This window comes from Oenanthe melanoleuca, chromosome 1A (genome assembly GCF_029582105.1).
Source record: "Oenanthe melanoleuca isolate GR-GAL-2019-014 chromosome 1A, OMel1.0, whole genome shotgun sequence".
NCBI lineage: Eukaryota > Metazoa > Chordata > Aves > Passeriformes > Muscicapidae > Oenanthe > Oenanthe melanoleuca.
The window spans coordinates 27363840-27421162 of record NC_079334.1 but is presented as its reverse complement, the minus strand read 5'-3'; the positions used below and the strand labels follow the sequence as shown (position 1 = coordinate 27421162).

Genomic DNA, 57323 nt, shown 5'->3' with positions numbered 1-57323 from the left:
TGTGCCACCCCACGGAGTCAAAAACAGATGAACCTACGCAAAATTTATGAGTGAATGCAAATTTTATACAAAGTAAAACCAGAATAGGTTGGAAGAAAGGACAGTGTGTACCTGATGGGATTGACAAGGTTAGTGGAGATAAGTCACAAGGGCTTGCAGACTGAATGTTTTTCTTCCAATGCATTCCTCTCAGGTACATGGAATATTTTTCCACAACTTACGGAGAGGCAATTATTTACACTGGAGAAATGATTTCTGCCTCATTTTTAAAAACCCATGAATACCTACTTACAGCTATAAGGCATGAACAGAAGCAGAGTCTTGTATGTGCCACTGTAGCTAGTGGGAGAATCTGGCATTGACATGGTGTTTCTCACTATGAGTTTAAAAAGATGGAAACATGCCAGTATGAAATATTACACTGCAAAAAAACCAGTTGACCACTAGAGGAGGGGGTGTGTGACAGAGGAGAGATTGTTTGAAGTATTTGGATTCCCATGATTTTATTTCTTCCAAGGTTTTACTACTAATAAGGCAGATGTTTTTCTTCTCAACAGGCTCAACACACCCACAGCTTCCCTCCCACCCTCCAGCCCTTAAATGATTTTGAACTTTTTTTTTTAAAGATAGTAGAAAACAACAATTCTGGGACAAAATCCTATTTGAAAAAATAACTGGAAAGGATCTGAGAGAATCCAATAAAATGATGGAAGACAGAAAGTGAGAAGAAGTGTTTTCTTCTCATCTTTGAAAGAATAAAACCAGCAAGAGAATGCATCTTCTGCTAGCTGACTTTTCAGTTGAAAAAGAAAACAAAAACATAGGCTGTCAAACTCTGCCTTCTAAATCAGTCAATAATGTGGAATAACCATTTTTGCTATTGGAAACTATTTGTACAAATAAAGTCCAGCTGCTCAAGTCTAACACTTCTATGAAACACTAGACTGTTATGCCTTAAGCTTTGAAGAAAATATTCTATTAGTAATCTACTGAATTTTATTCACAGGTATCTTTTTAACTGTAGAGAAAAATAAAGTACATGTTTTTAAATAAATACTGTGGAAGTGTCAATATTTCTCTGGCATGTACAGCTCCAAGCTAACAATCCTGGAGAACAGAATGGGAGTTATTCTCTTTTCAGTATTCTTGGTAGTAACTGCAGTTTGATCATACTTACAATACAAGATTTTCACTTTATTCATGCTTCAGCAATACACGAGAAGTTCCCAGTTACTATATAGGCTGGGTGCACAATTAGGGTATGTTTGGCTTACCTGCACCTTGTTTCTTCAGGAAAGCAAGCATTCCCCAGAAGGGCCACAGCTACAGGGGAGCTTTGCCAAGAACTTGTGCACACTTTTAGCCCTGACACAGGTAAGCAGCTTCAGTTTTAAAGAAAACTTCCAAGGTGGGGAAAACAGTGATAGGTGATAAACCACAGCAAAAGACCTGACACACATTCATGATATCAAGAAAGAACGATTTGTCTGACTAAAACTGGTCTCATCAGACAGGCACTTACCTATCTGGAAATACCTACCCAAGAAGTGAGTAAAGAACTGTCAATAAGGTTTCTTGTCCTTTCAAACAAGACTACAGGGTTAATTTTAACAGAACAACCCTCTGCATTAAAAGTCTGTGTGATCTTGTGCCTACAGGAAACATCTTCAGAAGCCATCATGACAGCCAAATGAATTTAGAAAAGGCACAGTAAGTACAGGTAATCTGTTATGTAAGGGTATAGCTATTCCCTTCTGATCTTCAGACAGTCTGTATATCCTGTAGGATAAACAAACACAGGCCTCAGATTTAAAGTCATCAGAAAACAACTTTTAAAATCTGTTTTAGCCCCAAACTGTAACTGCTCTTACCAATTAATGCTTGAGTGCTCTGCACAGATGGAGTACAAACCTATTTCTTGAGGGCAAAGAGACTGACAGCACGAGTGAGAAGCAGTATGAATTTATTTAAATGAAAAAAGCAGAATGAACATCAAGCAAGTACTCTGGAGCAATCAGTATCAAGGCCTGCCTTGAGTAGGGGGCTGGTAATTTGAAGCAAGCATCCTGGAAGAGAGGATTCTAGGATATGCTGGAGTTGTTTTGTGAAGGATTCCCATCAGTTCACATTCACTCTGCAAGAAGTGTAAATGCATAAATGTAAACTTAATTATTCCTAACATGGATTCAGGCCAGCTACCCCCTCCTGCAAATCAAATAATAAGACAGTGAAGAAAGGAAAAAACAGTCTTTGAAAAAACACACTCAGGGTGTGAAAGAGGAGGGGCAGGTGACAGTGCAGAGGCTACCATGCAAGGCCTGGAGGGAGGTGCTCTACAGGAGAATGTTGGAGAAGAGACAGGGAAGAGCATTCTCCCTGGTTTGCAATCCACAGTCATGGTAATTCCATCAGCAGAAAGATCCCACTGCAACAAATGAAGGAACCTAACAGGTCTCTAGGGAAAAATGTATTTCAAGGCAGGGCATCTGAACCAAGTAAGACTCCTATTTCATTAGGACAACCATGAAAGTGATGCACTCAGGCAGGCCAGCTTCCTGAGTGAGCTTGAAGGGTGCAGCCAGCACAATAAATTAAGCAGTTATTTACCACAGCAGCACGTGCCTATGTGTGCATTCACAGTTTAAGTTTGCTCAAACTTACAGAACTTAAACAAGTTAAGGGATTTTAGAAAACATTCAAAAATAATCAGAAATTGTTCAAAATAAGCAGAAATTGTTCATGTTTTCCACTGAAATCAATTTTACTCAGCTAGGTAGTGAGGTGCTGCTCAGTGAAAGTTGCATACAAGAAGTAAAAAAACCAGTCTAGAATATCTGAACTCCAATCCCAGTTCTGAAAACAGGTTCCCACTATGGCCGAGGACAGGACTATGATTTTTGTGCAGCTAAACTCCACAGATGAAAGAAGGTGCATGGCAGAAATTCCAAAGCCCGTGTACCTTACATACTTTCTCAATCATTCCACCTGTACAGTCAGAGCTTACCTATAACAGTCCAACTGCTCCGTACTTCCTTGATGTTTCATAACTGCACTTGTTACCTTGCCAGTCTCCTAAATTGGTATGAGACATACTGGTGACATACAGGATGTACACAAAGGCCAAATCAGAGCATTAAATCTTTAACAGCCCAGCCTCTGAAAAAATAAAAACCACCAAAGTGCATAAAGTAAGCATTCAAGTTCCTTTCCAAAAATAAGGCATTTCATAGAGATGTTACATTTGTTTTAAAGCCAAAATTTCTGAAGGCAAATAAGGTACTGAAATGTGCTAACAAGGTGCATGAATTACTTCAATTCTGCTCATCAGTAACCAGAAAAAATTATCATGTCACAGATAAGGTAAGTTCTGGTTTCTCTTCAGTGTCACCATGTACTGTAGCTCTGTATTTCCATACCCTGATTTGTTTGGATTTCTTTAAAGTCTGACCTTAATTCCGAGTATTTCCTGGGTTTATGATACGTAGCCTGTGGATATTTACAACATACCTTTCATGTATTTTGTCCTCAATAATGGAATGTATTCTTAACCTCAATTCCATTTAACAATGCAGAACAGAAGCAATGTACCTTTATTGCAGTGAAAAACTCATGCACAAACAACAAGCAAGCAGCCCAAAGAACACTACCTTGCAGTTTTTCAAATGATTTGCAAATACAAAGTATGTTGATTCTTTATAATAGTAGTTTATTTTAAGTTTTATTGCCCAATTCAGGGATACACTCTGGCTACTTAATGCTGTGGTAAAGCAGCACAAAAATAACACAGCCATGTTGAGATGCACGTTCCACTAGAGCATTGCTGAGCTGTTGGTCTGCCCCTTCCATCTCCCACCCTGTCCTGTCAATCCCCATCCTCCACCCACTCTCTCTCCACTTCAACCTTCACCTGCACGTGAATGCAACCACACCACCAGCACCTGTCTCTGTCCTGGCTTCCAGCCCACCTGACTCTGACACACACCTACACCCACACCTTGCCAGCTCTACTCTGGGCTAGGTGGGACACACCAGGTATCTTCTAAAAATAACTACCTATAATCAGCCACGACATGCAGGCCATGTCTCATTAACTGATCACTCATCAAGCAAAGGTGGTCACACCAAACACTGAAAGTCATCCATTTTTAGCAACTCTCTGCTTGGTTTTGGACACACTTCAGGTCTTCTCCCAAAAAGGCCAACACTCCTAAAGTTCTTGGGGACAATGAAACCAAGTCCAGAGTACCTGACTCTGCCAGACAGAAGGCAGACAGAGAATTCCATGGAAAAGCATGTCAGAGATGCCCAGCAACTTCAGACTTGCTGGCTACTGCCCCAAATGGGCAACTGCCACAGAACTGTCTCTGCTGATGCAGGAATTTCAGTAAAAGACAATTTTAAAAAGCTCCAAACTAGCTTGACAACAGAGGCCAAGTTTCTTAAATATGTTCTTTAAAGCTACCTTCTCATGAAGAACACAGATTCACTTGCAGGTCCTTAGAAAAAATTTCTTTATAAACAGACTGCTTTAATTTTATGGAAGATCTTTTCATCTGTAACAAAAAAGCTGAATTCCTACTTAGAATGGAACATCCTTTTGTTAGGTGTGGCTGATCCCTTTCTAAGTTTATTAATGCACTTCATTTTACCAGGTAAACCTTTAAGTCCTTTACTCACTAGTGTCACATTATTACTTGTTCTTACATGACTTATAAAGTATTACTGTTCTAGAAATGCTAAATCCCACATTTATCCACAGCTAACATTCAGTCTATCTTCACTACTTCTGTAAAAACCAGATGTTTTTCTGACACTTCTTTCTTCAACACTGTCACGTCTACAACGTATTTCCTACAAAGTTAATCGGTATAAAATCTAGATCAGCTCCATAGCAACTATAAAAATATATATAACAACTATTTCAGGACAAGGTTTTCCGTCGGTGCCGACTGTGCCTCTGCCACACCCGCAGCGCTCGCGCTGGGATCGGGGAGCCCCGTGCGTGTCCCAGCCTCGCGTTAGGCTGTGGGACACGCAGGGCTGCTCACCACAGTGACACTGCACCATGCTCTGACAAGGTCCTGAGCAGCCTCAGGCACGGATGAGCCACACCACTGCCTCTGCCTCTGCACTGAGGGGACCAAAGGAGCAGCCAAAGGTGACCCTGGGGGCTCCCACAACACACGGACCCCGCTAAACGCTCCAACAATGCCCCAAGAACCGCCAGTTCACTTAGTCTGTATTTTTAACAACGCAGGGCTTTTGTTATTATAAATTTCAAAACAAAACCAAAGAATTCCACATAATATTTATACTTTCAAAAGTACAATATTAATACAGGTCGGTCAGTTAGAAATAACAGCAGTTTGTTAGGTCTACAAGATTTAACATAAAACCGGTTTACAAATGCTGGAAAGCAGTAGTGGTCCAATAGTCACCGTTACACATGAGTTTCTCTCTTCCAGAAAATAAAATAAAAAAAAAAAAAAATCCCAATTCAAATTTACTAGTATCAATGAAATATTAATAAAACACCCCCAAACATGCCACAATCACTATTCACAAATAAAGTTAAAATGAAATATACAAAAATTCACTTAATACTGTTAAATAACAATAAACTACAAGATTTCCTGAACAGAAATGGTAGGACCCCTGAACGTTTTACAGTGAATGTCAGGAAAAATTAAGTTACCTATGACTATTTTCATGATATACCAGCCAAAGATTTACATGACCATTTCAAAATATACCAATAAAGATTTACAGTCTCTGTAAGATGCACTAAACAAATAGGTTCATAAAGGTGAACACAAATGCTTAAAAATACTGTAACCATCACCAAGGGTGTACTTATGATACTCACTGAGATGCATAAGCATAGTAGTAATATGTTTACTATCTCTGGAAAACAGGTAACATCTAAGATCTGAAAAACTCTCTAAGTTCCCATTGTAAAAGCTCTGTAGCATAGTGAGTTCTTCTCAAGTACAAACTTGCATCTTTCCAGTTGATTTCAAGTGAATAATGCACAAATGGGAGAGCAACAAGGTGGGAAAAGTGTGACATTATTCCCATGCTCGTGTAATTAGCTGTCCTGTTCCTCTGTAATGAAAAGTAAGCCAGGGTCCAACATATATGAATTACCTTTTTACTATTTGTATTTCTAAATTGTTAAAAACAAGGTAAAAAAGTTATTGTTTCTGCAGGCCCCATATGCACAACAATGTGCAAATATGTTATGCTGGAGTAAGCCTGACAAAACATCCAGCCTCCATGCTCTAATTTATCAGTAACTAACATAGGATCTGAGAGCAAATCAAAGTTACTTTTCACTTGTTTGAATCAACCTTCACACCATGTGCTTTTCAAAAACATAATATGCATTACAATTTTTCAACTATTTCAACACATACTTCCAATGTTAAATAAGGAATTAAGTGCCAAGAACTTAGAGCATTAAAGATGGCTCATCTATAGCCAAGCAAAGCTATGTTTACATTCCAGGAAACACTGCAGTTTAGGAAATACAAAAAAACCCCGCAGCAGTAGAACATTTTATCAAGAGAAACAGATGCATTCACATATTATAAAGCCATTGCAACTTCTTCAGGCATGGAACTGTTGTGTTAACTATACAGACAGTAGTTATTTAGCAGCAATGATTCCGCAATAAATAATGCACTGTGTTTCTCAGTCCTGCACAAAAATTGCAGCTACAGTTACATCAACAGCTGTAACCTACTGGCTCTAGTGGCAGAGGAGACCTTAAAACCAACTGTACAAAAATTTGTCACACTGTGACAACAAATATAAAAAACATAATTTGCAGGTTGGAAATAAAAAGACTCCACTGTTAAGAGGACAGTGTAGACAAACTGCGATTCCAAGTCCACCAACAGAAAGCACTGCCTTCGGATCCAAGTCCTTGATCAACAGGATAGGCTTGGGCTTGATTCTGCACTGCCCCCTTTAGAAAAGCATGCTCTGCCTTCTGTTCTTCCCATGTCCTGCAACACAACACGGACCATGGTAAGAAACCGAAGCATCTGCACAATGGAGTATTAAGTTATTATCCAGATTTTTCTCCTGCTTCAAGGCAACACCCCTTGTGCTTCCATCAGCATCAGCATATTTCTTTCAACTGCACCCACTGCACTGGTTTGTCACTTTGCCACCACTCATCCCCATACAATACTGGTCTGAAACTCCAAAATGTTCTCACCTTCACAGTACCTGCCCATCCCTACTAAAACTCACATCTTTCTGTGCACTTAGGTTATATGTCTCTACAGGAATCTCAGTATATCATTCTGGATTTTTTATTTTTTCTCAGTATATTCACAAAAATCAATGTGCATTTTTCAATTCCAAATGCCTCTGGCACAGCATTCTTTTAGCAAGCATGAGAAATTATAAAGCTTTTCATACCAGTCTCGGGATAAGTAGAATTTCGAAAGCCAGGGTCTTTTTGCAATTGAATCTCTTTTAGACTGAATATTGAAACACCTGAAATGTAAAAAAGAAATTAATTCACATACAAAAACTATGTATGTTTCACATGTAAAACTATGTTTCATTGATCAAAATTATATTCTTAATTATTTAGTTTAGATTAAAAAAATGTTTCCAATTCACAAATATTTAAACTATCAGATATCAGACTTCTTTAATACACTATAGAGTTTTTCCTTACACAATGTACTTAGCTTTAATGCACTATCTGAACAATACTCTGCTACTTTACTACTCTTCTTACTTTCAGGCAGAGTGTGTATTCTTGTTCCAAGACTTCTGAAGTATGCGTGTTTCATGGCCTCTTCTGCTGAAATTCTCTTCTTTGATTCATACTATTAATATAAAAGCATACAAGTGTGTTGGTTTCCATTAAAAACCTCTTTGCATCAAGTGATTTCATCAAAGGGAGAAAGCTCTATCTGCTTAACATTTCCCATAATTCACTAGGACAATTTTTTTTCATTACTTTCATTTCACACATGACTATCTAATGGTTTAGCAAAATCAGTACTGCCAACATGTAACAAGATTGCTAAAATAGTAAAAATAACTTCTGTAAATCGATGTAGGTCAAAACTACACCTAACCTTTATTTATAGAAGACACAATGATTAGGTATCTCCTGCTTGGCATCTGTGCAATTCTAGGCAAGGATGCAGACATTTAAAAAGATGCACACAAGTAAGTTACAGTGCTGCATCTACTCAAAGATGCAGGAGTTGGCCTTCTATCTTGCTTCAAGCTCATTCTCAATACAGATTCAAAGATTAAACCTACATACCACTTCAGCTTTTGAATACAGTTGCAACATCAAGGAGTAATAGTACACCTTAGTAACTCTTTCTCTTGCATTAAACTCAATTTATCATTAAAGAAATTTAGCATTTGTATTTTTAAGTTCTGGTTTAATACCATATTTCATAAGAGATTTAGTTTTGTCAGGGCTAACAGAATAATTCTATTTTTACAAAAGGTAGTAAGAGAAGAAATGAATTCTGGGGGGGAAAGAAAGCAAGCATCAGTTTTTTGATTTTCACACTACACTGGCTTCTTCTCACATCTGTCATCCACTACAGACTCAGCTACACATTCCACTTTGTGACAGAACTAAATACTTTGGCTTCTAATATATTTTGTATGTAATATATGAAAACTCAAAACTTGTGCTTTTATAAAGTAAAGCCATAAAACACATCTTACTTGAAGGAACTTCGCTATCAATTCAATTCCTTCCGTGTCTAGCCTAAAAATAAAAATATTTTTAAAAATTAAAACAGTTATTGAATTGCATTTATGAAAGTAAAACTGCAGAAGAACTGATTTAATTAAATGACATCAAACCTCAAAATTTTATCTAAACATGGAAATGTTTTCACCTAAACAACATTTATTAATGTTAATGTGAATACATATGAGTCCTAATATCTCAGAAGAAGACTATGTGGAAGACACTAGGGACACACAAATCATTCATTAGGATTGTCATTCACTAAGTTGACCTGGATCATTTATTTGAATTTTTAAGTTATTGATTTTAAGATTAATACTACTCATTTACTAGAGGGATACTAGAGGGATAGATATTCTTCTTCAAGGTAGACAACAAATGTCTTTGTTTATTGATAACAACTGCACAGACCCTTCATCTTCCTCATTATGGTTTTACAATGATTACAAGAAAACTCTCAAGGAAACCTGGCCATTTTAACAAACAGCCTGGATCTAGTATACAAAGAGAAGAGAATCTGTGCTCTTTACGAAATGCTGTGTGAATTCTACTATGGAAACATTATTAATCAGAGTTTATTGTTCCACAGGTCATTAGGGAGCTGTGGTACCTAGAATGATATTAGAGGAAGTAATCACATAGTACCAGCTTCTGCTTTGCATTATCATCTGCCCACAACAACACAGCTGATGAATAGCTTTACACCATTCAGCAATAGATTGTACTTAGAAATGCACTCCCACCTAAGGAATATGCAAAGCCATGGGGATGCATATTTTCTATTAATAAAACACAAAGTACCTTGGTGCATGGTTGATGAGAGGTTGTGGTTTATACTTAGGAAAGTTGTAGTTTCTAAATTCATCACTGGAAGAAATGCCTGGCCATGTTTCTTGACATGGAGTTCCTGCATTTAGAAGCAGTTACAAATTCGACTTAAAAAATGTAAACAAACAACTTGGACATAAAAAACATTTAATCCTGTAATTTAAAGGAGAAAGGGAAACAAATTCAATAAGCCTATGTTGTGCAAAATTAGCTGTAGACTCAGCTGAATAATTTTTCATAACCTTGATTACAATACAATATATAATACTATTCTAAGATAAAGATCTACAGTTCTCATACAAGCGTTGTGTGTTAACATTAACATTACAAAAAGTATCCATTTACCAAGAAGTCTGAAAATTAAGTGTAGTTCATCTTCAACAGTCGAACCAGGAAAAAGAGGCCTTCCTGATGCCATTTCAAAAAATATGCATCCGACGCCCCTTTATAAAGACAGAGAAAAAGATAAAGCAGAAATAATCTTGTAATTTCAGCTTGTAAAGGTTTCTGGGATTTCTCTTCAATTAAAACAAATTATTAGCCACATACTACTATTAAAATATTTAGAAAGATGTGTAGCAACAGAAGAGCTATAAAGACTAAACAAAGCCTGTGTCATAGCAATACTATATCCTCTTCCTTCAGATACTGAGTTAATCAATTTTATTAAAGTTCATGGTAAAGTACCACATTTCCCTGTCATTAGGAGAAGGCGGCGTGTTTTTTTCCTAAATGCTGTGGGCCTAGAGCTTGTTTACTCTGAGCAATAAAAAAGTACTCTGCATTTTCAGAGAGGAATAATAGCATCTTCCCAGTCTACCAATTCTTTCCCAAAAAATCCCAGTTGCAGCCTACAAAAATTCAAAGGCTGAGTATATTTTGATGTTACTATTTAACAGCAAAGTTGACATTTTTTCAACTCAATTCAGAACCAAAATTTGAATTAGACAAAGCTATACAAACCACATGTCAATTTGAGTTGAATACTCTGAAGATCCAAGAAGAACATCAGGTGGTCTGTACCATAATGTGACAACTTCATTGGAATAAGTCTTTGTAGGAACAGACTTTGCTCTTGCCAATCCTTAATAAAAAGGGAAATGAAGAGTCATGTACAACTTGCTGAAATCTTTTTGTATAAAACTGACAACTATTTTTAGGACCCTAAAGTATAGACTTGCTAAAACTCTTAATGTTATTTAAGGCCCTAATAAAGAGATTTCTATTGCCTTTTAGTATTTATGGCAATCTCACAGTCAGCATTTTTAAGCACAGAAGAAAGGTAAACAGATCAAAACCTGGACTAATCCTGTAAATTTCATTAAATTAGTATAGGATTAGATTGACATGACACCTTCCTGCCATAAAAACCTTCTGCACTGTTTCTGGAAAATTACATCGCAAAAAGCAGAAGGCAACAATTAACTAAATGGTAAAACCAGACCAAACCAGTGTTGGATCAGCAGGGGTTTTCCATCCTAACACTGTCAATTTGTCAGCAGTATCTTCAATAAAATTGAGGTCTATCATGTTAGATGCAACCTTCTCACCAACTTTCAGTCATACAGAAGGGATAAAATGAGAGGCACACAGCACAACTTTCAAAGGACCTTCCAGACACAGAAGGTATAGGAAAATGTGGATGCCTCAATCTTCTGTAAATCCCAAGCAATTGGTGAATCAGTGACAGTGCAACACCTGACAATTCAGCACATGAACAAACTCACCCTCTCTCCTGTCATGGTTACCCTGCTTTAAAGTGACTGTGGAGTGTTAGGAGAAGCAACATGAGCTCCACCTCAAGGATTTGACTAAGCACCAATTTCACAGGAAGCTGTTAGACTACTTCCAAATTGCAAGTGGAGTGACAGTGTTACCTATAGAGATATTACACTGTTTTATTTTACCTTGTTACCTTGTTAAAGGCTTTCATTTTCCATTTGAGAACACCCAAATTCACTACAGACCCACTGTACTCATTTTTAAGGAAAAATTATTTTTCTTTGCTGAGAGAAAAAATTATTTGTTACAGAGTAATTTCAGGCCATACCAAAGTCTGCAAGCTTCAGTTCTCCTTTCTCATTAATTAGCAGATTTTGTGGCTTCAAATCTCGATGTAACACCTTTCTCCTGTGACAGTACGCCAAGCCACGAAGAATCTGATACAAAAATAGCTACAGAAGAGAACATTCATATAAATTAGACAAAAAATTGTAATCTACAGATTGCATGACTAGTTGGGCACTGGAGAGTTAAGTACTGTAAGCAGGACAAAATTACTTCTCTAAAAAGTGAGTTACTCTCCTTATGAGCAAATTCTGGACATCATCATTATTGCTGAAAGATTTAAAATCCTTTCATGCTAATGCACTGCTTTAACACCATACTTTACAAAAACGACTTTAAAGAGCAATTTGTTCTGTTTAACTGAACAGAAACACAGGGCTGTTTGTTTTTAAAGTAAGCATTTACTGCTGCTGTTCCTCACACTAATTCTTTAAAGATAACTGTCTTTGACCATATACTCAAGTTATACACAGAGTCACTTCTGGAAATACAGCTCAGCAGTGTTTCTATCCAACTGTGGTGAACCATGTAAAGAACATCTTGGCATGCTACTGGAAAAATACACGGAGATTCACAAGCTTAGGGAAGATGGAGAAATGGGTAAATGAGGATTATTAAAGCAGCCCAACTGCCTCTGGTATTTACATTCATCCCCTCACCTTGACACACATAGGTTTAATTTAATCCTTTGGAATAGCAAGCCAAGCAAACAACTTAAGTCATGCATATCAATGCTGCACATATATAGATAAAAAAGTAGTATGGGGCAAAGAAAGGTTTAGCACTGGGCAGCCAAGCAAGTTTAATGTATCACTGCATTAAGAGCTAATACTATGCAGTTTCTGTATGTATAAAGGGTCAAACATGGGACTTTTGGGTAGCCACTGCTGGCATTTAGCACACAGCAGTACACAATCAGCATAGGTACTCAAACATACAACAAAGCATTACAGAAAGCAATGTGACAAATTAATCATGTAACAGGATCTCATCTCTGATGATAAACTCTAGAATGTTTTTATTCGACCATATTCTGATACATTGTTTTATTTTTGCACCAAGTGACACCACCAAATTCTTTCTCATAAACTGGACAAATACACAGCAGGTGTAGTTACATCCATCTGTTCTCAGTGTGCTGACATGGGATTCATCTATGCTAGAAAAACAGGAATTGGGATTGATTTCTTTCTCTTTGATTTCCTTTCTGAAGAGCAGAATGAGAAGCAACAAGTCTTGTTCCATCTACTCAGGCCCATACTGTTGCAGAGGCAGTCAGTCCCAAGCTTTATTAGAAGGACTTCTATAGAAGTCAATGCTCCTCGCTAATGTACACTGGGACTGCAAAGATTAGTCAAGAATGCAAAGCAGATTACAGAAATTTTGAAGCTTCACCACAGTTGGCAGGGATCCTTTTAGCAATGCACAGGATGCCATGTATTAGCTCAAAATTTTGGTTAAAACACTAATACATGCAGAGATGACACAGATCTTCATTTTGTCAAAACACAAAAAACTAAAATTAGCTGAGGAATGTGAGGAAGTGATGTCAGGGAGGTCTCTCAAATGCTAATGATGACTCATACCCCCCCTAGTTATGATAAGGTAAGCACCTACAGCTACCACAGCTAAGCAGCTGTTCTGGTTTCCCAGTGCCAAAGGTACTGACTATACAAACTGGCACGTTGAGCCATAGGCAAACAAGGAAAAGCAATTCCTCTGCTTAGCTCAGATTACCAAAAGCAGATTCTGGCTTGTTCACTAACTGTACTTATTATAAATAGTTGGGTTCCCACTTACAGCTTTTCCTTATTTTTTTAAGCTTAAAGCACTGCTTATTAACTTGCAGATAATTAATAACACAAATGTAATTATGATTTTTGGTTGTCTCTCTGAAGTAGAAACAAATTAAAGAATTTCCCTTTGCAGACTCTTAGAGGAAGCATCAGAGTAGGTTATGGGCAGATGTCTTTCCCTGGAGATACTTACAGTAATGTGACAACAGAATGAAAGGAAAAGCTCACCAAACAGCAATCAATATCTAGCCTGAGTGCCAAATCACTTCACTCATTTCATGACAGTACTGTACTCTGTTTGGAAGCTTGTATCTAAAGCCCTAAGAACATTAAGAATTATGCCAGTTTTCCAAATAAAAGTCTGCTTTTTACAAGAGAAATAACACCTGACTTATTTTCAGCAGGCCATACTGGAAAGTGAATCACTTGACCTGGTCACAACCATAGCTAAGAGAAAAAGTGAATTAGGTCCTAAAAATTTTTTATTTCCATTTTCTGACTAATGGAAAGATGAAAATCACTGATTTTTAAATACATATTTGTGATTTCTTACTTGTGCGGCAGGCAGTGGCACCTACAAAGACATTAATGATTGAGGCTACATTTTTCTCAGTGTTCATATAAACATTTGAGGATATATGAAACTACAGACTTAGTAAATGAGTATAAAATAATGGAAGGACAAGAAATCAAAAGAGTTATTACTGTATTGCTATTTCTTAGGAATTTTTAAATTTTAGATATGTAACTTCAAAGAGAATGAAAACACATGAAATTATACAATCTCCTCTTTTCAATGTTTTAAACGCTTAAAACAAAGACAACATCTGATGTCAAATGTAGCTAAGTCAAGTCAAAAATGAAGTTAAGTTTCTTTATTTTATTTTCTAAGAGACTAAACCATATAGCTCCTGATTATTAAGTTTTCTGAAATTCTTAGGACAAAGCTGGAAGGCCACTGCCACTAAAAACACTCACCTTTACATTGTGCATACTCATGATGTTACCACAGTCGTCCATGTACTGCTTCAGGTCCTTGTCCTATCAAAACAACATCATCGTGGTCAGTAAAATTGTGTGCAACAAATTACATGAACATTACTTATTGTTGGAACTGAAATGATTAATCAAAAAATGAAATTTCAGCAAAAGATATTAAATGACAAAAACCTCAAAAGCCTGGACACAAATACCCCTGGCTTTCCAGAGGATAGAAATTCCCTTATTCCAGCAAGCTGCACTGTCTCAGGCAATGTTATTTGCCATCACCTTCTCCTCCATCTATGTGAGGCACAGTATATTATAGAATTGGTATATTCTCCAATGACATTGAAAGTCAGCTATGTCACAACAGAAAAATATCACAGGAACAGAAAAATATAATTGGAACAATAATTTGATTACCATTTCATACAGGTAATGATTTTGGACAAGTAGACAGTTTGATCAGGCAGACCACCATTATCTGCTATTAATGAAACTTTGAAATGATCACAACAGTATTTACTAATTTACAGCAATTTAAGAACTGAATACACTGTTATCATTTTTAGCTGAATGACTGTAAATGCAGGAGAAAACTCAAAACAGTCCCAGTATTTTAAAAACAACTACAGAATTTTGTTGTGTTTCTGTTTTTTAGAAACAATAAATCAAATGTAAAGCTCACTAATTGTTTAAGCACTTACCAGGTATTCAAAAACAAGAGTCAAAGACTTGTCCGTGTGCACAATATCATGCAACGTAACAATATTTGCATGTTTCAGATCTTTTAATAATGACACTGCAAGAGAGAACAGGAAGAACAAATTAAGTGCAAAACACATGAGGAGTAAATGTGATTTCTAGTTAAGATCATCCATATAAGCTAACTCAGTTTTTTAAATTAAAAAGCTATTTTTAAGAACATAAAACTCATATGGATCACGTAATAAGAAAGGTATTTAATCAAAACACCAAACACACTTGAGTAACAAGCCTGTATTTCCCAAACTATACATTTCAGACAGAAGTAATTCTGTAAAATGTATTCTGAGTCCCTGAAAGTTGCTCACTAACACCAGCCTAGTTCAGATTTAATCATTCACTTACAACATCTGATATCACAATCACCCCCCATAACAAAATTAAATTTGAAACAAAACCTTGAATATGTCTGGACTATAATTTTCCTCACCAATACTAATGGCCATTTCACTAATGTCCCATATAGCCTATGTATTTCCAAGTACTGATGGTGGTTGGGTCAAAAAGAAATCCAGAAGTGTCTGAAATTCTAAAAACTAAAAAAAAAAAAGTTCCCACCTTCTCTTATGGCTGTGCATGGTGCTCCCTCTTCATGTTCCAGACGGATTTCTTTCAGAGCTACCAGATTTTCTGTCAATTTACTTCTCCCCTTATACACTGTGGCATAAGTACCCTACAAAATGGAAAAAGAAGGGAATTTTTACAAGTTTTTTCTTTATCAAAACATTAGTTAACTAAGAAAATTTTAACTTTTATTTGAGGCTCTAATAGGTTTCATTTTGGACACGAATAATTTTTTCATTATATTCTTTTGTAAAATGTAAAATACAGAAGTCTTTTTTAAGCATAGGACTGAATTCAACAGAAGCCAGAAGGGATGCATACGTCTAACAGCTCTGAAAATTACATGGAAACCTAAATACCACAGAGCTACCAAAGGAGTCAGATCAGGTAGCATTAAGTTCATTAAGTTCACTGTTGGGATCATTTGCACTCCTGAAAGTCTCTCTCTAACTATGGATATCTAGCTTGGGTATCTCTACACTAAGCTGCAGTTATGTTTCCAAAGGCTGCAGACATGCCCTTCCACAACCTCAAAGAAAATATCTAAGTCCTTTGGATAGCTTGTTGTCTTCATCATATATTTTTAAACAAGAGACACAAAACTCTAGAGGCATATTAAATTAAGACAAAAAATTCTGAGAAAACAGTGGCAATGCAAATGCCATGAAAAAGCAACAAAGGTACAGAAATTGTCCTAGATCACTACAGCACCGTAAGACTCTATAGAGGGATCAGGACAGGCTGGATCCATGGGCTGAGGACAACTTTATGAAGTTCAACAAGACCGAGCACCAAGTTCTGCACTTGGGTCACAATAACCCCACACAGTGCTATGGGCTTGGGGATGAGTGACTGGAGAAAAGGATCTGGGGCTGCTGGCTGACAGCAGCTGAACATGAGCCATTGTGTGCCCTGGTGGCCAAAAAGGCCAGGGGCACCCAGGCCTGTGTCAGCAACAGTGTGGCCAGTGAGGCCAGGGCAGTGATTGTACCTCTGTACTCAGCACCTGTGAGGTGACCCCTCCCACGAATCCCGTGCCAGTTCTGGGCCCCTCATTGCAACAAGGACACTGAGGTGCTGGAGTGTCCAGGGAAGGGTAATGGAGCTGGTGAAGGGTCTGGAGCACAAGTCCAATGAGGAGAAGCTGAGGGAGCTGGGGGTGTTTAGCCTGAACAAAAGGAAGTTGAGGGGGATCTTGCTGCTTTCTACAAATGTCTGGAGGGAGGTTGTAGCCAAGAAAAAAAGCTAGTGTACAGAAGGTCACAGCATATTTAGTAATGGAGTGTCGCTCTTCCCTAGCCCTATGATGGTTCTTCTGCTTTTTTTTTCTTTTGCTTATTATTCATGCAGAAACATTTGTGTGGTTCTGACATTGTTACACACATTGAATATGTTTGGTTTACTGAAAAAGTAAATTCAATAGGTACTTTGAGGGATATGGAAAATTTCAGTTACACAAAATTTTACATAGGACATTGTCATCATTCCAAAAGAAAGCTGTACGTACCTCTCCAAGCTTCTCTAACTTGATATAGGTTTCCATTTTTCCAAATCCAATTTCTGACTGCAATGAAAAGAAATGGCAAATTGATCACTAAAACCAAACACTTAATTTTGCATAATTTAGTGAACAAGCCAAACTTTACTTCAGAAAATTACCTAACAATACTGGACTAACACTGCACAAATCTGGTATTTTGAAAACAAATTAGCCATTATGATATAAATGCATCCAAGCACCCAAGCCCAGTGCTCAGCCTGCTGGCCAGTCTACTGAGTATCCTGGAGGGATTGAGAGCTAAGTTACACTTTTTAACCTACCTCTAACTTAAGTCTTCTCCATTCTTCTGATCTGATTACTACTACTCAGGTTGTTACAGCTTAAAGCACAGAAGTCATCTTGAACTAGTCCATCCTTTCTCTAGCTCAGCATAACCACATGCTGCTGCTTTTTTCAAAGTAACCTTATTTGTATGCTGTATTCAAGATCTTAGCTCTAAGTTTCCTCTTCCATTCTGACTTCTCAATGCCTTTTGGACTAAAACTTTAGCAAGAAAATCCCTAAGCATCATTCCTCAACAAGCTCCAGCTTTGTCTCAGCAGTTCACATTTCATACCTCTTAACTCCAAATCTTTGTGTATTTTTACTTGGATCTATTTATTCACCTTCTCTTTCTTTGTCACCAACTTAGGTCTTCAATGCAAGCCAGAAGAGTGTGCCTGCATATGTAACACATTTACTTCTGAACACTGTAAGATCATTATTCTTTTCCTGTTCAAATCCACTTCTACTCTCATATGACATAGTTATCTCTTACAATTATTTGCTCCTAAGACCACTGTGAATTACACCAAAGCTTCCTATTGCACCTGCAGTGTAAATAATACTGAAAGTAAACATACAAACATGTGAATTGAAACAATTACAAAACATATATAGCCTGTACTCTGTCAAACCCCCAAATCTATAGGCTTCATGGGGTTATGCTTTACTGACAAGTGAACACACATTTCAACAAAAGAGCCATGTTTTCTCCCCAGCATCACTCCCTCCTTTCACTTCCAAACATAGCTCTTCACTGGCTGTTTCCTTCCAAGGAACAATCCTTTGACCCTAAGCTGTCTTCAGCACCTAGATCCACATGTCACATGCTGATTTGCTCCTAAAAATCGGATGGATTTAAAAGTTTTCTACTATTTCATGGTAACACAGGGTAACATAAATACTGTTGAGTGTATTAAGATTTGACAACAATATAATACGAAGGGAAGAAAAGTTTGATTAATACTTAGTTTTCAGAACACATGTATGAAAATAAGGGTAAGACCTTGTCTGCAAACATATTTAATACATCTAGGGGAAAAAACTAACAGGTGATTAATTACATTAATACAACATTAAGAGAAATTCTGCTTTAACTAGTGTTAGAACTGAAATGTTTTAGAACTGTATAAGGAGACCTTAGCATCATGCACATTCAGGCGCTTATCAAAGACAAACTCTTTACCTCAAAATACAAGCCAAGTTGATATTTGCTACCCTTGTAGCTACCAGTGAGATTTCAAACATACCACTGATATAGGTGCAGTGTTAGCAAAATAAATATTATGTTTCCAAAGTGAATTTTGACCTAGTTAAACAAACATATCTTGAAGTGAGAATGAGATGGTAATAGAATTAAAAAGACAGGCTGCTTAGCTTATTGGAGAAACTAAAGAAGAACTCACAGCCATTGGTCTTGCTACCACCAGACAGTCTGGAATTTAAAAACCTGATTTCTAAGAAACCTCAGTGTTTTTCATTGAGACTCATAAACTTAGTATCTGTTTAATTAAAAAAAAAAAATCATACAATATTTCCTACATAGAGAAGACAGGTATTCTTTAACACCTGCTTTACAATGTTTTAAAATTTTTGATCACATCTTGGTTCCTTATCACTCCTACGAAAAAATAAGTTTTAAATTCCTCAAACTAAGATCAGTTTAATTTTTAGTGCAAAATAATCTTTGAACTGTTCCACCTTTTTCTGCAATATGCATTTATCTTGCCTTACATAGAAGCACAATATTTATGGCAATGACTGTGCATACAATACTGTACATGTATACACAAAATGCAATTACTGTAAAAAAACAATTTATTTTTCTTGTATTTCAAAGAAAAACAGCAAACCTAAAGTATAACAAGTCCTCACCTGGTACTTTCTACAGCCTTTTCCCTTTGATTCCTATTAAGTCTTGAAAGAGACATGCCTTTGAATCAGAGCACAATACTCATGTATTGTAAGTAGAAGTCTGCTAAGTAGGCTTTCAATTACAATTTAAGAACAACGATTCCTTGGGTTTCTTTTTTTGAAAGCTTAGTTTGAAATCATAGCAAATGCATGCCTATATACCACAGCAGTGCTGGAAGGTTTCATTTTGGACTTTAAAGCCCTTTAAAAATGAAAGCATTTTAAAAGAGAAAACAAAACAACCTTGTGACGGGAAGCTGATTCCCGGCACACACCACATTCATTAGAGGGCACTGTTTTTCTGTCAGTCTTCTCAGAGGTAAAGAGCAGAGAACTTCAGCTGCTCTCAGGGGTCACCATTAATTGGGCAAGGGAATTCAGATTTACAGGACCTCCCAAATACTTAACTCCACTGGCAAGGTTCTACTGAAAAGGTATTTTGCCAGCATCTGAAGAGAGGTTTGGGGAAGTCAGTTCCTCAGTTCTATGCTACAACTAAGCAACTAAGTGGTGAGCTATAAAATTCTGGCACAAGTATTTAAGCCTGATAACTTCTCATTACTACCAGAGCTTCACTCAAGCATTTTATTTTTTTAAAAATATTGTTATTTGCAAAAGGTGGCATGTAGCTCAGGGCTTTATTAGTCCAGTACACTAATTTTTTTCTTTCAGGGTAAAAATACTCAAACACTGCTTTGTTATAGGTCTTATCCACAACAAATACAGTAAAGATATTTTTACAGTTAATAAACCTATTTCACTATATGTACTTTCATATTTATTTTTCAGTACATAAGTAATTAAATAAAGAAAAAACAATGTGCACTTCATAAACCTATTCAGTTTTTCTCTGTGACAAATTTCTCACTAATGAATTTACTCAGGACCTCAGTAACAGTCTATCAATTCTTTAAGACCTCAACACTAGACAACACTGATAGCTGAAACTATGACTGAAACATAGCAATTTTTTAAAAAATAAGACAATAATGTTTTTTTTTTATTATTCCAGGGATGTGCATAATTTATATGTACAAATATCCAAGTTTTCTAGCACTTACACTCTAATTACAGTATAGGAATCCTCATTCTGTCATCTCTAAGGAAAAGACTTATTTTTTAAAGTAATGCAAAAATCCAAAAAGATATATGCAAATGTATGCCTTTATTCTTTAAGGAAATTACATGTGCTTTAAAAAAGAAAACAAAAAAACACCCACTATTGTCTCCACAGCAATTCTGAGAAAGGATTGTTATCAAATACAAAAAGAACAGTGAGAAGGACCTGCCTTCTTATTATGCTGCTTTAGGGCCTTCCTACTAAATCACGAGGAGATGAAGCCCTGACCTAAGACTGTGTGGCCTATTTGCTCAAACAGATCATCCCTGTTCTTAAAAGCAGAAGGATTTAAGTATGTACTTCTGGAGTTGAGTTTAGCCACTGATTTCAATAGGTCAAGACCTTCAATGAGAAATACTACAGCACCAAGTTAGCACAAGAAAAATGAAACAAGGTCTAAAGTTCTTCATCGGATTTTGACAAGTACATGCTGATGCTGATGCTCAGGAATAAAATGTCCAAGTGGAAATGATGCTGAAATACACCTATGGAATGCAGGCCTGTGAATTAAATGGATTCTGAGGAGCTGGGAGGTTGGTTAGAAAGGCAGGTGCACTGCACTTACCAGGGATGCTCGCCGAGAGCGCCGGCTCATTGGCTGGTCGAAGGGCGGGCTGTTAATCTGCAGCTTCTCCAGGTAGCCATCGGGTATCCTGATGTCAGCGGGCAGCGACAAGCGCTTGTTCAGATCCTGCAGCAAATGATGTCAAAAAGAGAAGGGACAAGTAGAATGCAGAATTTCCTAAAACATCTTTTAACATCTGTAGTGTTACCATATAGAACTGAAATATTTATGCAGTGAAAAATAATCTCACAGAAATGGTTTTAAAAGCATATTCTCTTCTTAAAATACCTCAACTCGCTTATAATAACAGGTTAAAAAACCTGTGCAAACTTATTAATCTGACAAGAGGAATGAAATATTAAAATGCAAATAACTGCATTGTGGGTAAATGTATTGAGTTTACTTGAATACTTATAGAGACCTGGAATACCAGACACTGGGAATTCAGAGACTTGTGGCTGCACTTCTTTTCATATAGTTACTTTAGTATAAGAAGGAATTTCTGTAATTCAAAATATATTACCCGTTCTTTCTCTTGACTATAAAAAGCTACAAACTTAGTCCGTATTTTCCAGTCTCACAAAGTAGAATCACTTCATTATTAGAGCCAACTATTACAAATATTATTACATTTCTTTTATTTATAATTCTTTACTACAGCAGCTTTCAAAAATGAAAATGCCATTACATAAAAGCCATCTCTCTGCATCAGATTTTGCTTTTCCCCAGTAAATTTTTCCAACAGCAATATACATTATTTCTAAGACAAGAGGGAAACAAAATCACTTCATCTTTTACCAAGAGGGAGGGGGGAAAGAATTTTTTTTGGGGGGTGACTGCACATTCTTATTTTTATTTTCCGTTTGCCTTTAATCTCAAATATGCCAAGAAACAAAAACATTAAATATTATCTTAAAATGGCCAATCACCATCTCATGAGACAAAAGGACATCACAGCCAGACTCACATAAAATGGGAAGCAATTTCTGAAACAGTGGGAATTGTTTTTCAGTGTAGGTAGTTTATCTGAGTAAAGAAAGTCACGCCCAACATCAAAGTGTACAATCCACCCCCAGAGATTCTACCCTGAAGTTGAGGACATCTCTGGAAGCACCAGTGTTTTCACACTTTCCTCCAGCACAAGAGGTAACTCTGTATTTCTGCTGGTAGACCTGAGATTTAATCAATACTGACCTGAGGGCAGTAAACCCTTCTTGAAAGTACTTTTTTCTGTCTTACCTATCACCTCCAGCTGGGCATCCTGAGCTAACCCAAATGCTGGCAGCTCCATCCCTGTTCAGTTCCCCTCAGGCTTGACCATGTGCTTCTACTCATGTCTGCAGCAGCTTTGAACTATTTCAGCATGCTAAATCATCAAGAAACTCTCAGGCAAAGTGCAGAGCTTCCTGCCAGCTCTGTGCTCCAAAGAGGTTCAGTGTAAGGTCAGAGCAGCTCACAGCCTGAACGCAGGGCAGGAGAGGCACAGCAGGGCAAGCCCAGGAAGCCGACAGCCAAATTGGCTTAGGCTGACAAAGAACTGGATCATCAGACTTTTCAAGACTTGAAATCTTGGTGAACAACATGCTAAGCTTTCAGTGATGAGAATGTATTTGAACCATGTATATGCATGACCTGTACTCATACCTGGCTGGAGCAAAACCTAAATAAAAAATACCAACTAAAGAGATATACTTTGAAAAACCTATGTAATTTGGGTATTAGGTGAATCTCAGGTAGGACTGAAGTGCTAGCTAATATGTCTCTCCCTGAATGATTTACATATGCTATTCACTATTGCCACCCAATACAGACAAATTTTTGAGAGAGGCCAGCAAAGCTCTAATTTCTGGCAGCTGATCCTCCTGTTCTCTTTCTGCTTCTCACACCTCCTTAGGTATAGAGCACAAAGTCTGTTAGCTTCTGTTTTGCTGCCCAACATGAGCCTCTTTGCACAACTGGAAAAATCAGTGTCTATTTTTTATCTAGTACAGAATTTTTAGATTGTCTTTAAACAAAAAAGTTTTGTTCACAGAATGGCGGCTGTGGCGACCAACGCTTTGAAGCCACATTAAAAAAAAATAGAAATATGCCTCCATTCTGGCATACTTTCTAGTTTATTAACTCATTTTCAACTTGCATATTTTAAATTTTTTAAAACATTGGCAATTGTAAAACTGCCTGTGTTGTTTTTGGGAGAGTGGTAGAACCAACAAATTGTAACAGGACCTACAAGTATTCCCTAGAGTAAAACAGTATTTGTCTTCTTTTCACCAGGTTCTGCTTATGCCTCTCTCCTACTGAGGATGATTTCAGATTTCAAAAAAAAAAAAAAATTTCATCCTATAGTTTACTGCATTTTTCAGAAAATTCTGGTAGCTGTTCACAACAGTTGAGCACAAAAGAAGGCATGTCATGTTGACTTAAAGAAAGCAGCTTTGACATCTCACTGGAGAGTAAAATCCTGAAACTGCTGGGACAAGACAGGGATGACAGGAAAAGGATCAGCATCAGTCTCTGTCTCACCTTCCTAATGTAATCCCAGATCAACACTGGGTCAATATACTGGCTTTTTGCTTTCTCTCAAGCTCAAGAACAATTTGACAAATAGAAAAAAAAAAACAAAATAAAAGATCAGTGAGCTGAGTTTTTTAATGTAACTTCCTAAACACCACAGATACCACCACTATCCTATAAACTGTGACAAAATAGCTTTTTCCTACTCTTATCTATTAACTCTTACCTATTAACTACAACAGAAACCTGCTGTAGTGCTCTCACCGTCCCATAGTGCTTGTTTAACATGTGTATTTATAGGGATTTCAACAGAAAATGTTTATAGGGATACTGAAAGTTATGGATCTCAACTCAAAGGCCTCAAAAAATACTGACCTGATTGCACCCCAAAGCTCTCCATATGCATGTTCTCTCCCTTCACAGCACTCATGGTTGGCACAGCTGAAGTGGTGCTTCAAAGCCACCTCCACAGCCTCCAAGAAGCATTCCCAAGCATATAAATTCATGTGTATATAAGAAGAAGGAAGCAAAGACAGCCTTTAGGCTGCAATTGCAATTTGAAAACTGTGTCATTAAGTGTGCACTGTTCCTGCTATAAATAAACATGCACCTTTTCACATGGAGGGTAAGGGAAAACAAGCCTAAGATTCTACACAGTTACACAGAATCCATTACTTTGAAGACCAGCTACCATAGAAACAAGATAAAAATATTTTAGGCACCAAAAATATGATAATGGAAGTAGATGTAAATCTATTACAGAATTCCTATTCCTTCATTCTCAAAACCTCTGCCTTTTTACAATAGGCCCCATGACTGTACTTCGGAGATTCACGTGACATCCTCAGGTCTAAACCAAGATCTTAAGTTGTAAATTTACATTTGGTACTCCACAGTAAATAGTACAGTTTGAGTCTAAGTACTTACTGCTGCAAAGGCCAAAATCTTTTGGCCTTTCTCTAACACCCCCCCACCCTCCAAAAAAGTACACTTTTACATAAAACAACAATTCTCATCTACATCCCCTGCAATGGCTTCCTTTAGAAAAAGCCCTGATCAACATACCACAACCTGAAGGGAAAGGGAGATTTTTTTTTTAGAATTAGGAAAAAAAAAAAAAAGACTATTAAGTGCTGAAAGCCTATTTTTTGCCATGTTATAAATAAAACAGTATCTATTCTCCTTAACTTTCTTGAGCTGAAGAAAGGTTGTTTTCTGTAATGGTTTCATGGAACCTGCAGCAGGTACTTTACAGATTTTTCCTCCTACCAATTGACACCACTCTACTTCCAAAACTCATGCTTATTTGGCTATGTTAGAATGCCAACCAAGCCAAGACTTCCTTTTTAAAACCATACATTAAAATTGTTACCTAGCAGCCAGAAAACTTCTATAACACCAATATTAGAAAGATCATAGAATTTTATATAGGAAGTCATCTTTGTATTACAATTTTCTTTTACCTAACTCCCTAAAATAGACAAAATTGAAGAAAGTAATTTAGACTACAAACTCAAATACCTGAAAGAAGGAAATTATTGTCATATTTGTCTGCACCACCTTAATTTCTCCCAGTTTTTGCAATAATTGAAGCAACCACCTCTTGGGAAAGGCAAGCAATTATAATTAAATGCTGTATGATAACATGAAAGGGGATTCATTAGATGTGCATGAGAGGAATAAGCACAACATTTCCTAGTGGCTAAATAGAAAAAATGGAAACTAAAATTACATCAATCTGACACAGCTGAAAAAGCCAGTTAATTTAACTGAGATAATGTTAAAAGAAAAGCAAGAACCTACCACACACCTACCAAATTTGAGCCTTAAGTGTTCAAGACCAGGCAGTCTGCTGACACTCAGGCAGCCTGGTCATCTGATGGCAGCAGGACACTTGTCCTCCCACTATGGGCTGACCCTGGTGAAGAGTCAAGTGTTGCTACACCTAGTGAAGAGCTCACTCTCTGCTCCCACAAAACATAGAAAAGACTGAAGGATGGTGAGGAGACTTGTGGGAGTAGGTAACAGCAGTTTAATAGGGAAAGCAAAAGCTGCATGCCCTAGCAGAATGGGAAAAGGAACTGATTCACAGCTTCCTATCAGCACACAGGTGTCTCCAACTGCTTCCCAGAAAGCTGGGCTTCAGCATGCACGTGCTCAAGAAGAGGAAGAAAATGCCATAACCACAGCTGTCCTCCTTCCTCCATCCTGCTGCAGGTTTTATTGCTGAATATTGCTATTCAAATGGCACAGAATAGCCCTTTGGGCAGCTGGGTCAGCTGTCAAGCCCAGGGGAATCAACCTGTTTCCCTGCTGGTGCTGACCAGCCTTCATGGTGAGTCTGGCCCAGACCTGCCCATTACATGCAATCACCATCTCTGCTCCCTCTGCTGCTCCTGCAGCCATCCCACTGCAATCCTGCTACTGCTACTTCAACAGTAAAAGCCTGCTCCTCTAAACCACATGGCTTGATGCTGTTTTGGTGTGAAGAAAAAACCAAAAAACTTAAACCAAGGTATAAAATATATTGCTACAATGCTGTTTAAAGAAGTCATAAGGTAACATGTAAAATTAATGGCAGGACTGAACTTTCCCTAGGCTCTTTGAGACTGTCAACACTACAAAGTCAAATGTCCTTTTTTAACACTTTTTGCATACTTTTATAAATCTTCCATATTTTTAAAGTTAGTAAATTAGAGCTACTCCCTATGTTATTTTATGTATCCTTTTTTAAACATAACAGGTGTGTAAGTGGTTACACAGACCCTCAAGTATGAGAGAGAGAATCTGGGTACATTCCTTTATAACTCCTAAGAAGCAAGGGTTTACTGGAATGCAAAATGTTAGCTTTTAGGGGCAACAAAGTATTTCAGGTAAAACAAACAACCTTTTAGAAAACTGAAACTATATTACTTTCTTGTATATCATTTAGGATTTATTTTTCCAAATGAAGTCTAATTTATTAAAAAGCTTTCATCAATTAATAGCATTTTCTAGTTAATTCTTTTATACTTATCTTTAGGGTCAACTTGCAAAAAATATATCAGTATTCAATAAATGTGGTGCTCTGTATGATCAAATGCCTATGGTTAACTGCATGTTATTTAATGAGCTACTTTTTGATCCAGTTCAAGATTATACTCTGGAGAACATATTCAGCCATCATTTGATTTCTTAGGGGAACAGGAAAGCTTGTGGCATTTTCCTCCTCCTCCTACAACTTAAAAACACCTTTTCTACCCTCATATGCAATGCAATTCTCAGTTTTACTTTACTACTGGTATTACTGGCAGAGAAATGTACCTATTTTTATAATTTTTCTGAAATGAGTTTCATATTTGTTCTACTCTGCTTCATGGCAGATAAACTTGTAAGCACTTGTGACACTAGAACCACTTTGTTTTCTGTGGAGATAAACTGCCCTAACTTGTGCTTATCTTTATAATCTATTTCTAATGCCAGCTACAGCAAATGTTCTAGGAAGAGCTACACTTTGTCCAGCCTTTTCTTTCATCTGGCTAACATCCAACTGTGTTGTTGTAACTTGATGTGGAAGTTCCATCTACCACCGACTACTTACACTTGGGCACAAGAAAGGGAGATGGGAAATCCAACATAAATCTGCAAGTTCTGCAAGCTGAAGAATTTGACATTTTATGTAAACAAACCTGTGTTCTAAATGAAAAACAAGCATATAAACAAAATACAACTTTGCCCCCAAACTTGGCCTGTTTTTTGCACATATAAGTAAACCTCAAAAATCCTAGCTTTTTTAAATTTCATTACCTCTGGTCCTCTTCTGGATGGCCTAAAATACTATTGCAAACATCAGCTTCTTCACTTGCCACCCATGGTAAATCATTCACAAAACTTCAACACTAGAATTTTGTTACCACATTCTGTTTCTCACCTCTGACAGTCAACTTTTTTGCAGCTACCTATCCTTTTCTCATCTCCTATTTTCATAATATAAATTTACCAGCTATTCCCTTTTATAATTGCCTGACTTGACTCATTTAATACTACACACTGTTTTGTGTTTGAACCCTACACGTTAAAACTGCTCTAAAAAGAAGCAACTTGAAACATTCACATTTTTTAGTCTATCTTCTGTCAACTCAAGTCATTGTGTCTTTGACTTGCATAGCACATTTAAACAATAAACACTAATATTTATGATGAAACAGAAAAAAAAATAATTAAACACAAAAAGTACCAGAAAATTGCCCCAGGGAAGGATTGTTGAGGTCTTCCAAATCCAATTTTAACTACACTACAAAAGGCAAAACCAAAAACCAGACTACTTTTATTTTAACCTGTAATAAATGTGCCAGTTTGCACAGAGTGCTCCTTTCTTGCTCCAACAGTAGGTCTCTCTTGTACCTACTGGACTAAAAGTGCTGCTGATCTTTGAACTGACAGGCCATTTCAGACTGCTGCCACACTCACAACTGCCACTGCAGCAAGAGAAGGAAGATTTGTGCCTCTTTTCAGAAAAACTTGAAGGGAAAACCCTGATAAACATCAGCCTCAGTTCACTCTTACCGAATGTTTCATTTTGAAAATGTAACAGTTGGGTACCTCCAAAGCCCGTATTTCACTGCCTGTGGCCAGATGTTCCCATTACTTCTGGAGGAAAAAGGGCTGGGTGGAAGAAAGTCTGATAACCACTCTTTCCAAACAAAGGAACTAATTATCCACTGATACAAGGTTAGGAGCCAAGGGGAGTAGGAAGCTGTCTCTGTCAGGGGATGACACAAAGGACACTGCCAAGCTGCATCATTATAAACCAATCCTTATTGCTTTGGCTTTTATGTTTATTGGTGAGCTCCACTTCCAGACCAACCATTACTTTAAGTATGTACTTACTATATGGCAACAGACAACTTGCTGGTCACCTCTCCCTTAAATTTTAGTTTATATTTTTAAAGAGTTGATTCTGCTAAATTCCTCCCATGAAACTTTGTTACAGCCTCAAAAAGAAAAAAGAATTGTTCATCTAAGTCTACAAACATCAGTCTGATGGCCCAAACAATCTACTATGGATCAAATGCTCTTGTGTAAGCATCAGTCTGAATTAGCCTTCTCACCAGCTTTACTGAGCACCAGTGAGATATCTCAGCTGCAACCACAGGCTGTTCACTAGTAAGTCATTGTGCTATTGTTCACTGGAGAATGCTTAATGACATCTAAAATCATATAACCCTCTATGCAACACAATTCAACTTCATTACATGCTTTCTGCAGAAGTACCTCCAAAACCAACCAAATTTATACACTATTCTTTCCTTGCATATTTTAACTAAGAATGCTTTTTATGTGCTACCTCATGATGCACAAACAAATTAATTTTAAGACATTAGCTTGCGCCGGTAAGAATTTAAACATTCCAATATACAACTTCTAAGCATGTGCTTACTGTATCATTTTAGTATCAGATACCATGTGGAGTTTTTTTCTGAAGGTTGCCTTATCAAATTTCAGTGCATTTTTGTTAAATGACAGCACAGCTGAAGCCAACTGGATTCTCTACAGAATTATGACATGCAACAAGACTGCTAGAGGCAAAAATAAATATAAAAAAAACCCCAAACCAACCCCAAACCAGAGAACATATTTGTAAAAAATTGTTATTTGATTACAACTCTGTAGACCTTCAAGGTCTTGAAGAAAAACACCAGCAGACACATGCACCAAAAGAAACCTACAGCATCCTTGCAGCACACTATTTTAATACCTTTACAATTTGGCTTCAGTTACTGTAACCAAAATGACTATTTTAAAAGCTGGGATGAGTTATCTATACTGGTCTTCCTTATATGTATATAAAGCCATCATCATTCCCCCACACAACTGATGGGTTGAGCTATAATTTCATTATGATGCATAAAGTGCCTTTTTTTTTTTTTTGCCTTAACAGTATGATTTATGTCTGAATATTACATTTTTCCTTTATACTTGAATGTTGATTTTGTTACTGTTTTACTGAAAACATTAAATCACAGTTATTGAATTACTATTCTGCTAAATTTGAGGAGAATCATCAAAGAACCTCTTCTGTCAGCAGCAATAATGAAAATACAATCTTAAGATCCATATAGAAAGGATGCTAGATCTCACCACAAATCTGTGCTGGTTTTCAGCCAGTCTGTTGAAAGGCAACGTGATTTAAGAAAGTGTCAATTTTGAGTACTGAAGCAAAAGGCTTCTTTACATTTGGGACAGAATTGACCCTAAATAGGGTGGAATCCATTCATCAGTTAAATCAAAAGGGTCTCTCCAAATATGCTAATGGAGTACAGAAAGCACTTCCAGGGATTTCATCATGAGATTGAGCCCACAGGCCATTTCAGACTCAGAAGAAATACCACTGACCACAGACAATGCGTGTTCTCTGGCTCCTGCCCAACATAAACACGGTTTGTCAGATTGGAGTTTGACATGCCAGGCAAAGACAAGGAGCCAAGTGTAATCAGTGAAATATTATTATTACGAATTCGAGGGTAAAATCTCTGGTTTGGGACTAGGTGTCACATTTTCTCAGCACATCTACAATCATCAACCAACAAACCAAGGACTTTACTGCCAGTAGCTGAAGAATGTTATTGCCAATATCTACAGTAGCTATGGCCCTCAAAAATGTGAAATAAATATAAAAAATATAAAAATTAAAAGCATAGAAACCAGCATTGCAAGCAGATATCTCTGTTTTTATTTACTTTAGCACCATGAAAACCTTAGGAAATGTGCTAAGCATCTTTTCAGTAGTATTTGCAACAATTAATATTTTTAAAGGCACAAAATTAGAATTACAGGCCAAAAAACAAGAATTCTGAACACTTTTTCAAAATACTTCTAATGAGAATTTTCATTTCATGGATATGCTGCTTGGGCTACCAACTAGCTGAAAAAAACCTGCTCTTTCACACATTAAAAAAAAACAACAACCCCACAGGCTGTTATTTTATTTACTTAATCTCTCCCAATATTTTTAAAGAGAAAGGTTTGAACTGTTCAGCACAAACACAATGTTCACAAGCTGCATTCCAGGAGCTTCTATTCACAACCAATGAAACCAAACCAAACACATGTGTCATAAAATCAGTTTTGAAAAATATGAGAAAGGAGAAATGAAAATCAAATGTGAGATACTAACTTTCCTTTCAGCAAGTACATAAATACACAGGGAATTTGTGACAGATTATACCAGAAACACTTCAAAATTCTTCTGGTTTTTTTTTTTTTGGTTGGCTTTTTCCTCTGGGTTTTTTTGTTTTCGTTTGGTTTTTGTTTTGTTATTATTTTATTGCTTCAGAAAGCTTTTCAGGAAGTGAACTTAGAACATATGAGGAAGAACATGACAAATAATAACAACCATAAAGATATCATGTCTGATTTTGTTTGCCTGCTAAATCATTAGCTATCAAGATATCACTCTGTAGCATCAGCCTCAATATAAACCCTGCTGAAATTCAGGGTCTGTGGCTGTTTGGCTCAACAGTAGGTGCTGGGCAGGAACAGAAGCTAAAAAAGCAAGCTCTGCCTCACTTACTACTACACCTTTCTGATTTTTAAACATGGATTTCTGTACGTTTTCATCAGTTTCTGTAACATAGTAGCAAGAGAAACTATCCCGAAAGAAAAGAGATAGTGTAGGTTATCAGCTTGTAAGAAAAACGAGGCCAAGAGGAAGGAAAAAGAGAAACAGAACATACCACTGTAGACACACAAACTTGGACCTTTAAAACAGTTCATATAATATTAATTACTAATGCTAACAATGCCTGAAGTACCAAAAGCTAAGTCCCTTGAAAAAAGTGGCTAATTACAAAAACCCCTAACTTCTTAATATGAAAATGGGAAACCTGACAAAAGTGTGGCTGGAGGTTATGAAACTGCAACCCACTACTGACTTCTCATCAGATTCGTTTCTGTGATTATGAGAGAAGTGTTTTATAGATGACTGAACTACTCCTAAATGGAACTTAAAGCAAATCCAGGTCATCAAGACACAAAACCAAAAAAGCATCTATTCCATCCTTAAGAAAGAACTTTGCCAAATGCAGTAACTTTTCTAAAGGAGAATCTACAAGTGGAATGCAAGAAATTTAGCAACAGAATGACAAAGGTTCACAATAGAAGGGCAAAAGAAGTGTTAACTGCCAATAACAAAGGCAGTTACCCTTTAAAAATCTAGTAAAAGGCACGTTCAATTCATCTGTTATCTAAGCTGAAATTCTTTTTCTTGTTCCAGCGTCAGTGTTCTGCAGAAGAAATGAGTCTGCCAATCAAATAGATCAACAAAAGGTCCATCAGCTTAATCAAAACCATACTAGTAATTTAGAACGTGCACTTGGGTTTTTAGAAGTGGGCTTTTGAAATCACCAAGGGTCATGGAAATGACAAAGTGGGAGTTTATAAAAATGGTAACACATTTTCTAGTGTAACCTTGAAAAAAGCTGAGAAAAATGAGACAAGCATGACTGAATGCAGATAGTACAGTGACCACTGAAAATCAAAAGAAGTCTTGATTATATTAAGCTTCAATTTTTTGTCTGTCCAGTACTGAAACTCCTGATAGGTGATCATGTGCTTAGATTCACAGAAATGACAATCAGAAAAAAAGCTGTTACTTCTCAGGAGTCAAAGAGAAGCAAATTAGACAAAACTCAGTAAATATGGCAGAAAGTTCTGTAGCTGCCATGCACAGAAGGAAGGGGGAAGGAAGAAACCTTGCTCAGAGAAGACTCCACATAGTAATGCCTGCTTGGTATACAAGGAAGCCTCCTGGATGGCAAGATACCTAGGGCTGAATACTCAGGCTATCTTGGATAAAATGGCTTCCTGCTTCCAACACTAAGGGCAGAAGAAAATACTGTACTGCTCCTGACCAAAAGCCTGGATCAGTACTGCATCTAGTCTGCTGTTCAAGCATTTAATCAATAACAGAAGTGAGAGTTTGCATATGAGAATGGGGACCTATGAACCACAATCTAATCTGAGGCCTATGAACAAATTCTTAACACTTTTATCAGCTGAAACATCATTAATTTTGTGTATTTTTCTTAGAAGAAGGTACACTTGCCCAGGTGGACCAACAGTATGTTGAGTTACTCAGGCTCTGTGTCAAGACCCCATAAGCAGTTACACTCTGGTGAAGAGTGAAGCTCACAAAAAACTTATTTCTCATCTTCATTCTTACTTTTGGAAGGTGACCATCACAACACACACATGCCCGCAGCATCAATTCACAGCCTTTGTATTTTCTTCTGTTCATCTGCATCTAACCCTGCAGCTAATCCTCCCAGGGGAGAATCATACCCTATAGCAGTGTGGTAGGAGCAGTTTGATCTGGAGCACACTTCTGTCACTAATGTGACAGTCAGATGGATAAGAACTGTTTCTCAGGATAAAATATCTGGGAAACAGGCTGGTGAACAGTGGGTTATGGCCCTCTGCCAGTTCACATGCTAAGACAGCTAACAGACCCTGGACTTCTGGGAAAGGGAAACAGATGTTTCAATTTGCACAGAATGTTTCTCCTTATTTTTTATCCACCACAGCTCTTAATGATGCACTCACTATTCAATGCACGGGCACAGGGCCTCCAGTGAACACTTACAGCTTGTAACATGAATTTATATTAATGCATTACTTCTTTATTTACAGTAATGCTTTACTACTTTTCCAGCAAAATCAAACTAAAAATGCTTTAAGCTATAGTTCCATGATCTGGAGGTGTTTCTCATTGCATGACAAAAGCACCTGCACTTAAAATAGAGATATATGTGCAGACATTCTTAAGCTGTATTGCTGAAAAATTATTCCATCCACTTGAAAAAATTATTCCATCCATCTGTTTTCTGTGATAAACAATTTTACTGATTTAGTAAATAATCATTAATATTAGCATGAGAAGAAGACATTTTAATTAAAACCTAACAGCTGTTTGAAGCCAAGCTCTTCACACAATAGATGCCCACACCTACTGCCAGCATGGTTTCTGTCTGAACAAGTGGAAGGAAGGAGAAAGAAAAAGCAAAAGCAACTGTTTTACTGATGATTTGTAGCCTGTGGATTACAGGCAGAATAAACTCTATCTAGGCAACACAATGAGACTGGTATTTTCTCTTTGTCTTCTAAGCACATGATAACAAGGAACAATCATTAAAAAACCCTCAATCTCGAACCACAACTGCAGCGTTGTCAAATTCAGAAGCAACCACATTATCATCTCCCTGTCATGCTGGCCTAAATTATAACTGATGGGGGAATGGGGGTGGGGGGTGGATATCACAGAATGAAAGCTGGTATTTCCATGGCTGCTACTGTGCATGGAAAGTGTCCACCCCAGCAGACTTTCCACTGCAGAGCAGGATTCTTTATCACTGCACTATCACCACTTCATATTTAAAATGTTTCATATTTAGGTTATGTTTCAGTATGATGATTTTCTATCTAAAGCAGGATAATTTAAGGTTATGAAATTTCAGCTTTCTATTGCTATGGAGATTCCGCTATAACAAATACATTTTTCATTTCTATCTCCACTATTTTGTATTTCTGTATATGAAAATTTTAGAAAGATCAAGTTTTATTTCCCAACAGAATCTTTTACATATTCTGCAGCAGAGAATATGTCTTCTCTTTGACAGCTTTTTATTTGTAGCTATTCATTATTTAACTGCAGTGGGGATGGGCACTAAAAATTAAAATGTGTATTCTAATGGACAAAATATGTCAGGAATAGCAATTTTTTAATTTAAAAACTTTTTTTTTGCTAATTAGCACTTTGAATACAGTATGCATTTTTTTAGCAAGCATTTAATAAAACCTGTTTGGGTTGCTAATTTTCAAAATTTTAGAGGAAGTTCAAGCTCAGCATAAAAAATTTGGTTATATATACAAAATTCCTATAAGTAAAAAGGACCGTGTCAAGGTTTCAACTTTACCTGATCAGCTACCTTCAAAATGAATTAGGACTTCTGTCAATTCAGCAGAAAGAACCAAACATAATAACCAAGAAACTCTGTACAAAACCACTATAAATACAGCTAATAATACTGGTCAAACTAAACACAAGAAAGGACACAGCCACAGAGTGACAGGCACATTGCTCTTAGTGAGGAGGAACAAGGAATATTGCTTTATCACGTTATCCAATTGTGTAAGTTTAATCAAACACATTCTACAATGGATTTCAGCTGAGGCTAATGACTTCAGCAGACTACAGCAAAAGCATTCTGTTACACATGTACTAATTTACACCAACTGGTGATGTACAGCACACAGCTATAACTCATCCTAAATGGCTATAAAGGGAATATGTCCTCAGGCTACCCAGTGTCTAGAAACAATAGATCCCCACCAGCCATCAAAATAAAACTGAAATAATAGAAACTTACTTCACAACACAGATTGTTTCTTTCTCTTCACACTGCTACTATTGAATCAGCCAGCTCCATGGCACAAATCCCACAAGGCATACAGGCATAACTCTTTGCAAGAGGAAAGAGTTGCTTTGGTTCCCTCAAAGGTCAAGGAAGCAAGTGATCCCATTCCACAAAGAGCAAAATGAGTAAAACTGGGTCTTCTGTGGACTTATATCTTGCAACTCAACTCATAGGTGGATATTGTGGTTTTTAACTAGCAGTGAATATATTAGCAATTGTCTCCCTATGCAGAGCTTTTTTCGCAGAAATTAATAGAGAATTAGAATCTCAGATTTCTAGCCATCTGTCAAAACTGACAAAAAATGACCCATGGGATAAACAGAAGAAGGAAAAAACATGCAGACAATGTAATCACTTAAAGCCTTCCCACTTAGGAAATGAGAAAGTTGACTGAAAAGATTATCATTAGAAAGGTATTTGAACCAAATCTGTGCAATTGCTGTATTTTCCTCCCTCTGGAATACACTAACAGGTACAAGTCTAACCTAATCTGCTACAAAGTACTTGTAAAAAGCAAACTTAAGTCCACCAAAAACTCATTCTCAAAATTCAGAACTGAGACTGCCTGCACACATCAGCATGGAATCTTACACGAAAAGTCACTGTACCAATACTATGGTGATTTGAGAGAAACATTATGATTCTCACAGAATATACATGAATAGATGCCAAAAAACCATTTGTTTTCTCATTGACTGAGCAAATCAATGAAGAAGCAATGCTAGTTCCAACAGTCAGAAGCAAGCATTTGGAATCTGGAGGAAAGTGAGAAAATTAGCATTGCATAAACAAAACCTAAAAGCTTCCCAAAGCCTCTTAAACAGCAATATTAGAATTGTTTTAAAATTAAAGACGCAAATGAAAAGATGCTTTTATTTGGAAAAAAACCCCAAAACTTTCTGAAAAATTACACAGGAATTTCCTGACCTTTACTATTCCTGAGTTCTTTAGTAATTTCTTTTGGAGTTCTTGAATTCCAATACAAAAGAGAATCCTTCAATGGTTCTTAGCCCTCTCTGGAAGACTTGATAGATTTCCATTTCAGTTTGTTAATTTCATTATGAATCATTAATTTCTTTGATTCTTTCCTGTTCTAAATATGCATTTCAAAATGGAGAAGAAACAGACAATGAACAAAAAGGAAATAATCCTCTTAAATAATTTCCTTGACTTTTAGTTTCTCCAGCATACATTCTGATAAGCAGGTTTTCACAATGACTTTTTTCCCTAATTTAAGTATCCTGCATAAACCAATAAACCCACCTTTGTTCTCCCAAGTAAACTTCAGCAAGCAGAGCCAGGAGAACAAAGCTCTTAGATCAAATAACAAAGAAATTTAGGAATTTGAATACAAAACCTCCCAGGTGCAAGAAACTAAATAATTAATACAGCTAATTCACACATTTTTGAAATTGTATCTGCACTATACACTTGGAGTCTTGGAATTCCAAGCATAACAGAATGCCTCACAAATAAAAAAAAATTTGGCATGTACACCCTACTGTAATTTATCCAAACCAGTTTCCTAATCCAGTATTTGATATGAGGCATTGAATGAAGATTCAAAATCCTGCAGCTATGCTTATTGTTATGTATACCATAAAGCATCAACTACAAAATTCTACATGCTGCTGTAACAAAGACATTGTAACTGTACCTTTTATGTACTCTAGAAAAAGGGAAGTGTTCTGTTTTAGTTCACCAAGGGAAATGACAACAAAGCAAGCACAAGGGTGGCTAGTATTCATAATGAGACTCATAAATAAAGGAAATTATGTGCACAGTTATTCATAAGGTACTTTTCCTCCTTTTGTTTATCATCCTGTAAAGTTCCGTTCATGAAAAAAAACAGGAAGAGAGGAAAAGGCTGAAGCAGTCAGGACCATTGCTGCTGCTGTAGCATTAGTTTTGTAGAGATTAGAAAACAGTGTTAAGTAAAAAATGTCTAAACCATGTTGTATACATTCAGTGGCTTGCACACAATGCAACAGAAATCTATTCAAATGCTCCACTTAAGAAATTCCTCCCAAAAATTCAAGTTTCAAAACATATTTAGATTTTCAAAATTAACAGCTGATAAACAGTGCAAGGTAACCATCATTCTGTGTGACAAATGAAGACAAGTTCAAATAGCATTAAAATAATGCTCTCTGAATGAAATATATGGCAGAATGGTTGGTTACAGTTAATTGAGAAGACAACCAGTTACAACAAACAATTAAAGCAACCCTCAACTCTCTTGACAATTTAAATGATCCTTATATGAGAAGTGAATTACCTCCATTGAGATTCGTCTGTGTATCCGGTTTCTGAGACAAACTCCTGTGGGAGACTGAACTTCATCAGATGACGTTCCAGAAGCTTGGTCACTTTCCCCATCCGATCCCATTTTCAAATTTTCATGAACAATATCTTAAAAATAATCCAAAGAATTGAAAAGAGTTAAACAGCAATGCATCAACAGCTCTTTCATACAGATGGAAAAGAACTGAATCATTACTGTGCACTGAGTTACACAGCGGAGTCAAAGACTCATCAGAGCCATGGCAGTCTTGATACATACTTTTTATAGCTCAGTAATAACAACAAAATGAACAGGATTACTTTATAAGCATTCTATGCAAACTTAATTTGAACTGAAGCAGAACTCAGTTTTCCAAAACGAAAGACAGACATTCCAATCCCAATAGTAATTTCCGAAAGCCAAATCCCTCTCCCAACTTCAGTTCCTACAATCTCTCTGTACCACTTCTCTTTTAGCTGCTCTTGGATATACAACGTTCCTGAGAATCATTCATATTTTCAAATCAGACTACTAATGCTGGTAATCAGAAAGTATCTTCAGAAAGCTTAAAAGTCATATGAAGAAGTATAGTAGTGTTTTCAGAAATGAAAAATATAAAATCTTCAAATATAAAATCCCCCAGCATCCATGTATGAAGTCAGGGGATGTATTATAACCATCTAAATCAAGGCACACAACACAAAAAGTGCATTCAGCAGAAGAGCCATTAAGTGAAAGTTGTGACCTTATGGAGGAATTTACCTAACTGCTTGAGTTATGTGATGCAGGATCTTCATGTCAACTGAAACAGTTAATTTTTAAACAATCCGTAAGATTCATGCACATAAAAGCTTATGTATATTATATATACACATACATATGCATATAGTATTGCTTTTAAGCACCAAAGAACTTTTCAGACTTTGGAGACAAACACTGTAGTGGAACAAAAGAAGATCCAAGCAGTGCCATTATAGCATAAAGAGCCAAATGATTTGCAAAAGAACATGTGGGAAATTGGTCATACAAGCAATTCACGATGAGTAATGCTTCATGATCAACTTCGAAATACGTGAACTCCAAAATTACTCCAGAAATTCAACAGCTATACATATAAAGTAGGTGCTTTAAAAGACACCAGTTTCCCCACTGTCTCCTGATTCTTGCTAGTAATCATTATCCTCTACGTGTAAGAGAACCTGAGGAGCAACCAAAAATCCCAGAACTCTATCCCTAAAACATGCTAATATTAGCGAAACACACAGAGACCAATTCAACCTCACCACCAACACACTTGGAAGTATTTAACATTTGCAAAGCATTACAGCAACTTAAAAAAGCACCCAAAAACCAAAAGAGAAACTGCAAGTTTTCACCACCATCAACAAGCAAGAAAATTGGATCTTCTAGGGAAAAAGAAAGCCATTAGGGCAATGTTTGTTATCTGCACATCTTCTAAAATATTTTTCTAGCTTGGCTCACATAGAATCATGCACACTTCAAAGGAACAAATTCGTCCTCAGTACAAACAAATTCCTTTTATGGAAAACAGAATGGATATAAAAAGAAAGATTAATTTCTAAGCTACTAGCAACACATATTTTAACTCAAAATACTGTAATTAAACACAAACAAAGCATGCAGCTCATACACAAACCCAAGTTTTCCAGCAGTCATGCGGATTTATATTGGATTTCTACTAAAAATCCACACTGAATCAGAATTCATGCTCAGATTTGGATTAAATTAAAAAAAAAAAAAATCCTGCACTCCTTATATCATAAGCAATCTTCTGATTTCAAACAAGCTAAATACTCATCAGTGCTTCTAAAGACATGGCAATTTGAACCACAGGAAAAGGTTTTCGGATAGCAGTTCCTAAAGATCAGCCTTCGTTTTGAAGCCAAGCAGAAAAAATGTGACTCTCCTTTGCTAACTCTCTAAGAAATGTCTTATTCTCTGTAGGGACTTGACAGTTATCTTTTAAAAAATCTCTAACAAACTGCAGAAAATTAATTTTAGTAATATAAAAGCATTATTGAAAACACCACTTGCAGCAAAGCTGTTATATCTGGTATAATAATATACTCAGCATATGGGTTCTTTAATGAAAACTCTGTTCTAAAATACTTTTCTGAAAGGTCATGTAATCCAATTTTGCAATTACAGCTCCTGAGATTCTGTTAGGAAAATGAAGTGTAACAGCTACTGACAATTGTTCCCAAATCTATTTATCTCCATGTTAGAACAAGCCCATTGATTGGGACCCAAAGCCTAGTTTCTTTATGGAAGCTAGGCAAGGAACAGTTATCTCAGCAATCTCACAAAATAAAAACCAACAAAATTAAAGCAGTACTGCATTTTAAACAGTGGTGAAATTATATAATTTCTTTTTTAGAGAGACTCATATTTTAAATAAAGTAATTATGGGAATGATACTGTCATATTTTTCACATTTAATTCACAAAAGCATTTGTATTCTGAAATTACTAGTTAAAAAAGACAATTGGAATGCAGTGCTCAGAACAACATAGAGCACCCTAGTTGACAAAGATAGTTTTTCTACTAAGAGGATCACCTATGTAAAAACACATAACTAAGCACTATCTCAAGAACTAATAACACACATACATTTGGGACAGATAATGTAGCTGCAAGGAGATTGTGTTCTTTATAAATCAGGAATGGGAAGACAAAGAGGGTCTGTACCACTCAAGTCTAAAAATGAACTTTCAGACTTATATAAGATGATAATTTGAATACCACTGTGATATGATTAATTCTGGTAAGTCTGGATAAGCCACATACACAGAACCAAGAGGGTTTATGCAGGATACTGGCTGGGGCAACCAAAAATGTATCATTAAGCACATGCATTTCCAATGGGTAAATACCCAACTGCTTCTATCTACAAGGGTTTGCAGATGTTTTAATTATTTTCTAAACAGATATAATTTTAAGCTTTTTAAAAATAACTTGTCTGTGTTATCATCTGATATAAATGCATCCCTTTATTTGATTCATTAAAAAGGCATTAGTAGAGCCTTATGTTCATTATATTAATGGCTATACCCCAGACTAAGGCATTAATCATTTTAATCATTTTTACACAGGTGCACAATGATGTTTAAATAAGCAGTGATGAAAACCATGCAAATATTTCCCAAATTTCTCTAAGCCTTTCTATAGACAAGTTTACCTGCATTAAAGCTTACTTACATAGTCTTCAGAGGTTTCAATCATTCAATAATGTATTGAATTGCTTTCACTGCAACACCAATCTACTCTCTTACCTAGATATTTATTTTAATGTACTCTACATGTCTTATTAAATATGCAGAATGGCCATGTAATGAAAAGCTAGATTAGATGGCTACAGTATAACAGGGAAACTACAGAAGTACATTTAAAGGAAAAGGCTGTTCTCATTTCAGCTGTGAGGAATGCACCACAGAAGAAATTAATACAGAGAACCTATGGTGCAGCAAATGAGAACTCCTCCAAGTGAGCCATAATCAAAATCACTAATTAGCACTGAGTCAGAATTCATGGTCTTTCCACCTTATTTCAAATTATTACATTAAAAAAAAAAAAATCATGTGACTTGCAAAGCTTACTTTCCTGTGAAGTGGCTACATTGTACGATTGATTTCAGTGATCATATAATTCAAATTGAGGAGGGCCATAGTGAGAAACTTCCTTGGCCATTACCATTACTGAACTATGAAAGCTGTATGGAAACATCATTCTTTTCAAATAATATTCATGACAATGAAACAAAACTTCTCCATAACTGTATTAATACAACTGGCAAAAGCAAGGATTAATTCTCTCCTGGTTGTTACTGCAGTTCACCAGCAGGGCCAGTTTCAGTTAGCTCTGCACGTTCCAGGAGCCTCCCCAGAGGTGAAATTAATATAAATATGGAACAAGGTCAATCTGATTTGTTCTGCATTCAGCCGGGTCAGGTCCAAAAAAGGTTTATTAGCTCTGGCTTCATAATGGACTGCAGCAGCTAAATGTTTCCAGAGGTACAAGACTGTAGAAGCTATATAGATACAAGTGAACTAAAAAAAAAATAAAAATATATCAGCTAAACCCTCATTCAGTAGTTTCACAATCTGGTCTGGGAATCAGCTCTGTTATTTAAAGTCATCCTGGTAACTGAATACTAAATTTAAAAATTGCTAAAAAAATTTTTTAATAGGCATGGCTCAAAAACTTTTCCATTACATAGCATTTTACAAAACAAAGCTAACAGAGAATTTCCAACTAGAAATTATTTTAAAATATTTTGGGATTTTACACATTATCACAACTGCAGAAACTCAAGTTCAATGCTCAAAAAACAAATAAAACTCCAAAACCCTCCAGGGCTTCTCTATCAATTTTTATAGCAATAGCCTCATTCAAACACAGGTAGCATGAAGATACACTTGTGGCAGGTCTCAATTTAATCTGGTTTTCTTTAACGAAAAAACCATCCTTTATCTGCCATGATTTTGCAGTATTTCAAGGATATCTTTCTGATACCACTTTTCTACCTATGAAATAGAGGAAAACTGTAAAGAAAAGAGGGTCGATGAAGAAAGCAAAGGAAAGTCTCATGCAGTGCAGCATATTTGACTATTTTGTTTCTGATGTCATTATCCCAACAGGGAAAATCTCAGCTTCCTGATGAGTAATCACCATTCTCATATGGCAGGAACAAAAGAAAGAAAGATGTGAAAAAGGAGCAGAAAGAGGAATTATGATTGCAGATACTTGTACTCCCTGTTTTTTTACCTCTATATAACATGCACAAGTAGCTTGCATTTCCATCAAATAAGGAATTTAAAAAAAGGCATTATCATATCCAAAGCAAAAAGAGGTGTTTAACACAGACATACAGAGCAACCAGGCCTGGTGGAAGGTGTCTCTGCCTATGGCAGAGGTTGGAACTAGATGATCTTTGAGGTCCCTTCCAACCCAAACCATTCTGTGATTCCATGATACACCTGTAAGTACATCTATACACTACTTTAAAAAAATTACAAATTGTTGTTAAAGGCAACACACAAGTAAGAAAGTACAGGCACCTCTGCACTCAAAAACATCTTTGCTTCTCCTGTACTTAGTTTACATATATCTAGTTTGACAAATAATCCATAAAGACTACATATTCAGATAAACACAGATTTCTCTAACTACACAATTATTTTTTATTTTAAACTCTCTCTACCTGTTAGATTCTTGGCAACTTAACTAAAGCTTGGCTTGGCAAAAATGAAAAAGCAAATACCGTGTACAGGACTTAAATGAAATCAGAAATTGATATAGTAGTCAAACTGTGCACACTAAAATCTCTTTTCTTGTGTGATAGCAACAGCTGCTAGAGTAAATTCAAAAGGATGCACATATTTTTATCAGTTGGAATGGTAACTCAAGCAGTTAAAAGGCATGTTTTTGAACATACTGAGTGGTATTACCCCAGAGGAGGATATAAGTGGTTTGACTACTATCTTGAAGATTCATAGCTTAATCTTAGAGATCAGTTTATCACATTTCTAAAAGGAGGGCAGGAGATTAAAAAATAATAAAATTCTAATTAAGCTGTGGCTTGCTCTCATTTTCTAGTATCAATTAATTAAGCATAATTTAAAATAACATAAAAGCAGGATAAAACAGTAATGGTGACTGGAGGCAGCAACATGACAAATTACTTGAAGAAGAAAAAATATTTCGTAACTTATTTGCTTCACAGAAGCACAAATATATCTCAGGACCACAACAAAATGATAATTATAACTGAGTGGCCTTAATTTGCCACTGAAAAAAACTTTTTCTCTATAATAATAAGTAATACATCAGTTCTTTTAAAATTCCACATATGATTATCCTGTTTTCTTGTATTACATGCATTCTACTTCTTGCTCCTTGCAAAGTATTAAGAAAGAGTATTTTATTACTTTTGTAAATTTTAAACTTGTAAAAAATTCATAAAATTCACTGTGTTCTTCTAATTGCTTTCTTCCTGAAAATCTGGAGACATTCAGTGCCTTAAAAACAAGTTTCTCAAACTTCAAAAAAAACTACTGCACACTCAGAGATTTATTAAAGCATTAGACTATCTGTACCTCTTGCTACAAATCAATACTAACATTATTTTTCACAGAAGAATTAATTTCAACAAACCATGTAGGACATTACCTAATCTGCTCCCATTTCTGGGCATTGCCATGAAAGAGCCGAGGCTGCCCCCTATGACGCTGTGTGGTCTCCGTAAAGGGGGCTTCTTGAAAGATCCTGTGTACTGGTGGAGGAATGAGTGCATGCTGTGAGACGTTGGAGGCCTGCCATTCTTCACAATAGGCTCTACAGTTCACAAGGATCAAAATATTCATTGCCACAAGCAAGGAGGATTGTCAGGAACATGCCAGAAGAAAAAAAAAAGAAAGAAAAAAAAGAGTTAGTAAACAGGAAATCACCAGTCTGGTAAAATTATCTTTCATGCTAACAGCAGACCACCATACTACGGCCATTTCTCTATTAACAAACAAGAACAAAACATGGCATCAAGTATCACTCAAATTTAATTTTACTAAATCCTGTCACTCTGCTGCTGGACAAGTAACTACCCTGAATTTATACTCTTAGAACATCAATAAAACCAGAAGAATAATTTCCTTCATTCTTACTGCACAATGTTTCATCGTTACTTTTAAAGAGGAGAGCTGTTAGGTCAACTGTGATGAGAAAATCCAACTACAAGCCTTCAAAAATATTCTCCCCCTCAAAATTCTTGTGGGTCACTAATACCAAAGCCTTGCCATTGGAGATCTTTAGAAGTAACCATACTTGTCTATATCTCCAAGAGCTGTCATGCCATAATTAAAGCTATTAACTTACACAGTATCAGAAAAATTAAATTTTTTATGTTGGCTTTCGACTGGATTGTGTTTCAGATGGCTCACAGAGATTTTTTTAAAAAAAGTTACTATCATTGATAAGCACTTTCTAAAAGAATGAAATGTTAGAAATTTTTAAATCTCTTTCACAAGTGTGAGAAGAATTTGGGTATTCATGTTCCCTCAGCAACCTGACTCCTCACACATGGACTAGCCCTTACGGATAGACATGACCCCAGAAGCAGGCTAACTCTGAAAACATGAGGTTTTTCTACCCCCATAAGAAGCAGAACAGAGGTCCACCTGCATTGACTGTCATAACAGTGGACTTAGCAGAACCACCAATGAAGTCATTCATACAAGAAAATAAAGAAGAGAAGCTCTCACTTCAGAAAATGAGATCAGTGTCATCTGGCAGCTACATGCAAGCACTCTCCCTATACTAGGAAAAGGAACAGAAGCTATGCCTAAAGAACAGCCGAGATCCAAGTAGTTTTATTTTCCCATTATTTGATTCTTATTAACATTACAAATTCATGTTTGGTATTAGCCAGAAGACAGAAAAGGCAGCAGGCGTGCACTGAACAACCACAGTGTGAGTGCTACTGAATGGAGAGCAGCACCCACTGGAGCCACTCATGCCTCCTGGGACAGGGAGCAGTCTGAAATACCAGGAATGCTATCATCACTCCACCTCATATATCCACATGCAGGGATCCCAAAATCTTGCTTTCCCTTCCAGAAAAGGGAGTAAGAATAATATAGCTAGGAGAACTATTATATATAAAATATTTCCATATTTTATGGAAAGCAGAATTTCAACGGTAAAGGAAAGGAACAGCAACAAATGCCTAATAACCTAAGGAAAACAGGATCCTGAAGGGAACACCCTCCCTCCCCACATATATAAAAACCTTCTAGATACATTATTATGATTAGTTTGAAGCAGAGACAGAAGTACACAGACAGAATTACCCAAGGACAGGTCAATGACCTTAAAAAATAATTACGCAAGGAATTTTTGCATATAAACATGAATAACACAGTGAGACAAAAAACCAAAAAACATTAACTCAGCTGCTGCAGGGAAAAAAAGAAAATCCCTGGGAAAAAAAAAAAATCCATGCTGCAAGCCGAAAACAGAAAGGACATGTCAGCACTGTTACAAATCTGCCTGCATCCTTTCATTAGCATCCTTCATAAACACAGTGTTGGAGTGGGTGACCATGAGGAAAAATACACCATACATCTGTGTGCATGCTTGTAAAGTATTACTAGGGTCTTCAAACCTCTGCATATCTCTGTTCCAATAGTCTGCATCACCCTTCTGACTTAAGAGTGGTACCAAGTTCTTGTTACATGCCTTTAACAGCAGATTTACCCTAGGGCAGCAGGCAGCAAACTCCTCATCAATTTTTAACAGAACCTATTACTGCTTCCATGTGACAGGACACAGGTTCACATTCAGCACAACTGCTGCTTTTGATAAGTTAACATCTGCTTTTTGCTTTCCAACTTTCTTGCTAATTTGATTTGAATGTGATTAAGTTTCCAGCCTAAAAACCTCACACTGAGTTTACATGCAGTGGTGAACAAATGAATAATACCCTGTATGTTATGGCCTTTGCCTACACATGCTAAAAGCAATCTACCTCCATGAACCATGCAGTATGTAAGAAAATTTATGAATACACTGAATGTCTATTTAGAGATTGAGCTTTATGTTCATTACTAACATGACAGTGGGATACACAGAGATCATTATTAAAAAATCTGTTTTCCTCTTGGTGCCATGAAATTTGGATGCATCACAGTTTAAAACAAAATTCTTAAAATATCTTAACATAAGCAAAATTCAGCTCAAATATAAGGATAAATACAGATTGCATTAGTAAGTAAATTTATAAAAAAGAAAGAGAAATGGTTGATATTATGAGATCCAATTATATAGGAAATAACTTTTGCCATCATAGGCAACTATTACCTCCTTTACTGTCCTAAGTACTGTACTAAATTGTGGAGCCCATTATAAAATTTTGCAACAATAATTCAGGTCATGTAGTAGGACAGGCTCAACTGCTGGCAGACAATGAAGTGAAGGTTACTCACATGACACTGCATTTTTGACTAAGACAAGTATTAATACTACTTGTTTATAAATGGGTTTAAAATCCTGATACATGTCAATTTACAAAAAGGAGGGATTGTATGGCATATGATGACATAACACAGAGGCTTATGTTTTGGAAAGTATATTTGTTATTTGTTATAAATAATTTTCAGTGCGCATTGCTGTATGCTAAGAGCTTCTAAAGAAACGGTTGCATGAATTCTTCATTATGTTACCTCCTCCCTGCAAAAGTGACAGCCAAGAGCTGGAACAAATATTGAATATGATCAAGCAAACTCTTGCTGGAAATTAATTTACAAGACTGTTTATTACAGTTTTCATGCATTTATGAGATACAGGAGTAAAATAAAGTAATTTTGAAAAAAACTACAACTCTCTCTCTCTCCAAGGTCCCACAAGTACTCCATTTGAAGTTATAATTTTATTTAATTCACTTCATTTTTTCCAGAATTATTAAAACATTGAATCACTATATTTAAAGCACAACACTGTAGCTATAAGGTGAGAGTTTCGTAAACTGCCTTGAATAAAAGGCATCTAAACTGTAAAAGTTACATGCCTTTACTACTTATGCCTATAAAAATGTCTTCTGGAAATTTTATTTAGGTTTATCTTTAAAAAAATGTTTCCCCTATATAAAACTCAAAAACATCCCTTACTTTAGTGTAACTATACTTGGTAAATCAAACTTAGTAACCACATGCTGCTGTTAGTTTAATATTCAGCTACAGGCAAAATGAATGATGGAAATTAAAAGGTGAGTAAAAAGACACTAAAAAATTCCAAGTGTGTGGATCTACTGCATTTTGAGATCATGCACAAATCTGGTCTTCCTCTCTCAGCTAGATTACAACAGCAGAAGTATGATATAACCCACAGACACAGAGGAGGGCTGAGCAGGGCACCTGGTAATCTGCTGCATCCACCACCTTCTTCAGCACAAAAGTGAAAAAGCCAGCCATGGCAGGTTGCATACTGCACACAAAATGATTCTTCTGTGCAAACCCCCACCACAGGATGCTAAAACTAACCAAACTTGCAAGACTCAAGGGGAGACTGAACAAGCAACCTGCTCAGGGTTACTAACCACACAGAGACTTGCCTAGTTCAGTAGTCTCTGAGCTAGAAACGGATACAGCACACTGGGGAAATTATGCTGTACTTCGGGCTCTAATCTTGGACTTGTCCTCAAATGTCATTCAGCACAGATATGCAGAATTCTAGCTGTCCTTACAGAACAATACTTCTGCAGCACCTGGGCACTTCACTTGTGCTGGCTGTCACTGGCACAACCATTCCAATAAAGGGTATAATCGACCATTTATCTCCAGTTCTCTTTCCTTACCCTATTCTATAACCTTTAACTCCAAACTGCTAAAACAACCTGATATGGAAAAAAAGCTGAAACAGAGACTTCTCAGTGGTTCTTTTTAAATTGTATTTCATCAGTTGCCATTATACTCTCTTCATATTTTGGCTACAACATCATGCAATCTTGGACCCATCTTTCAGGGAATACCACTTCAAATCTCATTTCTTAGGCAGCCTAATAAACTATCATGGAAATCTAGTCTTAAAGTGTGAAAAAACTTAAAAAGCACTCTTAATGAGAATATTTATAAGTATTATACTGATGTACAGGATGATCACAGAGTCTTCTTTTCATTGTCCCTGAACACTTTTTGCAATAGACAGCCTTTAAAAAACAGTGTACCTAGATATGCACATTAGTTTTTTATCTATAAAAACGCACACTCCTTTTTTTAAAATGCCACGTCCATGCTACCTTGCTTAAGTGCGCATCTTCAGCAAGGTTTAAAATTGAGCAATGCACTGAGCAGTGCAGTGACTGTGCACTGTTTATTACTCCATGTCAAAGTTTGGTGAGTGCTGAGCTAACCCTTTATATAATTTGGATCATTTTCTTGTACTTCTCACATTCTGTCATTCAAACTTCCATTAATATTGGCATAACCCAAAATAAATACAACAGTACCATTCAAAAAAAAAGACTGTTAAAAATATAATCAGCCTGGCTTAATAAAGGTTTAAGAGTTGCTAGATCATGAAATATTTAGGAATACACACACATTATTTTAAGAAAACATTGTACCCAGCAAGGTACCACGGCTTTGCTAAGTTTGAAGTAATGCCAATGCTAGCAAACATACAAAACCAGAATAAAAATTAATTTGAGTTGTGAAGTGGCATAAATATATATTTGAACATAAGTGGAAATTATTTTTTTTATTTCATAATTATGAAAACTATCAGAGTCAAGTAGAACAGCAGTGTACATAACTAAGAAACCTGTCCAAGGAATTAACTGAACCAAACAATTGTATAAAGATGCCTCCTCTTCTTCCTAATTGCAATTTAAACTAACCACAAACCTTGACTTGAAATTGCTCCTGAGTTAAGCAATTTTTCAATTAATACACAATTTATCTTCTCCTCATCCATCTATGATAACAAAGACCCACACTACCACTTTCTTTCCTGTGCTGAATTTACTTAACTGGATTTACTTAAGCTGAGCTCCAGAGAGCCTGCAGAATTGCTTGGCATTTCTTTGTAAAGCCTCAGCAACTGACATACTGTCACATGTCAGTCAGCTGGTGGATTAAAGAAAGAAAGTATTTTCATTGGGAATGTAAATGCATTTTAAAACACTTTTTATGAATATATATTATCACATACTCAACTATCTCTTTCTTTCTTTATGTCCCATGAGTATCTCTATTATGTGACAAAGAGACCAAGCTGCTTTTCAGATTTCACTGCCTAAATTTTACAGTGGTATTTTCTTCAACTAGCTTTAATGAAGAAGTAGATCACCAGTCACACAAGGTGACATCTTCCCTTAAATATCTCTGACAGAGCTGAGTATATCTGAAAAAAAATCCTTTATTCCACAACTGCTATCCATTCTGGACATGTAAACCATATAAATATGTATTTTAAATTCATATAAATAAAAAGTTGAAATACATACACGGAGATTTTCTAATCAAAGTAAGACATACTGGAGACTTAGCATTTGTGATTTTGGTGTAGAATGGGGACCGAAACCACACATGTTACATATTCTAAGTAAGAATCATTGTGCCTGCCACATTTCACTGCTTCTACCAAAAATGTGGCTCAAGGTTCTTTCCCCCAGCCCCCAACAAAAAAGAAATATAATTTTGATTAAGTTTTTTAACTAGATCACTATGGGGTATACAGAGCACAGCTGCTGCTGGAAGGATGGAGGCAGAACCTCACTTGACACTTTTAGCTGCAACTTGACTTTGGACTGGCTCAAGCGTAACAAAGTCTCACTAAATGTGTTGAGAATCCACTACTGGATTTTATAGGACAGGACTCAGTGCAGTTTCTTTTCCACCACCTTGACCTCATCCTTGTTCCAGAAAACTTCCAAGATTTTTTTTTTATGATTTCCAATTTGCTAGAGAATGGAAAAATATAAAAAATCTACACTTTTGATATTAAATATTCATTCTCTGAACAGCTTTGTATTCATGAAGCTTGCAATGCATTATCACAACCTTTTAAAACTATTTATGCAGGCTTCTCAAGTGCCACTGTCATATAACTTACTCATATTTCAGCGTCATCTGCTACACATTCATTTACCTGATCTGAATGTTAGGCTCCGCTAATGATTATTCAGTTTTTACATAACAAAACCTGATTTTTTTTGACTTGAAATATAAAATGTTTTAAACAAACTGCTGAAGAAGCTGTTGTCAAAAAGCCCTTTATTTCTTCAGAAAATCTAGAATGTAAGCAGGTGAATTTCTGATATTATAGAATTGGCATGCTGCACTGTATAATATTTAATTACATGCTATAAGGCAGTCAGACCCACTCAGTAAAATTAGTTGATTGCAGGTGACAGCTTCCATAGAAGATACATTTAAATAATCCAAAGTAGCAAAACACTTGCTATATATGTACTTCCCAGGAGCTGGATGAAGAGCACTACAAAATACTGTGTATGTATAGATTATTTTATGGAGTTGTTTCCTTGGATTCTGTTATGTGATACCCAGGAAAACATTAAGTCACTCTAAAAACAGAGCAACCACTCAATACCATTTAAATTACCAGTATTTTTAATAAACATTAAGATTAAATCTTCAAATTATTGAATACTACAATTTTGAGAACTTGGCAAAACTTTAAGGCATTACTCCCACTGCTCAAATTAATCCATTTGAGTACAGTAGTTATTCCAGAGCAAATGTTCTTCACCTGCACAACACAAGGCAAAAAATATTGATAGAACATTTGAAAAAATATGCTAATATAACCCTGAAGAAGAAACACGGTTGTCAACTTCCTCTGAGAAATGAAGTACCTCAATTATTAAAATTGCACTGTAACATCCTATAAACCTTTTTTTTTAATTTAGGACAGAAAGGACAGAAATTTTTCTGTCTGTTTGAACTGCAAAAACAATGCACAAAAACAAATAAACAAGGCAAAGAATGAGATCAAGACATCTATGACATCTAAAACACTATAAAAAGCCTTTCAAAGTTGACTTCATACGGAGTGAGGTTTTGCCTTCAGTCTGGGTATCAAAACAATAAAGATCACAACCAAGTGAAATACATGCAAAATCTAAACCCCACTTTTAAGATTTATGTATTTCATACTGCTTAGAAGATAATACTCAGATAATACTTCTGGTCATCAGAACCTGTACTGGAACACAGGCAAGGTAGTTCTGTACCTCAAATTATATAAGCATAACACACCACCAGTTTAAAACCGTAACTGCAAAAGGCATCACACTACACCAAATCCTTCAGAAAAATATTTCAGCTACAATTGAATTCAACGCAAGTCAATACCACAGCCAAGATACAAGCATTCCTGGCCTCCATCCTTGCATTCACACACACAGCTCCCAATGCAAACATCTGTGAGACCACACTGCCAACCAAATCAGAGAACAGAGGATCTGGCTGCTCCTTTTTGCCCTACTTTCAGAAACTGAAAGTTGGCTAGTTATGTCTGTTTTACTTTTCTTATTTAACAAGTACACCTGAATACCATTTGAGAAAAAAAATCTCAGCATTCTCATATTCATCAGAGCCTACGCTAACAGAAATCTGCTGTATTTACAGAGTTCACCACTGCATCTCAACATTTCCTTGTTGCCAAACTTGTATTCTACTTCTAAAGAAAACACTTATGAGTGGACAAAGCCCCCACACAGCCCTCCAAGACTACAGGTCTCTGCAGCATGCTTTCAAGCAGTGAATTTTCATGCTCACTTCGCTTTATAAGCACTTTCACATATGAACAGAGCCTCTAGGTTTTGTGGGGAGAAGCAAATTAAAACAGAAGGGAAGAAAGAACACTATGTTGTGCAGCGAACGTGGGATGGAGAAACCATACTGAACAGTAATAACAAAAATGGATGCAGTCCACAGCACAGAACGGTACATATAGACTATAATAAAAACATTACCAATAGAGCGTAAGGGACAGTACAAGATCAGTGTTTAGCTGTGACAACTACCAATTACTCACAGTAATCTGTAGCTCTAGAATGAGCTGTAGCAATTCTGGGGATTTCTTCTCCCCCTACCCGCCCACATCTTCATACTGGTATTTTCCTCCAACATCAGCAGAGAAATTTTACCAATTTATTATCAGTAAGCATTTCTGTGCTCATATTTTCAATTCAAGAACACTGTCTTGAAAATATGTTGCAACACACTGTTTTCCTTCCACACTCAAGGAATTATACATAGCAGATGGAATGGGAATTTCTCAGCTCTGTTGAAGATGACATGAAATGATTAAAACTACAAAGGCATTTGGATGTTCAGAGACAGTATCCCAATGTGTTAATTTTTATAAACATTCATCCCTCTTATCAGAGTATTAACTAGTCATTAATGCCTTAAACCTAAAAAACACTTACGCACTTTACCGTAGCTGATCCTTCCATTATTACTCACACCTGTAAAATTACAAAAAAATTATGCAAGTGTTCATGAGACTGGATCCTATGATCACATCACTGAGCTAAAAGAGACCAAATGGAGATAAGCATTATTTTACAAATTCATGTAGCCATTCATTTCTATCAGAATGTCACCTTTTTTGGTTTATTATGCACACGTGTATTTATCTGTACCAAAAAAATAACAAAATAGAATGCTTTCCAAGTTACTTATAAATCAATGCAAAAGCTGTGGATGTATTTTGGAATGCATCTTGAAATTATTCTTAAAAGCATGCCTGGAGTTTGTGATAATGCATATCACAGTATTAGACAATACAGCCACATCTTTTGCTTTCATTAGAGATCATATGTATTTGAAGTATTTGCATAAATTTTACACTTAATTAGGCTTTAAATATGCATGATTTGGATGTTACTAATGAAATTTGGCTAGGAGTATGTCATTGCCAAAGAAAAATTTCAGGGGCAAATTTAGCTGTCCACTCCTACATATTACCATTTAGTATTTTTAATATTAATCTAAATACAAATGTTAAGGTAAAATCTAGAATTTAAAAAGCAAGCCAGCACACTAATAGTATGACAAATTAAAAATAAACAACAAATCCATCTAATTGGTTTTATATGTTGAAACATCAGAGACCATGAAAAGCTTTTGTCCTTGGATAAAAGACTAGGCAAGGTTTACTTCACACGGTCCACAGTTCATAAGGCTTCAGATATATCATTAGGTATTTCACTGGTCCCTCTATTTTTATGGTTTATGACCTGATTTGGCAGTGCTTCCTCACCCAGAAGTCAATTATGATGAACATAATTTGTAAGAAAGATTTAATTATATATAGGTTTTTGGTCACTAAATAATTTGATGGTGTTCCAAAAAACCCAAACCCAATGGTTATTCTATATTCAGTGCAACAGCTCTGTGCTACTGCATTGAACAATATGGGTTGATCCCTGCTAATCCCATTTTGCTGCTCATGGATGAGTGATGCATACTGAGATTGTACTGACATCACACGATGAAGGAGGCTGTGTATTAAATGAGACTGCATACAAAAGGGTAGCTGATTCAGTGGTAACAATGCACTGCAAAGAAATCAAAAGTTATGGATCTATTTTTATGTCCGTGAACTACAAATGGGACAATTTGTTCTACATTAGGAGTACTGTTCTTTGAATCTTGAAACAACCCACTCAAAGCTGGAGCTAATGGCAAGGTGGGCCTCTGGATGAGAGCTGCAGTTAACTTGAAATCACAGGCAATTGTTGTGGGAGAAGAAACATTTGGCAGGGGGCTGAACAACACAGGTTATTGCCAAAAGGTGAGCATAAGGCAAGGTCACTAGTATTATGCACAAGTGATCTACATCTACATCTGGAATGGCAGTATTGAACTGCAACTTATAAAAAAGATTTTTACAGGATATACATATCTATTTTATATATATATATATATATATAAGTCTTTCACAGGATATAAATTAGATGGAGGTGAGTCTGGATTCTAGGTCAGTACAGATGTGGCTTTCTGTGGACACAGTCCCTACAATCTCTATAACCCAGTAACACAGCTGTTTCCGAGGAAAGAAAAAAACTAGCATGCATAAAATTATAACCCTCAGCCATCACTGTGAACACAGCCATCAGCATGGAATGACAGGAGACAAGATGAGCGATTTGCTAGAAAGAAAAAGTTAAAACAAAATAACTGGACAATAACAATGGAATTAAATTCTGCTGTAAAGCCCTTCAGCATTCAGGATCTAGTCTTGCCTTCTGACCTGAGAACCACAGTTTCAACGCCCTTCAACTCTTGTTTCTCAAGTTCATGATGTAATGCTTGAAAATAAAGCACATATGAAGAACCACTTTCTGAAGATTATTTGTATCCCTGACTTTAATTCTCTGTAGATTAATATATTGGCATGCCTTTGAATTACTAGACAGTGCTTTTTAAGTGTCTTTAGGAACAGATTCAAAGCCTGTTAACTGGGCACATTTGTTTCTCTGTTCCACAGGGTAAAGGAGCTGTTTACTCTTAAAAGCAGAACTAAGGAGACAGTTACTCCTGCCTCCTGAGATCAGTACCATCGCAGAAAAGGATGCACTTTCAAGATCTTAATGCGAGTATCACTTTATAAAATACTCTTCAAGAGACTACAAGCTCTCATGTGTCTCAGCTGTGTATTTACAGTTAGTGGAGGATTTTTAGCACTGTGATTTTGTAAGGTAAACCTTTCTCATTTAAGCACTCCTTTGTAAGCAATTTTTTAAAATGCCCACTAAAGGATGTTTTCCAGGCGATATTCTTTACCAAACTGGTCTTTCACCAAAAGAGAAAAATAATTTCTTGGCTGATTTTCCAACAGTTGTTGTTGCCCACAGCCCAATCCCTGCAGCCTGTCTGAAAAATACTCTTTCCAAAATAACTTCATCTGTGGGAAAGCCAGAGCATCCTTTAGAAAAGCAAGACTAGCTAGAGCAGCAAGCATTTTCCAACGCCACTTTCTAAGAAAAGTAGAGTTGGAAAGGAAAAACAAAGGAAAACAAAAATCCACAATGTAGTATCCTGTTCACCTCTGCAAGATCAAAGCACAAATACTGCATTCTGGAAGAATCTGAAAAAGGCAGCAAGTGTCAGTAACACTTCTTTTAATGGCATGAAATGATGAGTTAAAGGTTAGGCACAGCAAAGTACAGTTTATATTCTCTGTCTTCTTTCAGGAGGACTGACAATACCTTGAGTGCATCCAAGTAAACTGTACTAAGGCATCAACAGTGTTCTGCATGTATAAGCATAGCATATATTATTATCACAATTTTAATACATAAGATTCCCTTTGGCCAATGAATTACCATGGAACGCAAAATAAAAAGAGCACTAAGAGCTAGGTAATTAATTTGCAATTAGGAACATTTTATTGAACTGAATTTTTCACTTATTTTAACACTTTAAATATCTACTGACAAGCTCGTCACAGTTTTGGCGACAAGCACGCAGACATCTAAGTATTACTGTTTGGGATTATTCTCAGATAAATATTACAAGCTACAAATGGTTTTATAGATGGTTTAAGGTGGCATAAGCTCATGCTTCTATAAACAAATTAATGTGTTCTCTGTCCCTCGAGCTGACACCCAGGACATGGTCCAGTTTAAGGTAAAGTCTTTTTATTCCTGGATTCAGTTTTCATTAATTAATTCAGCAATCCTGTTTAGTACACTCATTGATTCTGGTAACAACCTTTTCATGTTCATTTCTCAGTGTGAAAGTAAGATTCTTTGCACTTATTTACATAATGAAATCAATCTTGCAGAAGTATATACAGGTCTGAAAAAATATGCATCAGTAACAAAGGCAATACAAGTACAATCATGTGGGACAACTAAGTGTCTCAGAAAGGACTTAATATGTATCAGTGCTAAAAAACTGCAGTTGTTGCTCTGGAGTACACCTGTTGTATCAACACATAAGAAGTTGTAATAAACCTTGTCTCCCAAAATACTGGTCATGGCCCATAGTACAAACAGGACAACAGCAATGAATTTACTAGGAATTAAAGGAACAAACAAAAACATTACTAGCTTTGTTTTGCCAAAGGTAAATTCTGCTTCCAAAATCTTGGTATTCAATGTATCTTGAATGGAGTTTTAAAAATTTGCAGGGCAAATTCCATTGTCTCTACCTCTGCTCAAATTTCCTGGCCCAGTAACTTTTCATTGGGAGGATTCAGAATGTTTTATTGTTGGGAACTGGGAGAAAAAGAGGATTCAGATCTCTTGATATATGAAAAAGTCTTATATATCAGCAAAGCCAAAAATAACACTAATCAGCATTGAAGATGAAATATGACTTAAATGCTGCAGCCCAGGAAACAGAACAAGCAACAAAACCTCTTCCAGTCATTATCACTGCAGATTGCATCCAAAAGCATCATCACTAATGTGGACTTTACAGCAGCTGGCACATTTATGGGATCAGCCAAAGACTTATGTAAGAATACAGACACAAGCTGGTTATCCTGAATGTTTTTAGTCACCTTCATATTGGTGAAGAGAAGTACTACTGAGAGACATGAAGAGATGATAGAATTTAGACTACTGCATTGCAATCACCAACGTAAGGTAAACAGTTTTATATGGAATGCTTAAGCAATTAGTCAATCATGTTACTAAATAACGATTTTGAGAACAGACTGAATTTGAAGCCATATGAAGCTGATGTGAGACCCACTCAATCCATACAATGGGTTTATATATTGCAAGAGCACCCATATGCCTTGCTGCACACGACATAAAATTATAAATTTAGGCAACTTTTGATAAACAGTTGTATAACAGTTCAATACCAAAGCAAACCAAACCAATATGTATTAACATATCAACCTATTGAAGGGACTAGGGTAGTACAATTTAAGATAAATTAAAACAAAAATGTTAGTAAGAAAGTCCCTGCAACTGCAAAAACCCAGCAATGCTCATTTGAATAAGAGCTGACAAAATTCTTACATTTTCTACAAAGTGAAAGATATGCTTACCATTATCTTTGCTGCTGTTTTCTTCAATTGTCATTTGTTCTGCCAGCTCAGACAGCGATTCATCGATGGTCTGGCTTCCTCGCAAGGTTAAGGAAAGTCTTCTCTTAAATTTTTTCATTCTGTCGATATTGAGTCTGGCTTAAGGAAGCCTGAAAACAAAAATAAACAACAAAAAGTGAGCAAAAATTATTCAATCAGAAAATGAAGTTTAATTGACTGACATAAAATGTAGGAAGGCTTACAGAAAACTTGGACAATATGCAAGTTATACTTAAAAAAATATCCTTAAAGCAAATTTTCCCTACTGGACTGAAGAAGAATGTTTCAAGAGGCTGATGCCCACACACGTCTTC

The 57323-nt window shown here is 36.4% G+C and overlaps 1 protein-coding gene across 2 annotated transcripts; it reads right to left on the bottom strand.

Annotated features, from left to right (window-relative positions):
* Positions 1-3685: 3685 nt before the first annotated feature.
* On the bottom strand, positions 3686-57119 carry CDK17 (cyclin dependent kinase 17). 2 transcript variants are annotated; one of them, XM_056482516.1, is made up of 17 exons: positions 56971-57119; positions 52385-52423; positions 43609-43773; positions 37414-37547; positions 21169-21294; positions 17255-17311; positions 15742-15856; positions 15126-15220; positions 14416-14478; positions 11625-11748; positions 10538-10658; positions 9920-10017; positions 9548-9653; positions 8719-8761; positions 7760-7850; positions 7432-7509; positions 3686-7010 (listed from the first exon to the last, which is right to left on the bottom strand). In XM_056482516.1, the coding sequence occupies exons 1-17, from the start codon at positions 57086-57088 to the stop codon at positions 6973-6975; spliced, it is 1611 nt and encodes a 536-aa protein (XP_056338491.1). In that variant the 5' UTR covers positions 57089-57119; the 3' UTR covers positions 3686-6972. The 2 variants fall into 2 exon arrangements, with proteins under 2 accessions (XP_056338491.1, XP_056338492.1); XM_056482517.1 differs by lacking the exon at positions 52385-52423.
* Positions 57120-57323: the final 204 nt, after the last annotated feature.

Coding starts and splice junctions, on each gene's coding strand:
- CDK17 (XM_056482516.1), bottom strand. CDS start 57,088: ATGAAAAAATTTAAGAGAAGACTTTCCTTAACCTTGCGAGGAAGCCAG. Junction 14,479..15,125: donor CTCTTGTTTTTGAATACCTG/GTAAGTGCTTAA, acceptor TTGTTTTGATAG/GACAAGGACCTGAAGCAGTA. Junction 10,659..11,624: donor ACTGAAGCTTGCAGACTTTG/GTATGGCCTGAA, acceptor CTTTTTATTAAG/GATTGGCAAGAGCAAAGTCT.